This window comes from Phoenix dactylifera, chromosome 4 (assembly GCF_051530095.1).
Source record: "Phoenix dactylifera cultivar Ajwa chromosome 4, Ajwa_hap1_PhDact_Kaust_v1.1, whole genome shotgun sequence".
Taxonomy (NCBI): Eukaryota; Viridiplantae; Streptophyta; class Magnoliopsida; order Arecales; family Arecaceae; genus Phoenix; species Phoenix dactylifera.
The window spans coordinates 9,873,067-9,945,155 of record NC_143193.1 but is presented as its reverse complement, the minus strand read 5'-3'; the positions used below and the strand labels follow the sequence as shown (position 1 = coordinate 9,945,155).

Sequence of the window (72,089 nt, the reverse complement as noted above, 5' to 3'; positions counted from 1 at the left end):
ATCCCTCAGTCATACTACATCCTGAATAAGTGCTCGAGTATGGATCAATATCAAACTCAATCACTTATTCATGTCTCTCTCAATCTTTTATATGATAATTCGAACAATGAAACATTAGAAACTCTTTCTAATATTCATTTTGCTTTGATCAAAGGCTTCTTGAATCATCATAAGATTAGAGTAAGTAGGATGTTACCTTCTCTTACTAGAAGTGACTGATTCCTTGTTGACCTACTCACAACCTTCGTACAAAATCCACCATATCCAGAATACCCCGTACACAACGCAATGTCGGGAATGAGGGTAAACCAAAACATAGCTTCAAGTGCACAAGGTACCATGGTGATCTCAGGTCTAAGGATCACTTGCACAACTCCCACTATGAGAACCATCTTTTGATAATTAAGTAAGAATCCATAAGATGTTCTCATGGCTGGTCATTTCAGTGAACTCATTCCTCTAATGAGCACCCACATCTTTGTATTAGTGTCTCACACAAGTGATTGTGAGATCAATCACCCTCTACATTGAGCATACATAAGATGTGCCAGTCTTTCCGGTAATATTGATCCCCGACTCAATATACCAATTTGACTGGGAATATTCTAAATTAGGATTTTAGGATTTTAGGTCTCACTGGTATGATCTCATCATAACCCTAAAACCAATGTCCTAATTTATGGGGTTCATCATCCAATAATAAAATAGATAAGCAGCAAATGATGAAACACAATGCCTTTATTGATATATATCGAGTGTCAAAGTACATGATTTGGAGGATTACAAAGAGAAACCCATCAAATGATTGGCTTATAGGGCATCTACTCTTTCAATCTCCCACTTGCACTAAAGCCAATCGCCCTTATATTTTAACCCCATACAATCGAGGTGACGATTGAATTGCTGCTGTGGTAGAGCTTTAGTAAATGGGTCTGCTATATTGTTCTTTGTGTCTACTCGTTCAATCTTGACGTCTTGTCTTTCGATTATCTCTCGAACAAGGTGGAAGCGTCTCAAAATATGCTTGGATCTATGATGAGACCTTGGTTCCTTAGCTTGTGCAACTGCTCCAGTGTTATCGCAATAAACTGGGACTGGTCCGGCAATCTCAGGAACTACACCCAGCTCTGTGATGAACTTCTTCATCCAGACTGCTTCCTTAGCAGCTTCACTAACAGCTATGTATTCTGCCTCAGTAGTTGAGTCAGCTACAGTTTGCTGTTTGGAACTTTTCCAACTCACAGCTCCACCATTCAAAGTGAAGATATATCCAGAGATTGACTTGCTATCATCTGGATCAGATTGAAAGCTAGAATCTGAATAGCCTTCTAGTTTCAATTCTGATCCTCCATAAATCAGAAAAACATCTCTAGTCCTTCTCAAGTATTTGAGAATGCTTTTCACAATTTTCCAATGATCCTCCCCGGGATCTGCCTGAAATCTACTTACCATACCCAAGGCATAAGCTACATCAGGCCTGGTACATAACATAGCATACATGATCGACCCTACTGCCGAAGCATAGGGAATAGAACTCATTCTATTCCTCTCTTCAGATGTCTTAGAAGACATCTTCCTAGAGAGTTGTATGCCATGTCCTATGGGTAAGAAACCTTTCTTACTTCCATCCATGTTGAACCTCTTCAGCACATTATCAATGTACCTAGACTGGGACAAACCTAGCATCCTTTTAGATCTATCTCTATAGATCCTTATACCAAGTATATAGGATGCTTCACCCAAGTCTTTCATGGAAAATTTCTTTGATAGCCAAGTCTTGACCGATTGCATCATTGGAACATCATTTCCAATGACCAATATATCGTCCACATATAATATCAAGAAGACAATAGCACTCCCACTAGTCTTCTTGTACACACAAGGTTCATCTATATTTTTAATGAAGCCAAACTCTTTGACTATCATGTCAAAATGGATGTTCCAACTTCTAGATGCCTGCTTTAATCCATAAATGGATTTCTTAAGCCTACATACTTGATTTGCTCTCCCTCTTGAGACAAATCCCTCTGGCTGTGTCATATAGACCTCTTCCTCAAGGTGACCATTAAGGAAGGCGGTTTTGACATCCATCTGCCAGATCTCATAATCATAGTATGCAGCTATAGCAAGCATAATCCGAATAGATTTGAGCATAGCTACTGGCGAAAAAGTTTCATCATAATCAATGCCTTGTTTTTACCTGAAACCTTTTGCCACTAGCCTGGCCTTGTAGGTTTCTACTTGGCCATCAGCTCCTATCTTCTTCTTGTATACCCATTTGCACCCTATTGGAATCACTCCCTCAGGTGCATCAACCAAAGTCCACACTTGGTTTGTATACATAGAATCTATCTCGGATTTCATGGCGTCCAACCATCTGTCAGAGTCCCTACTCTTGACAGCTTCCGAATAGGTCAGAGGGTCATCGTTATCAACGATGTGGGCTTCATCATTCTCAATGATAAATCCATACCTCTCAGGTGCATTTCGCACTCTTTCTGACCTTCGAAAAGGAGTAGTGTGTAGTGGCTGTACCTCTTCCATGGGTACATCTGGTTGAGGATTATTATGTGTCTCACCTTGTAGGTCTTGAACTTCATCAAGTTCAATTCTTCTATCCTTGCCCTTTTCTAAAAAAAACTCTTTTTCCAAGAAAGTGGCATGCCTAGCAACAAATACCTTTTGTTCGGTAGGATTATAGAAGATATATCCTAAACTGTCTTTAGGATAACCTACAAATATACATTTGTCCGATCTAGCACTTAGCTTATGTCCAAAATTTCTTTTGACATAAGCATGACAACCCCATATCTTAAGATACTTAAGATTAGGTTTTTTTCCTTTCCATATCTCATATGGAGTGCTAGATACAGACTTAGATGGTACTCTATTTAATACTAATGCAGCAGTTTCTAGGGCATGTCCCCAGAAGGAAATTGGAAGATTTGTGAAGCACATCATGGACCGTACCATATCTAATAAGGTACGATTCCTTCTTTCAGCTACACCATTTAATTGTGGCGTATATGGAGGTGTCCATTCAGAGAGTATACCCTTTAATTTAAGATAGTCTAAAAATTCACTAGAAAGGTATTCTCCTCCTCGATCAGATCGAAGGATTTTAATACACTTTCCAGTTTGTTTTTCGACCATACTTTGATACTCTTTAAATTTATCAAAGGCTTCGGATTTATGTTTCATTAGATACACAAAACCGAACCTTGATAAGTCATCAGTAAATGTGATGAAGTAAGAGTATCCATCTCTAGCTTGAGTTGACATAGGACCGCACACATCAGTGTGTACGAGTTCTAACAACTCACTTGCCCTTTCTCCATGTCCCGAGAATGGAGACTTGGTCATTTTACCCATAAGACAAGATTCACAAGTTCCTAATGATTCAAAATCATAAGGGTCAAAGAATTTATCTTTATACAACTTATGTAACCTTGTCTCACTAATATGACCTAATCGGTAATGCCAGAGGAGGGTATTATTAATATTTTCTCTTTTTCTTTTATTATCTTTGCCAATATGAAACATAACATTATTAAGACATAATACTAAAAGACCATTTTCCATAATGCCATGACAATAATACTCATTAGATAAAGAAATAGAGCAACCATTGCTCTTTCCATTTATTTCGAATTCTTTCTTAAGCAACAAAGGAATTGAAATTACATTTCTAATGATTTTTGGCATAAAATAACAGTCTTCTAGCTTCAAGAACTTTCCGGAGGGTAGCTCCAGTATGTAGGTGCCAACAGCTTCAGCCTGGATGGATTCTCCTCCAGCGCCATATAGCTCGAAGTCACCTTTCTTCAGTCTTCTAATTTTCTGCAGTCCATGCAAAGATTTGCATATGTGAGAACCACAACCGGTATCCAATACCCATGAATTAGAATCAGAAGAACTTAATGTCATATTGGCATGTAATAAAAACATACCTTTTGATGCAACACTTGCATCAGGCTTCACACTTGCAAGAAAGCTCTTGCAGTTCCTTTTCCAATGCCCCGTCTTGCCACAGTGGAAACAGGTACCGGGTCCAGAGATTTTCTTTCCCTTCTTCTTTTTGATGCGACTCTTAGGGTTTAGTTTTTTCTTTGAACCCTTGTTGCCCGACTTCTTCTTTGAGCTCTCACCAACAAGAAGGATCGGACCCTTGTCCTTCTTGATGTGAGACTCTGCTGTTTTCAGCATATTTAGAAGCTCAGGCAGGGAGGAATTCAGTTTGTTCATGTGATAATTCACGACAAACTGCGAGAATGAGTCGGGTAGTGATTGCAGGATCAAATCCTGACTGAGCTCACTGTCCATAGCAAAACCAAGTTGACTTAATCGAGTGATTAAGTCTATAACCTTTAAACAGTGGTCTTGCACAGACGATCCCTCGATCATTCTAGCACGGAACAACTGTTTAGATATCTCATATCTAGCAGTTCTGCTCTGCTCACCATATAGCTCCTTTAAGTTAAGGAGTATGGAGTGAGTATCCATGCTATCATGCTGCCTCTGCAATTCATTATTCATAGAAGCAAGCATGATACATTTGACAGTCAAACTGTCATTTTTCCACATACGATATGTGGCCAATTCCTCCTCAGTTGCATCTTCCCCTGCTGACCCTAGGTCAGGGGTTTCAAGAATGTAGGAAAGTTTTTCTTGTGTGAGAACAATCTTTAAATTCCTCAACCAATCCACATAGTTGGGACCAGTCAATTTGTTTGTATCTAAGATACCTCTAAGTGAGAGTGAAGATGCCATTTTTGCAGAATTAATCTATAATTACAAAGAATACTAATATAAGCAGACCAATCATGATGACATGTATTCAATCAGACAAGGACTTTTATCTAATTGTTACTCCCACTATTTTTATCGAATATCATAACCCTCAAGTATGATGAACGAGAAAATACTAATTTTCTTAGTGGGGTTGAGATCCAAATTTCTTATAAAAGACCTTGTGGGAATCACAACAAGCCCTTATAAGTTCAAAGGTAGGAAACTCTTTCCAATTGCATCCCATGCAATTCCCAACTTTATTCTGTCCTCTAGCACACATATAGTCTTGTGGGAATCACAACAAACTATTGTGTCTAGTTAAGTCAAACCCTTCATTTTTATACAGTCATATTTGAATAATGCTGCCCTTGTGGGAATCACAACAAGGCAACATATTAAAATATGCCATATGCATCATATGCACCAAGATATTACAATATCAATCCCTAATACTAGCCTTGTGGGAATCACAACAAGCTAGCGTAGATATTGACATAATAATATCTAAGCATGAAGGAAGGACCTTTATAGTGTTATATCAGCAATTAGCTTTTCCATGGAGGTCAATCAAATAGTTGGCCAGGTAAGCAGATGGGAGGCTCTCCTTACTTAGTAAGGTCCTAATTAAATAACCACCTGTAGCCTCTTTCCTAGACACCAACTTAGTCAATTGATTCAGAATGGCTCAGCTTAAAGCAATTAACACTACGACTTAATTATGAATTTAGTGAGGGCTTTCAAATAGTAGTATCTTACTAACATTAAGCTCAACCATAAAAGACAATCAAATAATTGGCCAGGAAAGCAGGTGGGAGGCACCCCTCACTCAGAGAGTGAGGTCCTAATTAAGTAACCACCTGTGGCTTCCTTCCTAGACACCAACTGAGTCGATTGTTCCAGAATGGGTCAGCCCAAAATTTTCATACTACTATATTGGTCTCATTGCACATTCTATAATTTAGTACTAGCAATTATACTGTGCTACAACATGAATATAACACTATCTCATAGCATAAACTAATCATGCATACAAACAACCTAGCTATCTCATAGCATCAAGATAATAGCATGTATTATCATTTGGTTAAACTGATTAAGGGTGGCTCTGATACCACTGTTAGGGTTTTCCAGTGCCCTAGGGCGCAGCGGAAGATACGAGATTATAAAATTTTCTTATAAAACCCATTATATGAAACCCTAATAAGCCAAGATCGCCTTAATAGTATAACCAAATAATATAGAAAATATAATCTTGGTATAGAAGAATACCTATCACGCTATATCCAATATATCTGAAGATGTCCTAAGGTGCCCAAATGTTCACCCTCCGATGTTGATCCACACAGGAATGGGTTCAAGACTCTAGCTCCACCAAAACTTGATTCTAATTGTTCAATCCTTCCAAAGGATTTAATTAGCTGATTTTCCTTCACTTCCTTCTTCCTTTCTACCTCTAAAACATTCACTAGCCTTTTTATCCTAAAGAAGACCCTCTTGTCTTGGGTTAGGACAAAAGAGAGAGGCTTGTAAGAAAGAAGGGATAAGGGAGAGAGAAGGAGAGGCTTTTTCTTGGATGATCTTTAGAACCCCAAGGCACCTCCTTATTTATAAGAGATGGAGGGATGCATCATAAAGGGATGCATCCCATCCACACACCTCATCATGATGAGGCATGTGCCAAGAGATGCATCCCATCATGATGGGGTGCTAAGGAGAAGGGTGTATCAACTTCTTTCTCACATCTCCCTCTTAAATCCTGATGATCCAAGGGCCCAAATGCAGTGAACCAAAGCCAATGGTCCAGATCTAGGCGCCATCTAATGGTCCAGATCAGGGCATCATCATCCAGGGTGCCATCCAGTGGTCCAGATTCAGGCGCTGAGCAACGGTCCAGATCTTTCATCCAGAGAGCCATCCAGTGGTCCAGATTCAGGCGCTGAGCAACGGTCCAGATCTTTCATCCAGAGAGCCATCCAGTGGTCCAGTTTCAGGCGCTAACCAGTGGACCAGATCCTTCATCCAGGAAGCCATCCAATGGTCCAGATGAAGGCGCCAACCAGTGGACCAGATCCTTCATCCAGAAAGCGATCCAATGGTCCAGAAGTGAAGGCCCTATCAAACCCAATCCAATTGGGTTTAACCAACTTAAAGAAAATATTAAACCTAATCAAATCAGGTCTAATTAAAGCCAAATGGGTTTCAACTCTTGGCTAACCCATATTAGGTCATGATCTAATCATATTAGATCAACCTAATCTAAGAATCATATTCGAATTTAATTCGAATCAGGAGCTAGGGTTTGCAACACGTGCTAGCATGTTCATCTTGCAAACATGATCTAATCCAATTAGACCCTTGATCAATTCCCTTGTGTGTGACCCATTGGGTTCCTTATCTTAGCCAGCAGTAGGTGCAGGTGCAAGTTGACCTAACCTGATTAGAATACCTCTAATCCAATTTAGGTTCAATTTAGTGCTAAACCTGACTTAGCAATCAGAACCTTTCTGATGCTTTGATCTAATCAAACTCTTTGATCCGATCAACCCACAAGACATGATTGACGTCTAGCAACGTATCATGTCTACCCGGAAGATGAGGAATGTATTGGACAAATCCAAACATACCCTTCAGTGGAAAGTTACTGTGCAATTCAATCCCTCAGTCATACTACATCCTGAATAAGTGCTCGAGTATGGATCAATATCAAACTCAATCACTTATTCATGTCTCTCTCAATCTTTTATATGATAATTCGAACAATGAAACATTAGAAACTCTTTCTAATATTCATTTTGCTTTGATCAAAGGCTTCTTGAATCATCATAAGATTAGAGTAAGTAGGATGTTACCTTCTCTTACTAGAAGTGACTGATTCCTTGTTGACCTACTCACAACCTTCGTACAAAATCCACCATATCCAGAATACCCCGTACACAACGCAATGTCGGGAATGAGGGTAAACCAAAACATAGCTTCAAGTGCACAAGGTACCATGGTGATCTCAGGTCTAAGGATCACTTGCACAACTCCCACTATGAGAACCATCTTTTGATAATTAAGTAAGAATCCATAAGATGTTCTCATGGCTGGTCATTTCAGTGAACTCATTCCTCTAATGAGCACCCACATCTTTGTATTAGTGTCTCACACAAGTGATTGTGAGATCAATCACCCTCTACATTGAGCATACATAAGATGTGCCAGTCTTTCCGGTAATATTGATCCCCGACTCAATATACCAATTTGACTGGGAATATTCTAAATTAGGATTTTAGGATTTTAGGTCTCACTGGTATGATCTCATCATAACCCTAAAACCAATGTCCTAATTTATGGGGTTCATCATCCAATAATAAAATAGATAAGCAGCAAATGATGAAACACAATGCCTTTATTGATATATATCGAGTGTCAAAGTACATGATTTGGAGGATTACAAAGAGAAACCCATCAAATGATTGGCTTATAGGGCATCTACTCTTTCAGGGCCGCCAACAAAAAACCAAGAAAAAAAATCAAGGGGGGCCGGCCCCCTTTTTTTTTTGCCTTTTATAGGGATGCCTTAGGCATGGAGTCCTAATAAGGAGGGGTCCACGCTGATCCTCTTGCCCTCACGCACGCCCAAGGACCAAAAACAAGGAGGGGCGCACGCCCCACTCCTTGCATGCATGTATCCTCTTCTAAAGAGGACTAAGTGGCCCAATCCTACTCCAATTAAGATTTCTTTGCATCATGACTCAATTGAACTCTTAATCCTTATCTAATAAGGAGTCATTCTTATCTAATAAGGAGTCTTATTGCAATTAGGATTCTTCAATTAAGATTTCTAGTCCTAATTTAATTGGGACTCTAGGAGTCCTACTCCAAGTAGGACTCTAAGAGTAGATATAATTTGCAGTTCTAACTAATTAGGACTCTAGGAGTCCTACTCCAAGTAAGACTCTTAAATCTTACCTAATAAGATCAAGCCCAATTCAATTAAGTTCAATTAATTCAATCAAATTGCAATCCAATTATAATTATTTCTTATTCAACTTACTAACTTTTAGTGGGTTAAACCAATTATCAATCAAATCAATAATTATGAACTATTGTGATTCTAAATCACAATCCAACCATCGGATCGGTCAATACTTCTAATGTATGTGACCCCATAGGTTCTATTCTATCTGGTAGTGTGAAAACTCAGGAAAAAAGAAAAAAAAAAAGAAGGAAAGGGTGACGGGCCGGCCCGAAAAGACCGGGCCCATTCCCTTATAACGATCGTGCCCTAGGCACGATCGTGGAAGAAGAAGGGTGAAGGGGCTGTGGCAGTGTTCGGCGGCGTGAGTCGATCGCCGGAGGAGACGAGCGCCGGAGATAAGATCCGGCCGACCGCGGAGGGAGCCTTATTCCTTCGGTGAAAGCCCCCACAAAAGCTTGGGATCTGTGAGTTTCATCCGAGCTCGCTTACGGACTTCCTCCTCCGATTTCACGCCGGAAAGGTCGCCGGAATACTCAACGGATGGAGGTAAGCATGGCTCGCTCTTTTCCGTTTCATTTGCTTGGTTTTTGGATCGTGTGGGTGAAGTTTTGGCCGGTGAATCGTCGGAGAAGAGTCCGAATCAGGGTACCCCTGTTTCGGCCTCTCTCTTCCAGATTCCACCGCCGCCGGCCGCCGGGTTGGCCGGGATTCATGGCAGTTGGGGTTGGTCGAGTCTGTGAGGGGGTCAGAGAGGGTTTTCTAGGCTGTGTATGTGATGAGGGAGGGTGGATCCGAGGTCTTCTTCCTCGGGATCCCATCCTCTCCTCCTCTTCCCCTCGTCGGTTGGCCACTAGCGGCGACGACGGCGGTTGGGTGCCGTCGGGTGGGGGGCCGAGCCACCATCACGGTGGCTGTGAGGAGCCGTGCGGGTCTTCCATGGATGATGAAGGAGGGGGAAGGGAGGAATGAGGCCCTGCCTGTTCTTGGGAGAAGAAGAGGAAGGGACCACCTTTTCCTCCCTCTCTTGGCCGGCCATCATCGCCGGAGTGGTGGCCGATGATGGTTCGGCCAATGGTGGCCGAGTTGTTGTCGGGTTGGGGAAGGAGAGGGCACAGCCACCATGGCTGTTGCCCTTGGATCAAAAAGATTTGAGGAAGAGAGATGTACTCCCAATCATGAAGAGAGGGATCTTCCTTTCTCTTGGTTTCTTCACCGGGACCGGCTATCGTCGCCGGCGTGGCTGCGGTCACGGCTGGCGACGATATAGGCCGGTGGTACAAGGGTGGGAGTCGGGCCACCCCGACTGCCCTAGATTTGGAAGGATTGAGATGTTTGGGGACCTGGTGATGGACTCCATAGTAGATGTGAAATATGGTTTAGAATATTTAAATATTAAATAATTTAGTTTGTGATTTATAATTAATGTTGTAGGAGAAGAGTCAGCGGTGCCAGGAGATTTTGATCAGGAGATTCAGCACCCCAGCGCGTAGGTTGTGATTCGGATCCGTGGTAACGTCAGTCTACAATTTCTGTAAGAATCCCTACAACTGAGCACCTCTATTTATGCATGTATGGAATTTATCTTTGGATATATTTTTATCAGTATGTTGATATTAATTTTATGAGCTTGTATGATACATATGAGATGTGCATTTTGATTGCTATGAAAATATTGAAATAATTAAATTGGGAAGAATTAACATATTTTTGAGAAATTATGAAAATATGTGATGTGATTGGAATTTGATTAAACATGTAAAACTGGACATGTAGAATGGGTTGGACTAACCTTGTCATGAGATAGCCTCTACGAGCTTATGCGTAGGATAGTTGCCACGAGCTTATGCGTGGGATAGCCTCTACGAGCTTATGCGTAGGATAGCCTCCACGGGCTTACGCATGGGATAGCCTCTACGAGCTTATGTGTAGGATAGCCTCCACGGGCTCACGTGTGGGATAGCTGCCACGAGCTCATGCGTGGGATTTGTGCAGTCTTGGACTGGGTCATGAACTTGGTTAGTCCAAAGCCAGAAGTGAAAAGTCTGAAAACTTGGGAATCAGAGTAATACGGAAATTGATCACATAATGTGAAAAAGGATTTATGTGTATGAAATGGTTACTTATATTTGCTATTTGTTGAGCCTTTGAAATGATGAAATGGCATTTATTTGATGTTTTGATCATTTTATTATTATTACTGTGTGTGGCTGTTGGGATTCTTACTGGGCTGAAAAAGCTCATACTATACTTACTTTCTTTTTCAGAGGCACTGGATTTGTAGAGGCCATTGGGTGGGACGAGAAATAAGATCAGCATGGAGTCTGATTGCTGGATAGATAGAAGTTAATCTATCTTTTATTTATGGATATTTGAAATTATGTAATAAATCAGTATATTTTAGTTGGATTTGATTGAATTACATTAATCTTTGATTTTGGCATATATGTGAATATTGTACCTTTTAGGCCTTGCATGATCTTTAGGGTATTGCTCTAGGGCTCATGCGGCCGGTCGCGTGCCGGATCCGGGAGTTGGGTTCGGGGCGTGACAGAGTGGTATCAGAGCTTAAGGTTAAGGTATCCTAGGGTTTATGTTCAAGTGAGTATCGGTGGAGAATTATGATAGAAAAACTATCAAAGATTTGGTTTATAATCACTTGAGATTGTAACAAGAATGATATTATAATCTAAGATTTAAGACCACTAGGGACTGTGGCCTTAGTGGCATTAAAGTTTGAGGTTTAAGATTATTGGAAAATGTGTCCAGTTGGAATCTGAGCATATGTTTAAGATCACTAGGGATCGTGACAGAAATATATCATAGCTTAAGGTTATGATCACTTAGGACATGACAATTAAATTCAGTGCTTAAGCTGTAACATCACTGAGCATTGTGATAAAATGCATGCATTGGGTTTGGTTTTCGATGAGTGTGGAAGGAAAGTATAAATTGTCTTTGATCATGATAAGAGAGGTTTGACCTAAGATAAGTGTAGGTCAACAATGGTATATCGAGTATACCATGTTCAGATATTATTTAAATGATTTGAAAGTTCAAATTTGATATGGATTTTGATGTGACTGTACTTTTGGATTTTGCTGCTAATTATTAGAGTGGGATTTGTACGTTCATCTTCCATAGTATTGGAGTGAGCTAAGAAGATTTCATAATATTGAAAGGAACGTTCTTCGAAGTTGAAAATGCATGTGGATTATATCTGATATTGGCATGTTGGATATTGCAAATAGGTCTATTTTCTATTGATGTATTTGATTATTTTGAGGCCATAGAGTATGCATATTGATGGAAAAATTCTAATTATTTGAATTCTCATATTTGGATTGGGCTACTGAATTTTTTCTTATAATTGTTGGAGATTATTGGATGTGTTAACTTGAATTCAAGTCTAAGTTTATGATCTAACTAGAAATCTTTATCATTGTAAAATACAAAATTGAGTAGAAATGAGATGCTTATGTGAGTTATTATGTGTAGCATTGATCATAGACATTAAGAATTTTGGTGAAAAAGAATTTGGAGGTTGATAGGGTTAATTCCTACTCATAGTGATATTGGCTCAACAATTCTAACACATTGAATTTGAAGTAAATTCTGTTGGAAGGAAATCAATGTAGATTTTCTAATTAAATTGCTAAGGGAATACAAGAATTACCCCCTTTAAATTAAACTTAGATATTTTGGATTCTAAGAAGGTTATGGAGATCACGTAGTGACCTTAAACTTGACTAAAGGATTGGGGGTTAGTTATGGTAAGTACACTCTATATAAATCGAGGACAAAAAGATCTAGAGGTTTTGCTCTAGTTCTACTTGAAAATTTAAAATTTGGATTTTCTTAGTCTCGGTGAAAAGTGATGCTTTGGTTAGAAATCATTTTGTGACTTTAAAGAATTTGATGAGTTAGATCAGAGTGCGCAGTAGAAGTATAGTGGCTTGAGTTATTTTGAAACCGATTAAATAATAATAATAATAATACCTTGATCTGAAAGGTATTATTATAGAAGACTTGAGTTAGTTTTCTAGTAGAGGGGAATGTCGTTGATTCTTTGCCTACTGGAAGTAGCTATGGGCTCTCCTATTTTTGATAATTCTAAGAAGAATTTTGGGGCATTTTAAATTTAGCGTTAACGGATTGATAGCTATGTGATTAAGCTTGGGCCTGGAATGATTTAATATAGTTCTTCGACTCCTAGCTATGACATTGTTAATATACCTATTTGAATAGGTTTGCAGTTTTTCTAAGATAAAGGTTGATCATCTAATCACAGGCAAAGTTAAGAAAAGAAAAATGATTATAGAATATTAAGAGCATTTGATACTAAGGATTTCTCCTATTTCTGTCAAGCCAATTATGATCTCTGTGTAGAATCAAGAGAAATTAATTTCTTTGGGATATAATTATGGCATTTTAATCCAAAGTTGGGAGTTTGAAATTCTTTTGAAGGAGATCAAAAGAACTTACTACGTGTGGTAAATAGAAAGGATAAGTTTTGAGATGCTGTGATTTTTTTTTTTGTATGTCACAATCTTATGAGTAGGTACTCCGAGAGGGAGACTATTTAAGATCTCAGGGATGATATAATGGATGCATATTTTTAAAGTTTGAGGCTTCAAGTAAGTTAATTTCACGGACGAAATTTTTTTTTTAGGAGGGGAGAATGTGAAAACCCAGGAAAAAAGAAAAAAAAAAGAAGAAGGAAAGGGTGACGGGCTGGCCCGAAAAGACCGGGCCCATCCCCCTTATAATGATCGTGCCCTAGGCACGATCGTGGAAGAAGAAGGGTGAAGGGGCTGCGGCGGTGTTCGGCGGCGTGAGTCGATCGCCGGAGGAGACGAGTGCCGGAGATAAGATCCGGCCGGCCATGGAGGGAGCCTTATTCCTTCGGTGAAAGCCCCCACAAAAGCTTGGGATCCGTGGGTTTCATCCGAGCTCGCTTACGGACTTCCTTCTCCGATTTCACGTCGGAAAGGTCGCCGGAATACTCAACGGACGGAGGTAAGCCTGGCTCGCTCTTTTTCGTTTCATTTGCTTGGTTTTTGGGTCGTGTGGGTGAAGTTTTGGCCGGTGAATCGTCGGAGAAGAGTCCGAAACAGGGTACCCCTATTTCGGCCTCTCTCTTCCAGATTCCGCCGCCGCCGGCCGCCGGGTTGGCCGGGATTCATGGTGGTTGGGGTTGGTCGGGTCTGTGAGGGGGTCAGAGAGGGTTTTCTAGGCTGTGTATGTGATGAGGGAGGGTGGATCCGAGGTCTTCTTCCTCGGGATCCCATCCTCTCCTCCTCTTCCCCTCGTCGGTTGGCCACCGGCGGCGACGACGGCGGTTGGGTGCCGTCGGGTGGGGGGGCCGAGCCACCATCACGGTGGCTGTGAGGAGCCGTGCGGGTCTTCCGTGGATGATGAAGGAGGGGGAAGGGAGGAATGAGGCCCTGTCTGTTCTTGGGAGAAGAAGAGGAAGGGACCACCTTTTCCTCCCTCTCTTGGCCGGCCATCATCGCCGGAGTGGTGGCCGATGATGGTTCGGCCAATGGTGGCCGAGTTGTTGTCGGGTTGGGGAAGGAGAGGGCACAACCACCATGGCTGCTGCCCTTGGATCAAAAAGATTTGAGGAAGAGAGATGTACTCCCAACCATGAAGAGAGGGATCTTCCTTTCTCTTGGTTTCTTCACCGGGACCGGCTATCGTCGCCGGCGTAGCTGCGGTCACGGCTGGCGACGATATAGGCCGGTGATACAAGGGTGGGAGTCGGGCCACCCCGACTGCCCTAGATTTTGAGGGATTGAGATGTTTGGGGACCTGGTGATGGACCCCATAGTAGATGTGAATTATGGTTTTGAATATTTAAATATTAAATAATTTAGTTTGTGATTTATAATTAATGTTGTAGGGGAAGAGTCAGCGGTGCCAGGAGATTTTGATCAGGGGATTCAGCACCCCAGCGCGTAGGTTGTGATTCGGATCCGTGGTAACGTCAGTCTACAATTCCTGTAAGAATTCCTACAACTGAGCACCTCTATTTATGCATGTATGGAATTTATCTTTGGATATATTTTTATCAGTATGTTGATATTAATTTTATGAGCTTGTATGACACATATGAGATGTGCATTTTGATTGCTATGAAAATATTGAAATAATTAAATTGGGAAGAATTAACATATTTTTGAGAAATTATGAAAATATGTGATGTGATTGGAATTTGATTAAACATGTAAAACTGGACATGTAGAATGGGTTGGACTAACCTTGTCATGAGATAGCCTCTACGAGCTTATGCGTAAGATAGTTGCCACGAGCTTATGCGTGGGATAGCCTCTACGAGCTTATGCGTAGGATAGCCTCCACGGGCTTACGCATGGGATAGCCTCTACGAGCTTATGCGTAGGATAGCCTCCACGGGCTCACGCATGGAATTGTTGCCACGAGCTTATGCGTGGGATTTGCGCAGTCTTGGACTGAGTCATGAACTTGGTTAGTCCAAAGCTAGAAGTGAAAAGTCTGAAAACTTGGGAATCAGAGTAATACGGAAATTGATCACATAATGTGAAAAAAGATTTATGTGTATGAAATGGTTACTTATATTTGCTATTTGTTGAGCCTTTGAAATGATGAAATGGCATTTATTTGATGTTTTGATCATTTTATTATTATTACTGTGTGTGGCTGTTGGGATTCTTACTGGGCTGGAAAAACTCATACTATACTTACTTTCTTTTTCAGAGAGACTGGATTTGTAGAGGCCATTGGGTGGGACGAGAAATAAGATCAGCATTGAGTCTGATTGCTGGATAGATAGAAGTTAATCTATCTTTTATTTATGGATATTTGAAATTATGTAATAAATCAGTACATTTTAGTTGGATTTGATTGAATTACATTAATCTTTGATTTTGGCATTATGTGAATATTGTACCTTTTAGGCCTTGCATGATCTTTATGGTATTGCTCTAGGGCTCATGCGGCCGGTCGCGTGCCGGACCCGGAAGTTGGGTTCGGGGCGTGACAGGTGGTGAGATATATTATGATCTCTATCACAATATTATTAAAAACTCTTTTTAATGGGTTGGAATAATTCCAACTCATCTCATCAGAAATCATTGACCATCAAGATAATCTCTGTGAGTCTCACCATCCACCAATGACGCCTACCAGCATGTAGTAGCAACCTAACAGAACGAAATAGATGAACCTTTAAGTGCGGTTATCGTATGATACGGTCATTCGATCATGGATTCCTACAAGATGGAGGTCATGGATAACTCGTCAAACCCCATCATCTGTCATATATCAAGATTTATTCGACTTTAGTTCGAAAGTGGAAAACTCCTTTTCCACTATACAAACTGCCCCGGTCGAGGTTTTTCGAACTCAGTCTCATAAATCACATAGAACAACTCCTTATCTATCAAGGTCGATAGATTCCATGTAGGTGCACACCCTACTCCTATAGTGAACCTACTGCAGCCAATCTGCACCACAAGGACCCATATGGCTAGAGATCATGTACATGTGCAGTTAAATTATAGCAACCTCACTATGAATAGCCGAAGCACCGCAGGTCAAAAGACCAGTCATACTACTGCAACATCAAGTAAGTCACTGACGAGTAGATAGACATTTAAGTGACTTCTTGCTTTGGACACGCTCAGTGTCCTTGTTCTCTAACAAGCACTTGCACTATCACTCCAGTGTTCCTACACTGTGGGCTCGAGACTTGTCCATCCAAAAGGATAGTGATCTGTGCACTAATCTCATCGGATCAATCACCGTTCTCGTGATGATCCGTCAATCAGGAGCATTCAGGAATTAATCACTAATGACACATGGCTCAAATTTCAACTCTTGAGAATATACATCATCATTTTATTAATTTCTTGGACGATTCATAGACACACACACTATGAATGAAAAAGATGCCTATCATTATTCAATAATAATAAAGTCAAGTACAAAATTATGTCCCAGAATAAATTATGTGGCAGCAAGATTGGCTTCTAGGGCATACATCTAATAATCTCCCACTTGCATTAAAACCAATCAGCCATATATCTAAGCCCCATCTTATCAAGATAGGCTTCAGTCTTCTGCTGACTAAGCTGCTTAGTGAATGGGTTCGCCATATTGTCCGTGGAGTTTACTCTCTGCACCTCGACATATTTCTTCTCAAAGTAGTCGCGTATGAAGTGAAAGCACCGCTCCGCTCTATGTGCTTGGATTTCTGATGAGACCTAGGCTCCTTAGCAAGAGTTATAGCGCCATCGTTATCGTAGTAGAGTGTTATGGCATCTGATGATATTACATCTAACTCTGCAATAAACTTCTTGAACCAGAAGGCTTCCTTTGTAACTTCAGAGGCGGCGATATACTCAGCTTCCATAGTAGAATCAGCAATGATCGGTTGTTTGAAACTCTTCCAATTTACCAAACCACCATTGCACAAGAATATATATCCTGATGTAGACTTTTTATCATCAATATCAGTCATAAAGTCTGAATCTGTGTATTATTCTATCTTTAACTCTGATCCTCCTCCAAAGACCAAGAACATATCCTTAGTTCTTCTTTAGTACTTAAAAATGTTCTTTATAGCTCTCCAATGCTCCTCGTCTAGATTCGATTGATATCTGCTCGTGACACTCACAGCAAGAACTATATCAGGTCGTGTACATAACATTGCATACATGAGGCTCCCTATAGCCGAAGCATAAAGGATCTTGCTCATGCTGAATCTCTTCAGATGTGTTGGGGCACATCTTCTTAGAGAGATGTATTCTATGTCTAAGGGGTAGAAGTCCTCTTTTAGAGTTTTCTTCCTGAAATCATTGAAAACTCTTTCTTCCTGAAATCCTACTCTCGTTTCTCTCTCTCTCTCTCTCTCTCTCTCTCTCTCACCCCACCATTCCTAAGAACACTAGGGCATGCAGTCATTATTGAAGAAGAGCCAAATTCCGCTTGGCTCTTGTCCTCCTTCACCATTAAATTAAGGTCCAACGCCTCTTGCAGTATAGGGGATACCCTAGGTGCTGTGGTTTGAGGCGCTCATCTCCCACAAGAGCTACATCAGATGGATGTGAAAATATCTTTCTTGAATGATGATCTTGAGGAAATGGTGTACATGGACATGTCTGAAAGATTATCATCTAAGGATAATCATCTAGTTTGCAAATTAAGAAAATTCATATATGGACTTAAACAAGCCTCCCGCCAATGGTATATTAAGTTTCACAATATTGTTACTTCATATGGTTTTACGGAGAACATTGTTGATCAGTGTATATACCTTAAGGTGAGTGGGAGTAAATATATTTTTTTAGCCCTATATGCGGATGATATTTTGATTGCAACCAATGATTTGGGTTTGCTATGTGAAACTAAAGATTTTCTTTCTAAACACTTTGAGATGAAGGGTTTGGGTGAAGCTTCATATGTCATTGGCATAGAGATTCGTAGAGATAGATTCCGAAGGATATTGGGATTGTCTCAAAAGGCCTACATCGAAAGAGTTTTAGAAAGATATAATATAAAGTTTTGTTCACCTACAGTAGCACCCATTGTCAAAGGAGACAAATTCAATTTGAGATAATTACCACAAAACAATTTGGAATTGGAGCATATGAAAAGCATACCTTATGCTTCTGCAGTTGGTAGCTTGATGTATGCTCAAGTATATATTCGTCCAGACATTGGATTTGCAGTAGAAATGTTGGGGAGATACCAAAGCAATCCAGGACAAGAACATTGGAAAGCTGCCAAGAAGGTGATGCCACTACAAGAATAATGGTCATTAGCGACGCTTTTTTTGGCCTTTAACGATGCTTTTAAGCGTCGCTAAAAACCATCCCGACGCTTTCGTAAGCGTCGGCAAAGCGTCGCCTATGCTACAGTGGAGAAAATGTTTTCCGACGCATTAAAAAGCGCCGAAGGCTTTCCCGACACTTTTTAGCGACGCTTTAAAGCGTCGCTAGATGTAATGTAACGACGCTTTAAAGCGTCGGTATCTAACGACGCTTTAAAGCGTCGTTAATTGATTTCTGGTCGACATTTTAGCGACGCTTTAAAGCGTCGCTAATTGAAATTTTAGCGACGCTTTAAAGCGTCGCTAATTTATTTCTGGTCGAAATTGTAACGACGCTTTAAAGCGTCGTTAGAATATTAATTTTTTTAAAAAAATAATTTTTAAAATTTCTAAACCCTGTTTACAAAATCTAAGTGCCAGCTTGGGACTTGGGAGTGGTAGAGCTGACTGTGGCTCTCCATCATGTGTTCGATACCCCTGAAGACGATCATTTTGGATGTTGGTCACCAGGTCAGGAGAAAAAAAATCAAAAATAGAATTGCTCGTGCCTTTTTTTCCATATCAAAGCATTTGGATTTTGATCTTGTGGATTAGAGAATGGTTTTGAGGTTGAATTGACTGAATTGCAGGCCTACCCACATAAGATTTTGACTGGAAGGAGGGGAAGGATGCATACTATCAGGCAGACCTCAGGGCTTGCAGGGTTCCCCAAAAGGGTTCTCCGCTGGCCTTGGGATGCTGTAGCTCAGCTTGGCCATACCAGGAGTTCGTTCAGGCTCAGCTTGACTTGGCTTATGACAATTTGAATGAGCTGGTTTTCATAGCTTTCCTGTGCTCAGAAATAACTTGTTAAGCTGGAAAGAACTCCAGCTCTGCTCATTTATAAATTCAGCCCTAACTGCAGCTTGAATTCAACTAGTTGAACAAGCCTGATCCATGCTTGAGCAATTTATGAAGAGCTTAGTTCATTTGTAGCACAATCAAACATTCCAAATATCCTTTAGTTGTTTATTAGCTCTTCTACTTCAGTAGCCATAAACCATTGTTCAATATCCGGATGCTGTAAAGTCCTAATTCCAGAAGGCAACACAGAAACATTAGTATCATCCAATAAGAAAAAGGAAAGCAATGAAAGTCTTGGTCATGTTGATGTCCTCCCAAAGAATGGTTCATTTGCCTTAACAAACATAAAGCTAGCGACAACATTATATACTCTTCAACCTTCATAATTCCATTTTAAATGAAAGATTATCAATATATCAGCTGTTCTTATCGCTGTTCCTATCTTCCAGCACATCAATAGAATTTGATCATAGTAACTTGACTCCAAAAGCCTACATCTTCAATGGTCCTCCTTATACCATCGACCAGGCAAATCCTCCACAAAATCAATTCTGAAAACACTTCTGCATTTCCAAAGTAAAAGCCTCTAGAATATTTATTCATGGAAACTGCAAAAACCTGTCCTCAAAAATAAGGATACAGATTTCAAAAGTACAGGAACTACAAAACGCATTCAAGTGCCTGGCTATGCAGATCAGATATGTAATATATTTAAAAGCAACAGATACAAGAACAGTGCATAGTACTCGACAACCACATTTTAAAGAGCACCTGCAGTTCAAGAAAGCCAAGGTATCTAAAATAACATTAGAGTATAGAACCCTATCACATCTCCCAATATATGGAAAACAAGCAAAGGCCATTTATGTAATCACATGAGAATAATAGGACAAGGCGTACCCTCAATTTTTGTTTCTCAAATTCTGATACAATAAAGCTTGAAATATCAGAAGACACAACATAGCCAGGACCATTTGCATATGGTGGATAATCTTCTTCAGGCCATTCCTGAAAAGGGAGCACCAAATTTCTAAACCCTGTTTACAAAATCAAAGCCACACAACTAAGCGAGATATACACAAAATCAAACATATTTATCTAAACATTCATATTGTCAAATTACATTCATACTATCAATTTACGTTTACAATGTACTTCAAAAAGCATAAAAAAATACATATAAACTCTAAAATAAATGCTTCAGGGGTCGCTAGCATCACCATCTCTACGTGCAGATGAACCATCAGGAACCTGTAATAAAAAAACTAAAGCAGTTAAGAATACGAAAATTATTAAACTCTTTAAGAAAAATATGATACTTATGCAAAATGTTCAAGTAGATGTAGTAATTTACCTGAGGAGGGACAAACTGATGCAACAAAGATGTAATCTGATTAATCTGAGCCCTCAAAGATTGCATCTCTGTCTGGTGGCTCTGCTTCAACTCTTTTATCTCTGCCTTCAGATCATTAACCTCTGCAGTGCTACTACTCTGTCTAGCATCTTGAGTATATCTACCCACTGCAGACAACTGAGTGGGGGTAACTCCAACGCCATAACCCCTCACTCTACCATAACGCTCCGAGCCCATCAACTCGGTAAACACCTGAGCTTCGACACCTCTGGTGTTGCCGATTGAAGATGACTCTCCGACACGCTCTGAAATAAGGGATGTAGCTCTGTCCTATATCTCTCAAAAACAATCAAATTAATTTTTGAAAAATTAATATATATAAAAAATCATTGCGGAAATTATTAATAAATACATACAACTATATCTCTCGACTCCTCTCGGACAAAGCTGCCATCTCGGTGGGTGTGAGTCATCTTATAGAACTCCATCTCACCAGGTTTCCTCCCATGGTCTTCCATCTACAACAAAAAGTATATTGGAAGAGTTTCATCTTATAGAACTATATCATGATACATGCTATATGATACAAGAGTTTCAAAAAGTTTCAAAAAAACTTACGAATTCAGCTCTGAGCCTCGCATAACTCTTCGAGCCTGAAGTGTGAGGAATTGTCTGAGATGCTCGTGCGGCTCGACCAATGTCAGAATATGTCTACCACGAAAAAATTAAACATTGTAATATATTAAATATATTAAACATTATATAAGGTATTGAGAGAGAATACACAACCTGTCCTCTCTCGGAAAATCAATAGTGAACAAGCTCCCTCCACTGATGATGGTATACATCAGGAGGACAAACACGAGCAACCTCCTCCTCTGTCATACCCTCGCGCTTCCAGTCGGCCTTCAACTTCGACTTATATTCTTTCCATTTGCGGTTGAGGGACTTTAGCACCCAATCATGGCTCTCTGGAGGGAGCACAAACTTTTTCTACACCAAAACAAAAGAATGTTATAATAATATTAAATCAAAAAATTACCTCTACTCAAATGCGGTGATCAAAAGAATGTAATGGTATGATCAAATGCGGTGATCTCATCACCTCTACTCACATCACCCTTAATCTTAGGATGATCAACAAATAACTGAACACCCCCCTCATGGTTTCACGCATGTCTCTTTCCTTCACAACAATACCTATCATCGAGGCAAAAAATACCATCATGCCCCACACTACGGAAATATATACTAACGTAAGCTAGGTCAATGCAACAAAATCACTTGATAGTTTATCTGCTAATGTAAAAGGTACAATAAGCCAAATATTAGAGCTAAAACCAAAGGCCTTCAACAAAGGAAAATCATAAAAAGATATGAAATACTAATACAAATTTAGATGTATGAAATTCGTTAGAGAACATAGAAGAAATATATGCTTGCCTGGTTGATAGCACAATCTGTTTGCAAATACTCCCTTCGAATTCCTCCAAGACCCAAATCTATGCTTTTACGATCAACACAACTACATAAAACAAGAAGAAAAACAAGCAAGAAGTCATATCCCTTGACCAGAAACTACATAAAACTGTTTTGGTACTGCCTAGATTCAGCAGTTTTGGCCAGAAATAATCAGTTCTGCCATTCTGGTCTTGGTGGATTTGACATTTCTTTGGCAGACAGCAGTTTCTTTAAAGTTACTAAGCTCGATTGGAACCATAGGGTTCTCCTACATTTCTTCAACTGAGTTTGCAAATGATCAATGGTCTTCTTTTGAACATCCAAGAAGCCAAAATCATCACTTTTTTTTAGGTTCTGTTTGATGCCTCCCAGGTTCTGCCACCATTGGGAGGTTTACATAGTTCTTCCATACCTAGAGTGATAGCAGTGCATTCTTCCACACCTAGAGTGATAGCAGTGCATTCATTTTATTCGTGTAGAAGTGATTCTTCCCTCCACTAGCAACCATTACATTCACCATGCCAAGTTTGGTTCTCCCCGATTCCTTCCTATCTTGTTTCTGATTATTAAAGAGTGATATATTTGGCATGTTTAATATAACACTTCCTCTGGCAATATACATATATATTATCAGTGTGTGTGGCTGACCGTATCTCAAGTTACGATCGATTTGGCCAGAGGATAAGTTACTGCAATTGGATGGCTTAGGATAGGTTCAATCACGACCTTCACAGGCTTACGGAAAACCAAACAGAGAGTCTACTCTAACTGGTACATCCTGCAGCCAATTAAATTTGACCGGACACACAATAATCCAGAGAATGTCATGGTGTTTTCTACATAAGGCATTTTAATCCAGAGAATAATCCCTCCCTCTAGCCATTCAGAAACTAGCAAAATCTTATAAGACTTTTCTACCTGATCCATCCAAAGGATGCACACTCCAGGCCGCCTCATAGAATGGGGAATCAATTATTGGGGCAATACACTTCTGAATTGAGTCAATAGCTAGAACTCTGAGTACCATAGGTCTTACCTATTGGGGCAATACCTATGTTAGAACTCAAGATCTACAAGGGAAAAAGAAAAATGAACAAAGAAACCCTAGATCTATGATAGGCGATCATTACCTTCTTTCTGAGGCCCCTCAAAAGGAGACGTCTCCTTCCGAGTCACCGTAAACATCACCATTTTCTCCTTCTTTCTGTCGAGATTGCGATCAAGATCGACAGAGCGGGCGAGAGGTGTGGTGACGAGAAGCGAGCACGGATTTAAAGATCCAGAACATCTAGAATTTAAAGATCGAAGCAAGAGAAGAAGATCCCAAACCTGGCCTTGTCCCTGTCCTTGCCGGCTCCAAACTTCAAACGCCGCGTGATGCCTATTTGCGGCGGAGGAGGCGGGAGATATCCACAGAGAGGAGGCCAACGGAGAGGGGGAGGAGGGGAAGGAGATGCGGCGGAGGATCGCTCGAAGGAGGGGAATGGCTGAGATCGGCGGAGGGAGGGGGGAGTCGGTCGGCGTGAGCTAGCTAGGGATAAGGTTTAAGGCTGCGGAGAGAGAGGGTCGATCGGGTTTTGTCGTGGGAGATATGAAGTCCGACGACGCTTATAAGCGTCGTCGCATCCGTCCCTTATGCCGACGCTTATAAGCGTCGGTGATTCCATCAAAAGCGTCGGCGGAAGATTTTTTACCGACGCTTTCCCAAAGCGTCGGCATCTACTGTTGCAAGAAAAAAAATTGCCGACGCTTTTATCTAGCGTCGGCAATTTAGAGTCGGCAAACACCTTTTTTGTTGTAGTGTGCGGTATTTACAAGGAACCAAGAACTTCGAGCTTACTTATAGACATACAGATTTATTAGAGATTGTCGGATATTCAGATTCAGATTTTGCTGGATGTTCAGATACAAAGAAGTCTACTTCAAGATATGTTTTTCTCTTGGCTAGAGGAGCTATATCTTGGAGAAGCATCAAGCAATCTATAACTACTTTATCAACCATAGAAGCAGAATTTGTTGTATGCTATGAAGCGACTTCATAGGCTATATGGCTACGGAATTTCATAGCAGGACTAAGGATCGTTGATTTTATATTAAGGCCAATAAAAATTTATTGTGATAATATGGCTGCAGTTTTTTTCTCTAAGAATAATAAAAGTAGCAGCCATAATAAGCACATAAATATAAAGTATTTGGTTGTAAGAGATAAAATGAAATCTGGAGATGTGTTTATTGAGCATATTAGTACTGAGCTGATGATTGCTGATCCCATGACTAAAGCATTGCCGGCTAAAGTTTATATTGATCTTGTGGATCATATGGGACTTATTAGCTCATTTGATATATGATTTATTTTTCTCACTTTGTATTCACATTTTGTGAACAATGCTTACAGCTTTGATTAATAAAACATGACTATGGTTGTGCACATAAAGTTTATCTTTTGTCATATATGATATCTTTTGATATATAAAGAAAGGACCCTAATGAACTATTATTTAGTCATTCAATAAGATATAGATATATCTTATAAAGTATACATCAATATATCCTACATTGTAATACATGGAAGGAAATGTCTTCATAATAAGATATAACCGCTATAATTCATATAATGGTATTTATTGATTAAGTTACATGATTGGATAAATTTAATTTATGGCCATACTATGGTTTTATCACCATTATGTCATGGGCCAAGCGGGAGAATGTTAGCATGCCTCCTAATTCTAGGAGACTTGATGTGGCCCACTTGATCAAGCTTATCCCTCAGCAAGATAAACCTCGTTTAAATGGTGATTAAATCCAATCAAGAAAGAGGTTATATGGAGTTTATCTTATCTGGTAGTTTCTGTGATGGATGGAAATAATTAGAGATAAATCTTATGGATAAGCATACGAGTCCCTAACCTAGCAGTATAAATAAGCCTGTGGATCCATCACCTAAGGCACTCAAGTCCTGTATAGGTTTAGAAGATTCGGGCCTCCTCTCTCTCTCTCTCTCGTGGAAGTTCTTCTCTTCTTCCTTTTTCTGGTGTGACAACTACATGCTTGAGCAACATGGGCGGAGGTCAGTAAAAATTATTTTATATATTTGTTATTCCGCTGTGCATACTCTACCCAACATTAAACACCTACCTTCTCATAGAATCAACCACGTTGTAATTGTTAGTAGAACTTAAAAGAAAATTCCTTGCATCGGCCTAAGCTTTATTGCAGGGACACTCCATTCATCTATTAAATACACCTTTCTTGAACTTTTCTATATCCATAAAATTGAAATCAAAAGACTCGGAATGGGCCATATTGGACTGAAGTCGGCAAGCCCAACTGACTTCAGCCTTCGACCCAAAGCAGGATTGGATGAATGAAAAAGAGGATCACGATCGTGATCCTCTGCGTCTTCTCCTCCTCTTTGGTTAAGCAGATAAGCCACATCAACTGTGGCTTCTGTGGATTCTGCGGACCATTCGAATGGCCGCCGGCCGTTGGGTCGTACTCATCCGCCGCAAGGATTGCGAGCGGGTGCGACGACATCAAGCTTATTCTCCCATCTGAAATCCTTTAAATCCCCCTCATCTTTTACGATTGATCCACCATCAAGTATCTCATCCTTCTTCCTCACCTCAAGCGGCCATCGTGCTACCGAATCTGAGCTCTACCATCCCAAAATTCTCTCCATTTCTCTCTAGATCCCCGACGACCCTGTTTTTCTTCTTCTCAACTGTTTCGAGCGCCGCCGCCACTACACCGCCGTATCAAGCTATTCTCGGCTGAGATTCACCATCTCTACCATGCCAGTGCTCCCCTTCCTCCTATTCCTCTATTCCAAGCTAACCGAGCCTCTATTCCTCTGTTCCTAGACAAATCAAGCTCGTTTCTTTGTTCTGAGCCAAATCCTTGGCTTCTCCCTTGTTACTGGTCACCATAGCCACTGTCGGCTGCTGTCGGCTGTTGCCGGACCTTCTTCCCGCTTCTCTCTTCCTTCTCGTTCTCTTCTCTTCCCTTCCATTCTATATTCTTCTTCCTCTTCTAATCCTCCATTTCCTTTCATTTATTTAGCTATGGATTAATTCACAAATCCTCTTTTCTCTCTCCTGACTCATGGGCCATACATGATGATTAATCCAGAATGCCCCATGCCATCGACAAACCAAACCCAGATCCTTGACTGAACCCGAGCTAAGATTCTCTCTCCTCTTCCTCTTTTTCTCTCTAGACAGGCTTAGGGATCCTAGTGTAAGATTTGCTTTTCATATTGCTTAGATCCAAGTTGACTCTAGTGTGGAGGCCCTGAACTGCCCTAGTATCCAGGCAGTAGACCAGCCCATTATTTCAGTCCCGGCTAGATATTTTTAAAATTTGGCCACTATTGATCTTCACCTGACTAGTTGAATTCTCCTTACCCAGATCGACCTGGGCAGTTGAGCACTGCACCTAACCGACCTAATTTGGGGGCATGAGATTGTTTTCCAGTAGTGTTTAAATTTTTGACTTTACTTGGATTCTAAAATGATGATGAAATTAATAATATTTTAATGATATTAAAATAGATGAATCTAACCCACCTACCTGAAATAAGATTTTGAAGCAAAAAGAGGTAAGTCATTTAATATTTTAAAGTGTGTTTTCCAAATTTTTGTAAAATAATAATTACTTTATTGAATATGATTGTTATATTTGTTTTATACTTGGTCAAATGGCTCGAGCATATTTTTGTTATAATAGTAAATTTTTTAAAAAAATATATTATGTGTTATGTTATAAAATTTGAAAAATATGACTGGGTAAAAATTGTTTTATATGTATATATTCTTAACATGGCTATGATTTGGCCTCGCCAATAGGGATTACTCGCTGGCCGTACCAACTTGTAATATGAGAAATTGGTTTCAACACCGAATCACTGATGATTAAATAGTAGTATTTGGACACTGAACAACCGGTGGTTAAGAATAGTAGTAATTGGCGCTTTGTGTATTCTGACCCATGATACTGGATTATGTGACCACAGTTTGATGTTGGATTTCTAGTATCAGTTTATAAAAATAATAGTAAACTTAAAAAAAGAGAGAGATATATATATATTATTCGAAAATTGATTTATTTTTCAGTCAATATCTTGATCTTCAACTAATTATTTGGAATGCTTAAACCCCACTTTGGAGTGTTATGTTACTTATTGGGCTAGTATAGCTCATTATTATACTTTCTTTAATTTTTTTCAGATCTAAATGCATGATTGCTTGGGACTTGAGGGAGTGTGCTAGATCTTCTGAAAATACTTTTAGTTATAAAAGTTTTAGTCAGACTATTTTGACTAGTTAGAATATTTTACTTGATTTAAGTAAATAGTTAGCATATATTGACTTATGTTACTTTGAAACTATTGTAAGAATTTTTTAAATAAGTTTTTAACTAAATAAATTTTTAAAAATTATTATTATTTTGATATGATTTTGTAGTTTTGCATGCTTCTATAATCCCCCCCCCCCCCCCTAAAAAAAAAAAAAAGAAAAAAAAAGAAACAGAAAAAGAAAAAGAAAGAAAGAGGGAGAAAACAAAAAAACAAACTCTCGCCTCCCTGAGATCAGATGCTGCATAGCGTTTCTTAATCAGACCCTAGGACCAGCTCGTCCTATTGGATCGGGGTTGTATCTTTCAGGCGAAGGAAGGTCAATCCTTCCTTCGTCAGAATCCACCGTTGGATCGTCGACTGGTGGCTTTGAGGCAAAGAATGATCGCGTTTGGAGCGCTTTAGGGCTGTGCGGCGGGTGATGTACGGTGGATTCGCACGAAGGAAGGTGATTCCTTCTTTCGTGCGAAAGATACAACCCCCTTGTCTTCTTATCTTCCCTCCGCATCCTGAGGGGCCGCCAAATCCTAGCACGACAAATGAACTATGAATAAGGACCACCAACCGTTGAGACTTTGATACGTGTACCACTCCAGTCTTTAACCCGGAACCACGGCGCCCTCGCATCCGACCGTTACATGAACTCCACGTGGCCCCTTCTTCCTCGGCCCGCCGGGCCCGAAACCACCCCTCCCACGTACCAGGGAAAAATAGCAACAAATATCATTAAAGCCCCACATGACACCCTACACTGAATGCGGGTCCCGCGGGTGTTATCACAGGGCTTGTTTTTGGGTGTTTCATATCGGTGGCGCTAAGCGTTAGCGCAGAAGATAATTATGGCGGATACGAACAACGCTGCGAGTGCTGCCCAGCAGCGGGTGGATAAACGTGAGCAAAAGGAACCGAATGGCCCTTGGATTTCCTCCGAATTACCCATATACCCCTACTCGGGTGAATAAAAATAACACCCCGCCACCCACTCGGCCTTCGTGCTGTCAGATTTTTTATTAAATGCGTTTTACACCGTTGAATAGAAATCAACGCCGGTGATTTGATGGAGTCCGCAACGGTCCATTCCCCGCATCGATAAAAGCGAAAGAGGGAGAGGCTTCAAACAAAGACCGGGGCCAGAGTTGTAGTTTCGAAGTGAGAAGAAGGGGTTTTCGGGGACAGAATAAATAAATAGCAACAAATCGCCCGCACCTGTGAAACGGTTTCGCGGCCCTCGGCTTCTATAAATACGCCCTCACCTGCCCCCAAACTAGGATCTCATTTCGTTCCTTCTGCCCTCTCTTTTCTTCTCGGTTCTCTCTGTTAGGGTTAGGGTTTTCGCTAGGATTTTCCTTCTCTTTTTCGTTGCGGGGGACGGCGATGGCGCAGGAGGGAGCAGGGAACGGGGAGGCGCCGGCGTCAGCGAGCATCGCTTCGTTCAAGCCGCAGCTGCTGGTGCCGGCGATGAAGGCCGACGAGGCGGTGCAGTTCTACAAGGCAGCGTTCGGGGCGGAGGAGCTGAAGCGGATGAACCACCCCAAGCGCAAGGCCGAGCAGGAGGTCCCCCTCATCCTCTGCGCCGAGCTCAAGATCGGCTCCTCCTTCCTTCTCGTCTGCGACCAGACCGAGGACGACTCCTCCCGCGCGTAAGCCTCTGAGATCCGCCTCTTTTCCTCCGTTTTCTTCCTGGAATAATCCCAGATCTAAGTCATTTGTTTCGTTCTCGTTGATTTAGGGGGGAGGGGGTGGCGATCGTGTTCCGATTGGAGACGGAGGACGTGGAGGGGACCGTGGCGCAGGCAGTGAAGGCGGGAGCGGTGCTGCAAGGGGAGATCACGGAGGAGGAGAGCGCGTGCGGCTGCGGTCTCCTCGGGAAGGTGAAGGACCCCTTCGGCGTCGTCTGGTACGTCGCATCCACTGCCCAGAAGTGCGCCGCGGCTGAGGCCTAGATCTCCATCGATTCTCTCCTTTTGGAACGGAACGGACTCTTCTACCTAGTTTATCTTATTATCGCTAGTAGTAAAACAGTAGTACTTAAGTAGTTCTAAGTACTTAGATACTTAAATGATGACAGTGGTCTCTGTTTTAAGTAAAGACATTATTAAGGCGGTCGTCACGGTCGCCGTTAACTTTGACGGTCATTGACGATTGCGGATATTGCGGTTGATGTGGATTTTTCTGGGCAAGTGGAAAAGACTGACCTTCATGCGTCGATTTCCACCCTTATCCGTATCTCTCTTTTTTATGGTCTCTATTTTATTTCCTCTAATCTCTAATTAACTCTTTAATTATCATTTCTATATTTGCTTTTGATTTGATGTAATGATGTTTAGTTTGTCTTTATTTATTCTTATTCCCTGGGCCACTTGGACGGAGGTGGAGCTTTTGCAGGAAAGGCTTCGAAGAGGGCAAAGGTTCTCCGTGGAGTCATCGAACTGGTGGCCTTTTGGTATTGGGAGCTACTGGGACTAAATAATGATTGTGGATGATGCTTGTCTTGTCTCTGGGTTTTCCTGCTGTTTTTTAAATCCTGGTTTGACTGACCGACTGACTGACTAGTTTGGAATTCCAGGATTGAGTGGTTTGTTGGTATTGTGGATATTATATTGGTGGCCTTCTGGATTGATAAGGGTGGATAAGTTTATTTGCCTTATGTATATTATGGAATTTATTTATTCTCCAAAGACTGTGTCCAGTTTGCTGTTGCGAGGAAATTGTGTGCCGTATTAGTGTAGTCGACAGATCATGCCTTGTATGTGATTCCTTATTCAGTTGTAAATTAATTAAATATTTTGTGAACCCTCAAAAAAAATATGTTGTTTGTTGTATTTTATGTTACTGCTGAATTTAATTTTTCACTTGATTTTTCTGATGGATGGGAATTGCTAGGTTTCGATCTTGTTTATTATATAAATCAAAAATCTCTCTAGGACGATCAAAAGTTTATTGATTAAATAGATTAAAATTTTGAGTCTGACTATTTTTTATTACATAAGTTTCTTATCTGATTTAGAAATGGTTGAATCAATTGGATTAATCGGGATATTGTCAGCTATACTGTGGGTCTTTCCATTGTTTCTGCATCCCTGTGGTCACAAACTTTATTCCAGAAAGCGAGGGGGGGGAGAGTCATCGGCAAGTTGTCCTCAATGGGTGATCTTTTTGTTATAATAGTGGTTCTGCTTGATTGCTGTATCTCCTTTTTGTCCTTACACATCAATCAATACTACCGTCTCCGTTCGGGTCTTTGCTTGTTGATATTAAAGAACGATTTTTTTTTGATGTTCTGAGCAGTGGTGGTCGTTTTTGAGTCTACCAATTTTTTATGAGACTTGTTCGATATGATTTGATTTGTGGGTGGACCATATAACCTTAAGACAGACGTGTCTTGTGCTGCGACGTGACATTTGGAAGTCTTGCAAAATGGCAAGAAAGTTACGGTGTCTCCTGGTTTTCTAAACGGTCTGCTTACTCGGATTTTTCGAAATCCCAAGCCAAATCAAAGTAAACCAAACCAAAGTCAACAGGCCCTTCTCTCATTCACATTCTCAAGTCCAGTCCTATCTTATCACTTGTGTAATCGTGAAAGGGCAGAAGATTAGAGCGAATGACGAGAAAGCCTCTCTAGGTATCAGCTATTTTAAACACGGGAATGTCAATGGATGTGGTTGTCGCTTGCTTCTAGGAGCTTATAGCAGCAAACTTTATCCTGTCCTTCTTGACCTTGGCTGGTAGTCCCAACCTGTATTGGTTATCATAAGCCAGATTGGCTAATTTACCTGCCAGCAAGATTTCAAATCTTAATATATTACATCCAGCTAGACTGACATGATAGATCTTATCCTGAAATGGCAAGTAAGACAACCAAGATTTTCCAATGTCTTGGCGACTGTTTTCGGATTGAGATATCAAAACCCGTCCAATATGATAAATCAAAGATTAAAATTACATTTAAATATTTTAAGTTTCATTAATTAAAAGTTATTTAAGGAAGCAAAAGAGTGGTTGAACTTTGTATTAACTGCTAGCGAACATAATAAGACCAATATCTATATATACATATCCATTCAGATCAAGATTGGATGTAAGATATGCTATATTAGTGATCCAAACCAATATCTATATGTACCTATCTGTTCAGATCAAGATTGGGTGTAAGATATACTATATTAGTGATTCGAGTTGTTGATCTACTATCTCTAAATTACCTATATATACAAGTTATATAATTTGGAAACCATTTAGTCTATGCATCATGTAGCCCCAAAAAATCGAAAACTCTAAATAGTATGAAATAATGCATTTTATTTTTTTGTTACTTAATGTTTAGATTAGGAATCTCCAAATCACATAATTTTTGGTCTAGCCATGTAGAGATCTACTTGAATATACACACATACATATATACCAACAATACACAAACATAGATACATACATACATACAAATAAACATAGATATACACAGACATACATACAAGCACACACATATATACACACATATACATTTGCACACATACACATATACATACACATACATATACACATACATACGTACATATTAGATGGGAGCCTATGAACCCAACAGATCATAAGCAATAGTAATTTGAAAATATTCAAACCATGCCAAGAAGCTAGCTCATAATGACTTTGTGTTGTAATCTTGGTTCCAATTTGTAACAACATTTTGTTATAACCTACCCTGTAACAAACATTTTTTTGTAATTTACTATAACAACATTTCATTATAAATACCCAATCAAGGAGAAACCCAAGAGTGGGCTACCGTTCATTGTCAAAACTCACTTTGTAATTTGGTATCAAGGCCAGAAGAGCATGATAGCCAAACGATCCTTCCATCTCAGCTTCCTATGATCTGTCTGCCATGACTTCATCTGCTGCAAGCTCCTAGATGTTGCCACCCGTTACATCATCTGTCCAAAGTGCCGCAGCCCCTATCATAGTGATTTCTAATATCAAACTAAATGCAAGTAGTTATCTATTGTAGAAGTCTCTTTTTCTTCCCATACTTTGTGTCCATCGTCTTTTGGTTTTCACTGATGGAAGCACTCCGGCACCATCTCCATCTAGTCCTGAGAGGGAGCAAACCCTTTTATCATGGATGAATGCATCACTTTTCAAGTTTTTGCATCATCATCTACTGTTGGTGTTTCATCTTCAAATAAAGAATGAGAGGCACTTGAGAGAAGATTATTCCGACTTTTGAAATTTTTATAGCTTTCTGATTGGGATATACATCCATATGATAAGATGAAAGATATTATATACAATATATAAAAAAGCAAATTGTGTAATTCAATTCTATTTTATAGCTTAGTCACATGCATCAAACATACAATAACATTATGGCAACTATCCCTAGCATAATGAAAAATTCATCTATGCCCTAAAAAATGTTAATGAAATTGGAGCATTAACAATAATCTAACCAATACTTTCGCAAAATAATTTTCTGATGAGCACAATGTACAAATTTACACAATAAAAGACATGGATTTAGTATATGTCAGCATGACTGAATGCTGGAAAACAGAGATAATGGTGTTTTTGGAAAATAATTATCTGATTCACGAGAGTGGTTACAATATAACCGAAAATAATCCTATATTTGGTTTTGAATGCTTGAGATATCTTCTTTGTTAAGTTTGATGGAGTTTTAATGGGGAAGCATTTTTACTTTTGGAAAGAGGTAAGATTTTAATAATTTATCCACCTTAGTAGGATATAAACAAAGATTATCTACAAATTAGTTACAATAAAATAATTGTAAACGTACGACGTGCCGTCTTAGCTCAGCCGGTAGAGCGCATGGCTTTTAACCATGTGGTCGTGGGTTCGATTCCCACAGACGGCGTAAAATTTAGAAAATCTATGGCGCACTCTAAAATTTTTCCCATCAGTAACTCTCTGCCTCTCTCCCAGCCCAAAGCTCCATTCTCTTCTTCTTTTTATCTCGTTTTTTTTTTATGTGCTTTTCTTTGTTGAGTTTGATGGTTGGTGGCGCAGTTGGAGGACATGGAGTTGGACGAGTCGTCAGAGAGGGTGGCGGTGGAGATAGCGGCTCAGGGGGTTATCAGGAAAGAGGGTCGACGAGATGGACTCTGGATTCGTGATGCTCATTGTTTACATGATCGAGATTGTCGACAACGATTACGATGACAAGGTTACTGATAGAATGCGTCGCTTAATACCATTTCATGATGACTTAGTCATTTTCTGCAGCATTTTATTTTGCTTTATTTTGCTCGTTTTTTCCCCTCTAGTACAGTCGCATTGTTCTGCAGCCTAAAACTAAAGTACCTCTTCTTTCTGGAACCTTCTTTTCGTTGCGCATGTCTAAACGATCTCAATTGATTTTCCATCACTGGTCCTTGTTTTGGACAACGTCTACAGCTTCTCCAATAATCCATCAAATAAACACCAGAAGAAGAAATCTAGAAAGAGCTGCAAACATAATATTTCACCAAACAAGAGCAAAAAGATCAGAAAAATTAATATCTTACATCCTGTGGTCCTTGCCTCTTTAGTACTTCCTTACTCCTTGAGTTTGCTTAAACCCATGTACTACCACATTGTAGTTCTTTGATGGACAGAATGTTTTATATTTCTCTAACTTAATGATATTGATACTCCATACATTTTCATTAATAACTTAAGAAATTGTTTTTTATAATTTTTTTACACTTATTGAAGGCTGCATTTTTCAATTATATTTTCTTTCCCATGCAGCCGTACCATTTTCTTTCTCATCGACAACATTACAATTTAGAACTATGTCATCTTTATTCCTATCAAATAAAAGTTCATATAGCTAATTGCTATTAAAGCATGTTAAACAATTCACTAGTTTAAGATCTATCATACCGTTGCATAAAGAGGACTGACAAAGTGTTGAATTGGAAAAATCCAGTCTGGAAGCAACCTTTGCATGTTTAGAGGAGGATGTAATTATAATCAAATCAACTGTAACAATCCAGCCTTCTCAACTATTTGTGTTTTGACTTTATATGTTGAAGATGAAGTTTGAACAAATTAGAAGCCATGGTGCCAAACAAGAGCCTTATAATGTAAAACAACAAAATCCAGACCTTTATATTCAAAGTCTTGTAGTGGAGATCGCTTAACCATCTTGAAATTCCGGATTTTGACGTTAGTCTAAGCCATTATCTTCCATATATAAGATGTTTGTAATCTTGATATATCCTTGCAGTCTCATGAATATGATTAAAGAATATGAATGACTCATCCTAAATTATTTTTGAAGAAAACCAGATCATGTAAATATTTCTAGTTAGGGAAGATGATGAAGTTTTATTGTGAAGGAACTTAGCTTTCATTTCTAGTTAGTATGATAAAGGTAAAGGTTTAACATGCTGTCAACAATTGTCTGCCATCTCTAGCAAATCCTTTCTGGGTAATTATGTGCCTATGTGTCATGATGCTGAGATGAATGCATTTTGTAGGCAGGAATGGTTTATTAAAATTTTAACTAGATCAGTTAGGTAGTTTGCTGCACCGGGAACCATTGTGAAGTGCAGTTAGAAGTGATTCTAACGCTGATTCTATATTGCCTTTTTTGTGAAAGAGAAAAGTTCGTCAATCAAATCTACCAACCAGTTTATAATAAGATTATTATTGATAAGATTTTAGGAAGATAAGATGAAGATCATTAAAGAGTTTAAACCACTAATTGCTGCATAATTGCTGCAAAAAAATGGCTATCGATGAATTTCAACATCAAGAAACTTGTAAACTAAAAAAGGATGAGAAATTTGTATGCTTTGCAGCTTACTACGGATGTTTATTTGAATGCTGCTTGAAGAGAGACCATATTAGGGACGTTATTGTGGAACAAAACTTGAAAAGTCCTTATGTGAAGTCATTGATGTTGCCCGCTACATTTTGAAGCATAGTTTCAAAAACCACTAGAACGGGATAATAACACCAGTTTATACTGTTTTGATGCAAAACCAGCACCTATATGGATGCTGCAATGTTGAAACCTGCTGTACCACTATGTACAGGCATTTGTATTGGTGCATACCAGGTTCTGTATTGGTGCATAACTTGTGATACTGTACTAACCATACTGGTCGGTACCAATGACTTTTCATATTTTCTTTAAGCTGTCAGCTTCGGTACTTACCATCAGTATAGGTATTGTACCATTTCGATGAAAAAAGGTACAGGTTTTGACTCTGGTATCTAAACCTTGTTGTGAAGGTCTATCATCACATTGCATCCAAGAAAGTTGCAGAGTCATTTGATGTAGACCACCTAGGGGTGGTGAGTTGGTTTGGATCAATCTAAAACAATAACACACAAAATATTGACTTGTTAATGTGTGAAACATTGACGGGGCTTGTCAGGGAAGGTTTGTTTGGATTCTTTGAGCCATATCCAGCCATAAGTCAACTCCCAGAATCCAACCTGACTGACCTATACCATACTCTACATGATCCAATCTTGACATGATTGGATGCAATCCTCTATAATTTAAGTTAATGTTGAATAACCATGCAACAGAAGTGGGGAATCTCCATTTTGACGCTTAAAAGAGACTAATCACTCTTGGAAACCTTACCCCATTGGCATGACTTTACCCCACGTAGATAAATATCTAGTCCAACCTCGACACGACTGGATGGAATCCATTCCAATTCAACTTAATGCTGAATTACCATGCAACAGAGAGGGGGGAACCTGCATTTTGACTGATTAAAAGAAACTAATCGCTATTAAAAATCTTATCCTTTGGTCAGGATTTGACCTGACCCCACCTAGATAAATCTCTACTTTCATGACTTGAGTCTAGTCAAAGATCTGACCTACACCTGTTTAAAATCCATGGGAAGAAATTTGACCTATAGTTGATCTCAACTGAAGCCCAACTTGGTCAGGTAAGTTTTTGCCACCCCGGAGCTCAGCACCTTAAATTGATAGGCACAAAGCAGATGATATCTCTTTACAATTCTCCTCACAATTTGGAAGTAAGGTTTCTTTCTTTTCCTTTGATGGAATGACATAGCAAACATCCGTCTCCACGCAGTGAGAGGCCGACTTACCCCCCCAAAAGAAAACATCCATCTCCACCCATGTCAGCACTCCAATATATGATGGGTCCAACTGGTTGATGGTTTGGTCTCAAGAAGGCTATTTGAGGATTGAGACTTTTGGAGACTTAGAAGGACACTTGATCAAAATGTGGAGTAGACTATTATTATTGTAGATAGATTTGCTTGTCTTGGTTTAAAAGTGATATGGTCACACTAAATCAATATTGCAAATTTAGCCATTGATGGGGGGATGGGGGTGTTTAGTATCATATGGATTTTGACTCCTTGATAAGATATGGTATCTAGCCAAGGGAATAAAACATCATCATATGGGCTTCTATACTCATGCCCTAGCAAGTGTGACTTCATTGATTAAGTTACCAAATCTGTTTGCCTATGTGATTTCTTATGTTGTGGTGAACTGATTCTCCCTGAAGGATTAGTTAATGCTTCAAAGAGCTATTGCTCTGTCAGATAACTGTTTTGAACAGGGATGTGTGGTTTGTAAATTGTTTTAAGTGAATGCAGTAAGTAATAAATAGCAAACCTCAGTTGATGATGCATAGTGCATGACAAATGGATGACTAGGGTGAACTGTTGAATGCCATGTCTTTTCGTGGGATCAAATTAGTTCTATGACTAAGTTTTCCCGCAATGTTTTGTCAGTGAATAGGTCCATGGGGATTCCTCCTTTCAAGGTGTTATTGGAATCTGATTCATATCATTCGATCAAATCATTGATGACACAAACTCTTCTGCATGTAACTCGCAAGATATTCATGAAGAGATGAGCAAATGACGGCCTTTGGGAAAGAAAGTTATAAAGCAAGGGCTGATGTTCATTGAACGTCTGTTGATTTCATTTAGGAGATGTCATCATGGTTTGCTTTTGGTAAAAAAGATTTAAGCGAAAATATTAATAATTTCATTCTTATAGTTCTTAACCTTTCTGAAGAAGCTGATTACCAATGCTCATTTTTTGGGATCATTTAGGTTCTTAACATTAGCATTACCTTTCATATGGAAGATTTGACCATCTATTGTGCCCCTCATGTAGATGAGACACAAAAAATAAGCAATGAAATCGCCTTCTGTTCCACAGTTTTTGAATTACAGAATCAAAGCATCTCAACAAGGGATTCTATATCATCGTTTCTTTTCTAGTATGCATATTTTGGACGGGGATTTCCAATGCATAGGATTGGATCCTTATGATGCTTCGGATCCAAGTTCTCTCAAGTCAAGGTACTGATCCTCCTTATATTTCATTGTGGAATCATTTTTCCTGAAGAAAATAAGGTTGAATTAACTCGAGAGGCTTCTATTTACTTTCATACTAGTTTGAGAAACAAGGGTTTGTTCATTCTCATCTCAATCTCGCTAAAATCCTAAGATAATAAACCCTAGCCTCTATACCGTCTTTCTAACATAGTTTCTCTCTCTTTCTCACTCTTTTTTTTTAAAATGAGCCTTCAAGATTCAATCATAAGCCAAATTTGAATCAGGAATAAAGTTGCAATAAACCTATTACCCATTAAAAGAGCCCACCATAACCCAAGCAATTCCACACCTATTCCCTTTCCTCAGTCACCATTATAATTATGGGAAGACATCATCCTATACACCTTAACTCAAATGTAGATTAGGTTTTGATTTCAGTAACCATTAGTTTTGGTTTTCACGGTCCTGATTCCCTATTAAACTTTGGAGAACTTTACATTATCCAATCTTACATTGCCATGTTAGGCCCAGCTGATCAGCCCAGCCTCTTGAACATTGTCTCATCTTCTTTTTCCCTCATTTACTCTGCATTTTTACTTTATCAAGTGAAATCATTAATCTTGTGTCAGTCAGCAAGTCAAGAAGTCAGTAAATGAACTCTTGGTAAGTCTTAAAGTTAGATTAGTTGAGTTACTAAATGAACCTTGTTGAAAATTAAATGCAATTATCACTGTATTCTGAGTGGATTGTGATGTAACTCCATAATATAAATGTGTTGATAAAATGGAAATCATTTTTGAAATGATTTTATCTTGTATTTCTTTGATAATTTTTTTTCAATTTCTCCTATTATTTTGTGACTAGAAACTGTGGCTACTGCCATATACCTTTCCTGAAAATTGGCAAAGGTTGTTTTGATAAGATGTCCTTTCATTATCCCTGACACTGACTATTGATCAATTGTATTTAGCTGTTCTGCACCAATATCATATGCCTGCATCATCAATGCATCTTAAAATTCATATTTGATATTCATGGTGATGCTCTGGCATTCTAATCTTCCCATCACATTGAAAAGTTAGTAAATTCATGTCAGACGTGTTAAATCTAGAGGAAGTGTATTCTGACACCAGTTTTATGAACTTCATTAAATATGAACCAATTAAACATGTTTTTTTTTTTTACATCCTTGGAGTTCCCTGTCAACTTTCAATAGCTATGTTAGCAGTCTTCAGTCAAGTTGTTTGTTGTTTAAATACAATATTTTTGTTTGGGCCTTACATTCTGCTTTCCCTATGCTTATTTAACTAATTGATTCTTTCTGTAATTCTGTAGTCTTAAACTTATCACATTGACATTGTCTTATGTGTCCAGTGCAAGTCACTTTTGGAAGTGATCGAGCAAACAGCATTAGACCATCTCACCAGAAAGTGTGCTCCACGTGTAAGCTTCTCAACATGTTGTAGAAAATTCCTGATTATAGTTCTGAAAATTAAGGAGAACTTCCAACATGACTTTCTATTGAATTTCCTGTGCTACCATCTTTTTTTTCGAAACAGGTTTATGTGATTGGCCTTCTTTGTCAGATTCCTCAAAAGGAAAGCAGACATGAATTACTACGCTGAATTGCTGCAGGTGGTGGTGTGTTTAAAAGAGAGAACGATGTTAAAGTTCAACTTCCAAGTGCAAATCTTAATGATATTGCTAACGGGGCTGATGATGTATGTAAGGCTTGAGGATGTAAGAGTATGTGCATGTTTTTTATTTTATAAATTGGGTTTGGACCAAGAAAATCAATTTTCCTCCTAGCTATCTTAGAATATTAATATTTGATAGTTGCGTGTCAACTGTAAAGCATAGTCGAAGTATAGCACCCTTGCAAAATTTAGGCACATACTTGGGTACAGGCTTGATACAGCATCCTATGACAACTCCTGACCATAAACATGTATAGAATGCGTTTTGGATTTTCTTGCTGCAGCAATCAAAATTATAAGCCTCTTGGTAATTTAACTGAGGGCTATGCTTATAATATGTCTCTGTAGTATAATAGCACTGATTTTCCATATAAATATACTATAGTATTACATGCTTGCACTTATGATTAAAACATATGGAGGTCATAGAAAAGTTGCTAAGCACCTATAAAGCTTGGACATGGATAAATATACGTGTGATAGAATGTGGATGCATATATGATAAATCTTGAAGATATAGGATATGACTCAACTAAGACATGACAATTAGACTTGGCAAACTATATGCAACCTGACCCATTTTGTTAATCTTAGGTGTGCTTGGGCAGGAGTTTCTGACCAGTTGGCTTAGGCTAGGCCTACAAAGCACATTGTATTCAGTACAGCCACCATTTCTACAACCACATAATTTTCCTTCTTCTAGGTCAAACATGAGCCTCCCGGATTTCCAAATTGGCTACTTGGTGGGACTGAGATTGCTTGTCTCTGGTTTCTCCACTAAATTGGCTTCACTGTTGGCACTCGACAAGATGGTGGCTGTACTGAATACAATGTGCTTTGTTGGATCTCAGATTTGAGCTTCTTGTGCTCATAGTTCTGCAATGAATGTTTAAAATCAAATGGTGCCTTGAGGGGCATGGAATGAGATATACTAGCATGCGAAATTCTTCAGAAATGTTATTTTTCTCCACACTGATGTATTGTTCCTTGGCTGGAAGGATCACATACTCCCTTTGCCTGCCCTAAGTCTTCTTCATGGGATCCTTTTTTCGACCTTAACATAGAGAGGGCTCAATCAAGCTGACCTGTTGACCAGATGAGGATGACCTTGGCCAAACTGAACATGGTACATGACAATCAGATATGGTTTTTAGAAGTTGTGGAAAGAACACTGACCAAAGCTTTTCCACCAATGAAGGAGCCCAGCGCAGACTTTACCTACTGTCAACAGATGAATAAAATATTGTTTCTAGTTTCTACTTTCAAGTTCTTAGGATTATCCATCAATAATATTGCATGCACCCAAGATGGCATTTTTGGACATAATATTTTATGCATCTGGAACAGGTTGGGAGTTGGGATCCAGCCAAACTCGCATTTCTTTTTGGATGGTTTTCTGAACTAAAAAAGAAAAAACATCTTGGGATCAATTGAATTGTAAGGATCCTGGCAGGCCTGAGGTTCTTAAGACTACATTTACATTACACCATAACAGAAACATCAAGCATTGCTCGAACAGTTTTGAATGGCAATTTTTCCCTCAAATGTTTAATCAAATTGATTTCACATTTATGATGCTCGAAAATTACTTCGAATGCTTGAATTCTAAATTTCATGAGTACACTGAGTATTCCCAACTCAATTTATTATCTAGTATCTTCCTCTGTTACATTGGTTTTCTTCTCATTTCCTTTTGTTCATCGAAGCAGTATTGGAGGAAAGATAGTATTTTTGATAAAAATTGTTAGAGAAGCTGCAAAATATTAATTGTCATTTTTAAATGGTCTAATGATTCTTCTGTGGGAAGATTTTCTGCTAGTTTCTGATTGCTTCTATGTCTCTATAGACAATGGTATCTAGGCCTACTGTTCCTGATCGGAACCTGCTTGCGAGAATTGCTTTGATCAGAGAGGAAGCTCAGACTATGATGGGTGGTGGAATATTAGATGAAAGAAATGATCATAATTTTAGTACACCATCCCATCCCAGGCAGTGGTCTGTTTCTATTCCCTCGTATATTCTTCTGACGTTAAACTTGCAAAAGTTATGGGTGGTGTTTTGGGTGCAAGAAACAATCTTCCAACTGAACAAATACAATGGTTCAATAGTCTCAAATACTATGTTTTTTGGCAAATAAATTGCATTTCATAACATACCTTTGATAATTTCATAGATTACATGTCAAATTTACACATGCAGCTGCAATTACTTGTGAAGATTTTGGCTTTACTACCCACTACCTATTGTTGTGCAAAGAAGTTTTAAATGTCAACAAAGATATTCTCATCCTTTCATTTATATGAAGAATGTTCAGGAGACTTCCTTATCATCACCGTGAGTTTTGAAACAAATAAAATCACTTAGCCTTTTCTTCTTGCAACCAAAATGAGGAATTAAGGCTAATATAGGGATTTTGTGCAAATAAATATCTTTATATTTTCTTTTTGTTCTGATAAATAAAATTAGTATGTTATAAAGTTGGTGTTTTATTTTATGCAGCCAAAATGCTACCAAGCAATTTGGAGAATATCTGCAGAGACAAGGACCTTTGAATTTTATAGATTCTGTGGTTTTTCTTTTCTCCCTGGGCTGAAAGTTGGGGAGCAAGAACCTAGCCAAAGATGAGATTTGAGAAACAATTAGAGGAACAAATCACTGAACAAAAGTGATGAACGTCCCTTTTTTTGTTTATAAAAGAATGTGCACCGATCCACAGCAGATCATCTCATATACAGAAGCAGAACCACAGCAGAGCAAAACAATGCCAAACCCCACATATAAGAGCCAAACAGCTGATCCCCTAGGTTCCGCAGTATCGTCCCCAGGAACAAGTTGAGTGCCCACATCTTGCTTAATCACAGCTCTTCGTGGTTTCCCTTCTAATATCTTCTATCGATTTTTTTAGTCATCTCAGTTGGCTTTTGCCTATGAAATATTAGTCATGTGGCCACCTCACCGTATGTTAGAATTTCTATGTTTCCATATCCCTCACTTAAAGATATCTCGGTTCCATCATGATGCCATTCTCTTCATATTTTTTTCCTCCAAGTTGTTCACACAGACTTGATGGTACAAAACACAAGGAAACCTGACAACTCACACGTCTGTTCTCTCACATGCTCAAAAGAGAAAGATCCAATTAATTTTCTCTTGGGTACAAGAACATGTCTCCTACCCAGATAGCTAGTCCCAATTAAAGGTGCTGGACATGACTCGAGATGTTTCAACACATAACAAGCACAAACCCCGATAGTACCTTGAATGTTGTTCCCTGTCTCAGGAACTTTCTGCTGAAAACTGAAATCCTTGTCCTAAATCTTTTTCTGGCTAGAGAGAATTAGTTATACTTGTTTATAATCTTTTCAAATTTTACATGCTCAAAAATCACCACTTAGAAAGAAGTCTCCAACCCATTTTGCAGGAATAGCAAACACATGCCCTTTGTATGAACCAGATGAAGCCCCCAATACTCTTCCATTTGCATGCTTTCAACTAACTAAATAATGTCCTTGCAGATCCCTTTTTTTTATAATAAATTTCTTAAAATACGGACAAGTAAAGACAAATATGTATGGGTTGAGGACATTGTTGATTGATATTTAATTAGAGTTTTCCTTCCACTTAGAGACAATATCTTTTGTTGATTGATATTTAGTTAGAGTTTTTCTTCCACTTAGAGACGGTATCTTTTGTTCTAATCAGCCAGCATCCTTTCCAAGGTTTTAATTTTTAACCGAAACTGGTCCAAAAGTGACTAGAATTTCAGTTTTGACTTTCTCTGATTTCAGTCATTCAAGCAGGTTTTGGTCAGTTTAGGCTGTAGCTGAGCAAGATTGTTGTTTCTTTTCTTTTTCCCCAGTTTTTCCTTTCCCTCTTGTTGTAAGACTCATATTGTAAATAGTTTCTAAAGATCCTGCTAGTTTGTGAGTATAACGTGTTCCACATACACACGTGCGCACACACAAAAAAAAAGAGAAAAACTAACTGAATTCTTTGCTTATATTAAACATCTGTCTTGCAATATAATACATCAATAAGCCTGTCGTCTCATGTCTATTAAAGAGATAATATATGCTGTTGTCCTAAGTTTCAGTTATCAGTCAGTAAGACAACTAGAATGTTAATGTATTTGAAAAATATGTTGACAACCTTACTGAAGCATGGACAGAGTTTTACATTGTGATGGATTTAGTGAATGAAATTGCTTATTTATGACTAGATCCAAAGGACTGAGCAAATCACTTTTGTTCTCATGACTCACCATTAGGTTCTGAAACATGGTTTATCATGCTATTTCTTAAGAATGAGTGAAATTCTAAATCATCATCCAAAAAGCCTCTAGATTTTCATTGCCTCTTTGAGATATTCACAAAATAGAAAAAGTCCTTTGTTCTTGCTTTATGTATATTCTATTAAATTTTTAGGCATGTGTCTTATACATAAAACCATTGTATAGATAAACATAATGTGCATTGAAGGATTGTGCTCATTTACTCAAACTAGACATACATGGTCCCAAATAATTCAAATACAACAAAATAATTATAGATAACTTGCCTTGATTTATTTCACTTTTCTATGTTTCTTTTGATTTTTTTAGATTTCCCTTTATTGACCAAAGCATCACTTTGGATTGGATGTGCTACAAAGCAACACTTTTGGGAGGACATGGATGAACTAATACAAGAGATTCCTAGTAGAGTATTTATTACAGGAAATTTGATTGGGCACATGGGAAAATATGATTTAGATTTTGAAAGGGTGCATGGAGATTACTGTTTCGGAGATAGAAACTAGGAAGGAAATGCCATTTTTGTGTTCATGATGGTATATGACCTAGTATTAGCTAACTCTTGCTTTAACAAGAAGGATTTTCACTTGGTGTTTCAAAAGTGAATATAATACTAGCCAAACAGATTTTCTGCTTGCTAGAAATATTGATCGAGTTTTGTGTAAAGATTGTAAAATTATACTAGATGAGAGTTTAACTAGCCAACAAAGATTGGTAGTTTTCAATGTTTGTTTTCGAAAATAGAAGAGAAGGACTAAAGAAAATAGGAACCCGAGGACTAAGTGGTGAAATATGCGAGAAGAGAAACAAATAACTTTCAAGAATGGAATGTTGAAGGAAAGAAAATGGGGACTAGAGGGAAATCAAAACCATGTCTAACAATATTAAGAAAATGGTTATAGAGATATTAGGAGAACGAAAGGGAAAAGGGCCATTCAATAGGGAAACTTGGTGGTGAATGAGAAAGTTCAGTTAACAGTTAAGGCTAAAAGAAAGTGCTATAGAAGATTATTTAAATGTAGAAATGGAGAAGCATATAAAACTATAAGATGGCTTAGAAGGAAGTTAAGAAGGCGGTACTAAATACTAGATTCAAAGCATATTCGAAGTTATATCACAAGTTAGAAATTTAAGATAGGGAGATAAATATCTATAAGATTGGAAGATTAAGAGAATGGAAAACTAGAGACTTGACTCAAGTTAAATGCATCAAAGAACAAAATCTAAAAGTTTTGGTTAAGGAGGACGAGATCACAGAATGATGGAGGAGTTATTTTGATAAGTTGTTTATGTAAACGATTTAGGATGCCTTATTAGTTCCGTTAAGGATAAAAATACTAAGTATGCATGTAGAATTGGAGTATCTAAGATAAAAAATGAAGGCTATGAAAAAGATAAAAATAGAAAAAAATGGTTAGACTTGGAAAAATCCCTATAGAGGTTTGGAAGCATTTAGATGATATGGGAGTAATTTGTTTGACTAATTTGTTTAATAAGATCTTAAAAACCAAGAACGTGTCTGATGAATGGAGGAAGAGTACTATCATACCAATTTATAAGAAGAAAGGTGATATTCAAAATTATTCTAACTATCGTGGTATTAAACTCATGAGCCATACTGTGAAACTTTGGGAGAGGATGATTATGGATTGAGGTGTGACAAAAAGTTTAGAGAATCAATTTAGTTTTGTGCTAGGAAGGTCGACTATGGAAGCTATTTTTTTCTTTTGAAGGTTAATGGAGAAACACAAATAAAAGAGAAAAGATCTTTATATGATTTTCATTAATTTAGAGAAAGTATATGATAGAGTATTTTGAAGAAGTTTTATGATGGAAGTTAGAAAAGAAACGAGTTTTCATTATCTATATTAATTAGGGATGCCAATGCTGAAGTCATTTAACCCATTTGACTCAATTCATCCCAAGGTACGCCGTATCGGAATCGGTAGGCGTACCGGTCGCTTACTAGACCGGTATGGTACCAGTTCAGATCGGTTTGAACCGGTACCAAATCGGCAAATAGAGATGCATCGCGGAAGGAAAAAAAGTCCGTGGGCGTGCACGCGCCCGTGTTAGATGCCACAGAGTGGCTTAAATGCCACTTTGTGGCATTAAAGGCCCCGCGCAGGGACCTTGCGCGGGCGCGCAGGCGGATTCGTGCGTGGAAACTGCGCGTGGGCGCGGTTCCCACTGTACGCCCCCGCGGGCGTGCTGCTCAGCACGAAGAACCGCGCGCGGGCGCGCTACTTCGGTGCGAACCGGTCCGCTTTGCCCGGGTATCAGGCTTGTACCGGTGCGAACCGGTCCGCTTTGCCCGGTATCAGGCTTGTACCGGTGCGAACCGGTCCGGACCGGTACAGTGGATTTACCGCTCAGTTCTGGCCTTGAAGGAGCCGTAACCGTTTTCCACAGCCAAACCGGACTGGTCAGGGAACAGACCGGTCCAGTATGGGCTGAATTGGCCGATACGGGCTGATTTAGCATACCATGATTCATCATGTTATGCATCATGGTAGATTACCAGTTTAATAAAATGATTATGTTCGGGTCCGGATTTTTGACCTATTTTATAAATATGTGGGGTTCGGGTTGATAAATTTTTGTGTAACCTTATCTGACCTCCAGTATTTGGTCCAACCTGATCCGATTGCCACTCCTAATATTAATGTGATTGAAGACATGTATAATGGATTGGTTTAGTATAAGAACTACTGGTGATAATACTAGTAAATTTCCAATCATCATAGGTTTACAGCAAGGATCTGCTCCAGACCGTTACCTTTTTGCATTAGTTATAAGTGAGCATGTTAGGCATATGTAGGATGATATTCCTTGGTGCATGTTATTTGCGGATGATATAGTATTAGTAACTGAAACTAAGGTTGGAGTTAATCGTAAGTTGAAATTATGGAGGAGATGCATTAAAATCTAAGGATTTTAGGTTTAGTAGGATCAAGATAGAATATATGGAATACAATTTTAGTAAAATTAGAAATAGAGATGGTGGAGTGAAAATTGAGGATCACGAAGTTTTTAAGAGTGATTATTTTCAGTTTTAAGGATCAATTATTCATAAAAGAAGAAGAGTTTGAAGAGGATGTTATCTATAGGATTAAAGCAGGGTAGATAAAATAGAGAAGTACAACTAGAATGCGATCATAATTGAGGAAAAAAATTATAGGACAGCAAACGACCAGCTATACTTTTTGGTACAGAATGTTAGATAGTTAGAAAGCAATATGTAAATAAAGGTGAAATTGGCTGAAATGAGAATATTGAGATGGATGTGTGGTAATACAAGAAAAGATAGACTAAAAATGAAGTCTTTTATAAAAAACATAGAGGTAACACCAATTGAGGACAAACTGAAAGAAGGATGACTTAGATAATTTGGACTCATCATGATTGAGAGTTGCACTAGTATGAAGGAGTGATCCGATACATGTAGAAGGAAAGAATTCTTGTAATTGATCCCAAATAGTTTGCGGTTAAGGCTTAGTTGATTGGAGTTGCTTTATTGACCAATACTTTGGGACTTGGAGCAAAACCACTGAAACGGACAAAAAGCAATGCTGTATTTGAGGGGCCTAAATTAAAACAGAAACAGCATTGAGATGTCAATTTATTTTCCGCCCCAAATGAGATGGGAAATTAGTCACCTCTAATAGCTTGTTTTGCTTTTATGCATCAACCACATCTAGCTTAAGCACTATGCGAGGCCTTTACTGTCAGCAAAATAGAAGTAGGAGAAATTAAAAGAAGAATGTGCTTTTTCAGTTTGGCTTTGGTCGTAGTCTTAAGTGAAAAGTACGTGAGAAGGCACTGAAGATGATCAGCAAACTACAACTCTCTCTTTGTTGGGTACTCCCTATCTCCTCCATTGTAACTCACCTATACTTTTGATCATAATTTTGGTGATTGTTGATGGCAAAGCCATCTTTTCTATCAAAAGGAAAAAAAGGGAAAAAGCTTAAAGGCAGTTTGATATAACTCTCAGCGTGGGTAGGCATACCCAAACTATCAAGCAGCAGTTTGACATGCCTCTTTTTTTTTTCTTTTCTTTTTCTCCCTTTTTTTTTCTTTTTCTTTGAGAACTAGGATAGGTTGGAAGCCCAGCCAAGATCGGGTGAGAGTGAGATTTGAACCCAGGTTACTACCAACACCCAATGACTTTACCAAATAAGCCAGTTAACACCCTTGAGTGGCAAAATGACGACTTACAGTTTGACATCATAACCAAATCCTTTTCTCTCCTGAGGCTTATTTAAATATTTGTGGGAGTATCTAAGGTTAGATCCTTTGCCCAAATATTCTGTGGAAGTAGCAAATCGGCAGTTTTAAGTCCCAGTCCATCTGGAAGAATAAAAGCATGCATCCTTAGCATACCATAGATGATGATCCCAAAAAATTCATGCTTCAAAACCTTGGCAGTGATCCTGAAAACTCAATTAAACAAGCTTATGTGTCTGAATTTCCCCACGCAGCCTACCATTTTGTTTCTAGGTATCAGCAAAATTTAAATTTGACCTATGCACCTGGAAATTACCTTCATAGAACTCCTCAAACACGCTTGTAAGCAGATTTCATAAAATAAGAAGGGAAACCATCCAGGACTTCATAGGTTTTCTGCTTCAATACTAATCCAACTTTTTTCTCTTCCACGTTAGAAGGAAGCTTCCCAAACCGTTGGCATCCTGATCCTGACTCTGGTAATGAACAATATGTCCAAATCTCAGATCTTTCTTCATCTCAGTTCCTTCAGTACTTTGTTTGTATAATACCAAACCATGTCAAGTCAGAAAACATTGATTTAATGGTCATTGAGGAAAATGGGGATTTGTGGAATGACATGGCAGGATTTTTCCCTCTTTTTTTGCTTTTTCTGTTGGCAAGAGACAGCAAAGTTTCAGAAACATCAAATTTTCTTTTCAGAATTTGTACATTCTATTTAACAGTGTATGTTGTTTGCTTTTACCAATCAACTAAGTTGATGAGATTAATTATCTCTGTCCATAATGCATTTATGACCTAAGGTTCTAATCTCTTCCAAATTATTTTATTACAGGAATCCACAATTTCTAAATGTTTTCTGATAACTGTTTAACTTGAACCTTTTCCTCATGCCTCTTAACTCTTTTTTCTTGTTCGTCTCATTTTATGTTATGAAGCCATGTAATGAATATTTTTCATAAAATCTATCTAATGGAGTTGCAGGTGAACTTCTTGAGCAAGCTAGTTGCTCTGAGACACGGAAAAACTGTCCAAAAAATGATGAGTGATGCATGGGAAAGATGGAAGTGCAGACAGCTTGAACAATGAAGATGAAGATCCTAACAACGCAGAGTAAAATAGCAGCTAGGGTGAGTTTTTATTTGCTTGATGCTCCAAATCCCTGGTGCTTGTGGTTATTAGGAATATTTATATGCCACCCCTATAGATTCCTCTAAAAGATAAGAATCTGAGTCGGCAGTGAAGAAACCGAGGAAATTATCGAAATTTTTGGAAAGATGCATTTGGGCAGCGTCACAGTATAAGGTAGCGTCAATGTCATAGGCAACAAAATATTCTTGAATATTAACAACCCTTGGTTTTCTCAGGGTAGTGTTACAGGCCAAAAGCGGCGTCGTGTTCATCCTGGAATCTTCCTAGAGACTGTTTGCAAGGTATTCGCTCATCGTTGGGTTCATGATCTTAAAATCAAATTTTTATCTTGTGACATTGTCTGGTTGACAATTTAAGGTGACAAATAAATCAAATGTTCTTCAGATAAACTTTAAATGTGAGCATACTCTAGATACTGATATGCAGAACATGTATAGAAACTGGCACTCTCATTTCTTTTCGTGGCATGTTAGGTTTTGGGAGGAATTTGTGCAGAGAATGCATCTGGTATTGCAGCTCAACATTTAGAATGGGTAATTGCTCTACCTTCCTTACTGTTACAATCACATATATCAAGATTTTTTTTAATAAAATATAACTGAGAGCATTTACCTCTCCTCCCCAGATTCATGAGAAGACCCTTCAAATTCTTCCAGAGATGGCCTTTTTAGTTCTGGGAGCAGATTCTGAGAATGCCTTTGCTCTTTGATTTTGCCAAAGTTGGAAGTAAGCACAAAGCTTATTCCTCGAACCAAGGTCCACAGCATGCAACTTCAAATATCACCAAAACGGGCATTTCTCAGGGTTAAGAAGCTATGATGACCAAGATAAAAAGAAGTGAAACATTGTCTAATGGAAGCACGGTTGATTTTATTTATTTTTTTTCATGGCTATATGGGCATGAGACAGAATGGGTCTTGGGTGCCTTTGGGTAGTATGACTAGTCCCCTGCTTTTGGATCGTGCATCTTCTTGTGAATCTTCATTGCAATCTCCTGGTCAATAAATTCCATATCAAATTCAAAGATCACTGTATGAAGTATTCTGTGCTTGGACAGTTTGTTTTACCTAATATTCTTACTTGGTTCACTGCTCCTTGCTCCTTTTCAACTTGCAGTTGCGACTATGACCTATAGCCCCAATTGGTTTCAATTGGAAGCTAACCTTTTGTTCTATTTCATCATAATTTCTCGATGCTATAACATTTAAGCAGTACAAATGCTTCCCGTGTGAGGTCGGTGGAGGACTAGGGAAATTTGATCAGACTATGCTGAAAACTCTGAAATGAATGCTTAAAGAGGGTTCTTCAGCGTTTTAATTGAACGAAGGTTTAAAAGAGCAGAAGGCTGGCTAACTTTAGGAGCATTAGTTTTAGATTTTAGAGCCATACGGCTCGTTAGGTTTGTAGCTGGGCCACCTTCCATGTTGGGTCTAGCAGGGCTTACACTAAGCTAGATTTTTGTAGGTTCTTCATACCGGACCGTACCCACCGGTGAGGAAGATTATTTTTGTGAAACCTTGATTTTAGACTCATATCCAAACCATTGGTTAAATGGATTGGATCAAGCAGGAAGAAAGGAAGAACCAAATCTAACCCAATACATTCATATCTAGTTGAGCTGGTTATGCAGGAATTATTATTAATGGATCATAATTTAAACACAGATGTGACCCAAGGATTGAAAAAGCTGGCTTAGAGCTGGTCAGTTACGTCCTTGACCTCAGATCGCAAGTCAGAGATCACGACAACTGCTACATATTCATAGGAAACTCTCCTTCCATGAGTGCAAGGCATCTCCGCATAATAGCATGCATAAACAAACAGTGGAATAAATTTGAATAATAATATTTAAACTTTATTTTAAATAACTAATTTCAAAATTTAAATATCTCACAATTCCTACAATATTTTAAAATATTGCGTCAACTTAAATAACCCTAATCTAAGATAATATTTGTCAAAATTCTATCGCTAGTCGCTCTCTCATAACGAATCCTCGAGTCAAGCTAGTTCTTCGAATCTGTAAAAATAATAGAATATAAAATAACAAGCCTAATAGTTTAGTAAGCAATGAACACATTAGCTAGATGAATCAAGCAATAAAATAATTAATAATATATGAAAAACAAGCATGCAAAATATGTCAATTCAAAACCAGATCTAAACACTATCGAGTCATTTCAAAATTTAATTTTCGTTTATAAATCAATTTCTTTCAAAATATCAAGTTCATTTACACAACAATGAACTATGACCACATCAAAGTGCTATCGCATTACCCTTAGGGCTCGTTTGGTTCGCGGGAAGCATTTTCCTTCCTAGGAATATGATTCCTGGGAAACAAATTCCTAGGAAGAGGATGCCTAGGAAAGTATTTTTGGCATGTTTGGTTGACCATGGGAAAGTGACAAATTTCCAAGGTGCTTATGTTTGGTTGGCCATCCACTTTCCTAGGAAAGTTATATATAATTCCTATTATGCCCTTAATAAAAATTAGGTTTTTAATGCCTCTTTAATGCTTCTTTAATACTGAAGGGACTTTTTGGGAAAAAGTAAAAATGAAGTGATTCCCGCCTCATGGGAAAGTAACTTTCCCATGTTTCTCATGGGAAAGACTTTCCCATGAAATGTGGGAATCACATTCCCATGGAAATACAACTTTCCCTTCTCTCTCCTTTGAAAACTCCAACCAAACAAGAGGCATCTCATTACTTTCCCGTTGACCACACTTTCCCCCCTTCTTTTCCCGCGAACCAAACGAGCCCTTAATGGTAGAGTATCGAAGTGCCAATATATAACCCCTCACTGGCAAGTTATCGAAGTGCCACCATACAACCTCCACTGGTAGGATTTTTTTTCAAAGAGCCAACATACAACCTCCACTTGTAGGGTGTTAAAATACCAAGATACAATCCTACTAGCAGTCTGTTAAAATATAGTCTAGCTGCGAGTCCAAATCTATTATAAATCAAAACTCTTTTTCTTAAAAATATATTTCATGTTCTAAATTAAAAAATTTCTAAAACTATGTATTATCAAAATCAATCGAATATAATTCATATCAAAATTAATATTTCAATCATGAGTCATTTAATATTATGAACAAGGGCATATCCAGTAATTAAAGTACTATGCATCAATTCATAAATCATGAATAATTTTATTAGAAAATATATAATATTTATTCGTAAATCTAGTAAAATAGTTACATTACTTATTTTACGAGTGCGAGCCAACTAAACGATCCAATTAATTTCAAAATCCCTTTTAGAGCCTAATATTTAAAAATTATATTTTTATTAAAATTTCATCATAGTTATTTTAAAAATAAAATTTTAAATTCCAATACTCTCACAAGGTTAACTAAATGGGAGTGCTTCGAGCATCCTAGTGGATTCGATAAAGGTGATTTCATAGGATTATGCTTAGAGTAGGGTATAGGTGGTTCAGTAGAGATTAGGGTGGCTAAATTTAATTGTGCCCGACAAGAGCCAAGACGGGGACTAGCATGTTGCCCAATGACCATAGATTAGGGCTCTTCATCAGGGTCAATCCAAAATCACTAGGAGGAGTCCCTTACTGGATCCAACACCTTTAATGATGGAGTAGAGAGAGAAAGTCTAGGCAGAGAGAGAAATAAGATAAAAAAAGGATGGGAAAGAGAGAGAAAGGGAGAGAGAATAAGCTTCTCTCTCTAACTAAGGAAGAGGAAGAGAGAGAGGTTGGTTGCGGGTGCAACCTGGGGGTCAGGAGATCCACAATCAGCCAACAGGCAACTGATAGCAAGAGGCGGCCAGTGGCACTGGTAAAAAATAGGGGTTTTGACCCCTTAGATCAGTGAATCTATGGTATCTCGGTGGCCGACGCTCTAGCCCTGGTTTCCAGCCATCACGACGGACTAGAGGAAGATCTCGACGACGAGCCCCGGTAGAAGGAATAGCCAAAATTGAGGAAGAACATAGGGGTTGGCCAATTGAAATAAGGAAAATAGGGCATCACCCTTTTTTTTCCAAAAGTCAGTCATGACTGGCCAAAATCGGGCTTCTAAGGGCCACGAAAAAAGGAGAGAAAAGCCAATCAAAGGTTGCTGGATTCTTACCTGACTTCCGACGATGATTGGTAGTGGCAATGGCGTTGGTAGCAGTCGGCTTTCGGAGAGTAAAACACGAGAATTCTGGCGATGACTTCGATCAAGGGCCTGGGTTCTCTAGTGAGAAGGAAGAGATGATGAGTGGATCTCTAAATAGAGCTCGATCGTGACTGGAATCCATCTCGGAGTTGAATTTCGTCCGACAAACTTGGAAGAAAGAAGACTTTTATTGGAAGTCCTCTTCCCTCTTTGGGCCAAACCATTTGGGCCAGTCAAGTGGATAAGGCCAAGTTTATTGAGTATTATGAAGAGAGCACAAAAGTGCGTTCTATACGTTGCTTAAATTAATATTATTGCTAACAAATAATGATAAAAGGGCTGCATTAATTTTATATTTTATTTGGCACAGATTATCGTAAATTAGAGTTTAAATATGCATTTGGTCGACTTCAAGCCTGATTACACTAGAACAGAATTGAATCTGGTCAAGCACACTTGCACCCGAGGGACACATGGCGGCCATTTGGAAGCAATGCGTAATGAAACATCCAAGGGCTTAGATTCATCAAGCCAAGAGGATCTGCAATCGGATCTCCTAGCTTCCTTCACAGCATCCCCGATTCCATCTGCACCCGTGATCATTCCCGCTCTTCTCTCACGCCCATCCCGCTGATCCCGCCTGCAGCCATCCAGCAAACCGAGATCAGCGGCCGCTTCTTCCTCGCCTCCAGCCATTTATGAGCATCTCAGCCCCCAGCAAAGGCAACCGCAATTCCCACGCGTCCGCCTGCCTCCTCCACTGATCCCGTCCTCCACAGCGTTCGCGAAGCAATTCTTCCGTGATCAAAGATCCTTCTTCTTCAATCGATTCCAGCTGATCACCTCCCGGCCGTCCGCCTCCTCCATCGCGTCCGATCTCAGCATCAGATCCGGCCGTGATCAGCTCCCGCAGGTCCCGCGTCCACTTTCCTCCTCCGTTCCAACGATCCCAGCATGTCTACACCATCCGTATCCGTCCGCTCCGTGAACAGAGCTCCTCAGCGGTCCGTGATTCTTCCATCTCTATGTGCATTCAGCCCAGCGTCCGTTCTCAGCGCCCCAGCTGGCTGCAATCATCTCCGCCCTAATCTTCTCACGCGGAAGATTATGTCCGCTTGATAGGTCGGGAAAGCTATAAAAAGGAGATGGGGGATCGGTTCAAGGGGAGCTCCGATTTGGGGAAGAAGAGTGGAGCCGGGTTGCTGCAGTAGAAAGAAAAAAAAAGAAGTAGAAAGAAAAAAAAAGAAGAAGTAGAAAGAAACAGGGGATGCCCGTTTCTGTTATTAAAAAAAAGAGTGAGAAAGAGAGAGGGAGATGATCGGCTAAAGTCCTAGGTGATGGGTGAAGGGAAATCATTTGGTGTACCAAGTTCATGATGTAAATTCTAATTCTTTACTTTAAATGATTTACCTTTTGATTATGTCATGATTCTTATATGTTGAAAATTCTTTTATGATTTATGCTTATTGATACATATCTTCCTCGATTATTTGATTCATCGTTGACGTTATAAGGCACGTTGAATGCTTAAAAAAAAGAATTCATATTATCAAGAACATACTCCATAATTAAATTTTATCTACTTATAATTCTTAAAGAAAACAAAAGAATCATAGAATTTATCGCATAAATTTGATATTATCAAAGGAGATTCTGGATCCCTACACCATCTTAATCTATCCTAACTTCGATTCTCTATTGACTGATTTATTTTCTATTTGCAAAACATCATCTTAATCTACAAGTTTATTGAAAAAAATTACATCTAAAAATTACGCTAATAATCTATAGATCGTTCCCTGAGGAATCGACCTCGGACTTCCGAGTTATACTACTTGTGCGATTCTCCTGCACTTGGGAGAGCAATTTTTCGAGAGCACCAAGTTTTTGGCGCCGTTGCCGGAGAATGGCTGAGTTATTAGTATAATTTTGGATTTAATTTTTACCTTAGTAGTTAGTATTTTTCTTTTGAAAAAAAAATTAAATCTTTACTACTATTTTTAATTCCCTACACAGTTTGCATCAAACTCTGATATCATAGAAATTATCCGTCTGATCGGCCTCAAATTTGGTCAGCTAGTGCAAGACACATTGTTCAATAATCTGAACGGTCTGATTGATATTCTGAGACTTTTAAGACCATTAGATTAATACAAAACCTTGCTGCTCTCTGTTTTGAATTTTCTGTATTTAATTTTTTTTTAGAATCAGAATTTTATTGTTATTATATCTCATTAACCCTTATTGCTAATTGAAAATCAATAAAAAAAAAACTTTAAGAGAAGGTCAAGGGTGATTATTCAAAAAAAAAAAGAGAGGGAAACCTAAAATTTCAAATTTTAAATTTCAAATTTCAGAATTCAAATTTCAAACTTCAACTCATAAAATTTTTAAAAAAAAGAATAATAATTTGCTTGATCACCTATTCAATGAAATTTAATGTCATGTCATAAAACATTAAAAAAAAAATCTTTTGATTGTTGCATATAGCATAAGGCATCAACATAAAATATTCTAAGGGCTGAACCCATTAAAAAAGATAAGGTCGGGATTTCATCACTCGTCCTTAGCCCAAAAATCACCCCAGTGCATAAATATCCTAAGCTTAACTAAAATCAACTAGACATTGGCCCCTAAGGATATTCGAGCTCAATAGGACGAAGACTACCGAAAGTTGCACCAATTTCGCTCTATGGCCCAGTCGATGTCTAGGCAAGCTTTGTCCCTTTAAGGGAGACAGTCTCTGTTCGAGGAAAGTGGGTTTTAAGTGGGACCCTTGCTAAACGCATCGTGACCCCTCCACTTACCTGGTCGACTAGGTTACTAGACCGGATTGGAGGCTTAGGTGTCCTCTTCAAACCAGTTAGGAGCTGTCTAAAAATTTAAGAAAAACATTAGAAATTAAGGTGTAATGTTTTGATGCATGCTTAATTGTGAATAGATTTTTATTTTTCTGTATTAGGTTGTCCTTTTAGATATCTTTAGGTAGCACTTATATTAAAAAAAAAGAATAAAAATAAAAAAAAAGAGAGGGAAATATTTTGCATGCTAAAGTGGAATAGGGACGACACCGGTCGATTAAGTCGTACAACTTTAGATCATCCATTAGGACATACCCCTGAAATTCCTTCGCAATATCTCACACCTTGTGAGATGGCTGATTTAAATGAAGATGCGGGGAGTCACCACAATCAAGAACGAGAACCCAATGTTATGACCCTAAGATAATACCTACAACCGGCTAGGACTAGTCAGCCTTCATGCATAATTTTTCCTGATAATGTAGGACATTTTGACATCAAACCCGGGGTAATTCAATTGCTGCCCAAGTTTCACGGGTTAGAGTCCGAGAGTCCGTATCTTCATTTAAAGGATTTTGAAGAATTGAGCATTACATTTAGAGTGCCGAACGTCACCGAGGATGTCCTCAAGCTGACATTGTTTCCTTTCTCTCTAAAGGATAAGGCCAAAACATGGCTAAACTCTTTGCGACCTAGATCAATAAGAACTTGGCAAGATATGCAGAGAGAATTTTTAAAGAAGTTCTTCCCCACACAAAGGACCAACTTTTTGAAAAGACATATAAGCAATTTCCAACAAAAAGATAATGAAACAAGGCAACGGCGCCAAAAATTGATCGGTTCTTTCAATTTTGAAAATAAACCACGCAATAGCACGTATCCTGTAGGATAGGGATTACGGGTGTCGGTCCACAGGGATTGAAGAATAAGTTATTTTTCTTTTAAAAATAAATCAAAAAGAAGGATTTGCTAACTTGATTTAACTAAATTAAACTATGAGTACGGATTGGAATTTATCAGAGTAAATAGATCTAGGGTTTGGAATCCACCACATAGCATTGCATCAAGGATTGTGTTCTTAATTTTTGTCTTTTGGAGAGGCATGCAATTTTGGCTACAAGCCTTTTAAAATAAAAGCATAAAGAGTGTTAGGAAGATCCATCTTCGGTGTAGCATGAAGTGTCTACCTAAGTATGCTAATCTAGGATGCAGCACACTTCATCTTCCTAGGCATGGATCATCTTAGACTACTTTAGCAAACATGATTAGTAACTAGCATGCTCGAAATTTAAATATCATAAAGAAATATTTCATTGAAAATAAGAATTTAAACAAGCTCCAAAATAATAAAAAAGTAAGAACTACAATTGCCCTGATACATTGCTAGGGCTTCATCCAGCCCTAGACTAGACGTTTAGCCAAGCACGGCTTCCGGATGACCTCCCATCTTCAAATGAAATTGATCACCTCTCATTATTCCCAAAATATCACAACTCTTCTCTTTCCTCCCCTCTCTCTTCTTTTTTTTTATTTCTTTCTCTCGGCTTACTTCTTCTTCTTCTTCACCGAAACAGAGCCTCCCCCCTGTTTCTTTCTTCTCAACCGAGCTCTCTCCCTGCCTACCCCCTTTTCGAACGCCTCAGCCCCCTCCTTTTATAGCCGTCCGGCGCACGCGGAGAGAGGGAAGAAGGGATCACGGCGGCTGATTTCGGGGCGTGGTGCCGGGATGCAGATCGCGGGAGAGCAGGAAGAGGGGCCGCGGGATCTGGTCGGTGATGGCGGAGAGAGGTGCCGACTGATGAAGTGGGGGAGGATCTGGTCGCTCCGGATGCACCACGGGCGGAAGACGGGGCGACGATGCTGGGATTTCGACGCGGCTGGGTCGCTGATCTTGGAGGAGAAGACGCCGCACGCGATTGATGGCGGAGGACCCGGGGACGACGACGACGTTGGGGCGTTCGGCTGGGACGAGCTCCTTCGATCGCGCGGGGGAGGATTGCATCGCGTGGGACTCGTGAACGGGCGGGGGGGCGCTCTGTGAGGCGAGATCACGGGAAGAATAGATAGAGGGAGGAAGAAGATAAACAGTGAAACAATTATATATATATATATATTATATTATTTCTCACTGTTCATATGAACAGTATTTTTACGGGACACTGTTCATATGAACAGTGAATCCAGTGATTCTCCCGAAATTATTTTTATTTATTTTATTATATTAATTATCTTCTTTTTTTTTGTTTATAAATTTTATATGAAGGCTAGTAAGGAATTGGTTGGGAATTGACTTTGGGTTTGAGGTGGGTCATGATGGTTGACTTGTCCTTGAGCCTATTGTCATTTAAATTTAATTCTTGCTAAGCTGCTTCAGATCGAACTCGACCAGGCAAGACTAAAAACCGGACCGTGACCTAATAAAAATAGTTAATCAAACCTTTGCCCCATATATAATTAATTATAACTTTCGATCGAATCAGGACCAAAACCCATTTAATTATAACCTTAGCTTGATTACAACTCCATCAGGTTACCAAATCGGGTCAACACAATCTCCTCCTTATATGTTTTCATGAACGATTACAACCAGGAGAGAGACAAGTTTAGAGTCTGTTTTGAGAAAAGAATTATTTACCTCTTACCATATTTTAAATTCATTTCAATGTTTATTTAATTTTATGGTAAAATATGTATTTATCAGTTTAAAAATATTGATAAGTGCTATGGAAAGATAACTAAATTATAAATTATTAAGTACTTATCAAGTCACCACAATCAAGAACGAGAACCCAATGTTATGACCCTAAGATAATACCTACAACCGGCTAGGACTAGTCAGCCTTCATGCATAATTTTTCCTGATAATGTAGGACATTTTGACATCAAACCCGGGGTAATTCAATTGCTGCCCAAGTTTCACGGGTTAGAGTCCGAGAGTCCGTATCTTCATTTAAAGGATTTTGAAGAATTGAGCATTACATTTAGAGTGCCGAACGTCACCGAGGATGTCCTCAAGCTGACATTGTTTCCTTTCTCTCTAAAGGATAAGGCCAAAACATGGCTAAACTCTTTGCGACCTAGATCAATAAGAACTTGGCAAGATATGCAGAGAGAATTTTTAAAGAAATTCTTCCCCACACAAAGGACCAACTTTTTGAAAAGACATATAAGCAATTTCCAACAAAAAGATAATGAAACATTTTATGAATGTTGGAAAAGATTTAAAGACCTTCTTCTCTCATGCCCTCATCACGGATTCGAAACTTGGAGAACCATTAGCTTCTTTTATGAAGGTTTATCTCCACAGTTGAAACAGTTTGTAGAGACCATGTGCAATGATAGATTTTTAAAAAAACACCCTGATGAGGCGTGGGAGTATTTGGATTCCCTTGCTGAGACTGCCCAACTTTGGGATAACGGGGATAAAAACAATAAGTCTTTACCTAAGCCTACTAGCTCTGTACAGGGAGGCCTTTACAACCTCAAAACTGAGGATGATCTTCATGCTAAAATGGCAGCCCTCACTAGGAAAATTGAGCTTAGAAAGGTTGAACCTGTCAAGACTATAGAGCTTAGAAACGAGTGTTGTGGTATCTGCGATATGTCGGGTCATACCACTACAGATTGCCCCACCATACCGGCATTCAAAGAAGTCTTGCACGATCAAGCAAATGCTATAAACTCCTACCAAAAGCCTTATAATGATCCATACTCGAATACCTATAACCCTGGTTGGAAGAATCATCCAAATTTTAGGTGGAGAAATGATCATCCTCAACAGTCACACCATTCGGCTCCTCCACCTGCACATCCTACTTTGGCATCACCACTCTCTCAGAAGCCGAATATTGAGGATACCTTGCAATCTATACAAACTTTTCTACAAGGTCAAGCTAATATCAATGCTCAAAATACTCGAAATTTTGAAGATATAAGGAACCAATTGTCAATGTTGACTACCGTCTTAAGTATCCAAGAGAAGGGTAAGCTTCCAGCTCAACCCCAACCTAACCCACAAGTGCACGGTAGTAATAATACGGCTCCTTCTAGTTCGCATACAGAACATGCAAAGAGCATCATGACTTTGCATAATGGAAAAGTCATTGATCAGACCGTCCCATTGAGACCGCAGGTCACTTCTAATTCTAATGCTCCCAAAGCCGATGAAAAGGACAAAGAAGAAGTTGAGGTCCCAACTTCTACCGAGAAAGTTGAATGTCCTTTTTCCCCACTTTTTCCACAACGGTTAAAGCCGTTGCAAAAGCTCGAACCTAATTCTAAAATTCTTGAGCTTTTCAAGCAAGCAAAGATCAATATACCTCTTCTTGATGCAATCAAACAAGTACCCTCATATGCCAAATTTTTGAAGGACTTGTGTACTGTCAAACGCCGATTAAATGTTAAGAAGAAGTCATTTTTAACTAAAAATGTGAGTGCTATTTTGCAGCACAACATTCTCCCTAAATTTAAGGATCTAGGTTGCCCAACCATCTCATGCATCATAGGCGACTTTAGGATAGAGCGAGCATTGTTAGATTTAGGGGCGAGTGTGAATTTGTTGCCATATTCTGTAGATGAGCAACTTGATTTAGGTGAGTTGAAGCCAACCTCCGTCACTTTGCAATTAGCTGTCAGGTCAGTTAAAATTCCAAGGGGGATTATCGAGGATGTATTAGTCCAAGTAGACAAGTTCTATTTTCCTGTCGATTTTATCGTATTGGACACACATCCGGCTTCAAACTCACAGTCTCAGATTCCGGTCATTTTAGGACGTCCATTCCTTGCAACTTCTAATGCATTGATTAATTGTAGGAATAGTGTCATGAAGCTTTCTTTTGGTAACATGACCTTAGAACTAAATATTTTTAATGTATGCAAACAACCCAATGATTCCGAAGAGAGTAAGAAGGCTGATTGGGTTGAAACCATTACAGAAGAATATTTGTTAGCTAAAGCAATTAACGACCCATCTGATGATAGCTTAATTGATTGGTGTCCTAATGGAACCAATGATGGTGATTTGTCAGTCACACCTATTATGGATAATCTGGATATTAAGATGGTCACTGGGTGGAGACCAAAAGTAAGGAAATTTGAGAACTTGCCACCTCGAGAAGCAAAGATAGTACCATCCCATGAGCAAGTGCCTAAGCTCGAGTTAAAACCTTTACCGAAGGAACTCAAGTATGCCTTTCTTGGACCCGAGGACACTTACCCTATAATCATCTCGTCTGATCTTAATCATGACCAAGAAAGAAAATTATTCGGTGTTCTAAAAAATCATAAAGGAGCCTTAGGGTGGTCTATTGCCGACTTGAAGGAAATTAGCCCCTTAATTTGCACGCACCGGATATATTTGGAGGACAATGCCAAAACCACAAGGCAAATACAACGAAGGTTAAATCCTACGATGAGAGATGTGGTTAAGGCAGAAGTCCTCAAGTTGCTTGACGTGGGTATTATTTATCCAATTTCCGACAGCAAGTGGGTAAGCCCTACTCAAGTCGTTCCTAAGAAATCAGGTTTGACGGTAGTAGAAAATGAACAAGGTGAACTAGTTCCAACTCGTGTCCTGACGAGTTGGCGCATGTGTGTTGACTACCGAAAGCTAAATTTGGTCACACGAAAGGATCACTTTCCTCTACCCTTCCTAGACCAAGTGTTGGAGAGAGTTGTAGGGCATGATTTCTATTGTTTTCTCGATGGCTATTCGGGATATTATCAAATTGAACTTTCACCAGAAGATCAAGAGAAGACTACCTTCACTTGTCCTTTTGGCACACATGCTTTCCGACGAAGTACCATTTGGGTTGTGTAATGCACCTGCAACATTCCAAAGATGCATGCTCAGTATTTTTGAAGACATGAACGAAAAATTTTTAGAAGTGTTCATGGACGACTTCTCCATTTTTGGCAACTCATTTGATGATTGCCTGTCACATTTACAAGCAGTCTTAGCTCGATGTATAGAAAAGGATTTGATACTGAATTGGGAGAAATGCCACTTCATGGTGCCAAAGGGAATTGTCCTAGGACATATTGTTTCATCAAAGGGCATGGAAGTAGATAGAGCTAAGATCGATTTAATTGCTAAGCTACCTGCACCCAAGACGGTTAGAGATGTTAGATCATTTTTGGGTCACGCCGAATTTTACAGGAGGTTCATCAAGGACTTTAGTGTCATAGCTTGACCATTATGTAACCTCCTATCCCTTGATACACCGTTCAATTAGACTGACATTTGTCAGGAGGCATTTGAAAAGTTGAAGTCTATGCTTAGCACTGCACCCATCGTGCGACCACCCAATTGGTCATTACCTTTTGAGATCATGTGCGACGCTAGCGACTATGCAATAGGAGCTGTCTTAGGACAACGCAAGGATAATAAGCCATATGTCATTTACTATGCAAGCAAAACCTTAAACGATGCTCAAATGAATTACACCACCACCGAGAAGGAATTGCTTGCAGTAGTATTTGCATTAGACAAATTTCGTTCTTATATCCTTGGTGCTCCTATTGTTATCTTCACGGACCATGCAGCACTAAAATATTTGCTGGATAAGAAAGAGGCCAAACCATGCCTAATACGATGGATACTTCTACTCCAAGAATTTGACATCATAATCAAAGATAAGAAGGGAGTAGAGAATGTGGTTGCTGACCATTTATCACGGCTAGTTTTTCATGATTCGGTGCCACAGTTTCCTATTAGAGACTCATTCCCTGAAGAGCAGTTGTTTGCACTCTCTACTGTGCCATGGTACGCTGACATTGTAAATTTTCTTGCTACAAACCGGATTTCGGAGCATTGGGGGTCGACCGATAGAAAATTTTTTTTGCGCGAAGTAAAGAATTATTACTATGACGAATCCTATTTATTTAAATATTGTAACGATCAAATCTTTAGACGATGCATACCGGATCATGATATACAAAGCGTACTTTCTTTCTGCCACACTGATGCTTGCGGTGGACACTTTGCCTCTAAGAAAACTATTGCAAAGGTCTTGCAATGTGGTTTCTATTGGCCTACTATGTTCAAAGATGCCCACGAGTTCTGCAGGACATGTGATCTATGTCAACGTATTGGAAGTCTAACTCGTAGGCAAATGATGCCTCTTCAACCCATTACTATTATCGAAATTTTCGATTGTTGGGGCATCGATTTTATGGGCCCATTCCCACCATCTTTTGGATATGAGTACATTTTAGTTGGGGTCGAGTATGTGTCCAAATGGGTAGAAACTGTCGCTTGTAGGACCAATGATCACAAACCTGTCCTGAAGTTTTTAAGAGAAAATATTTTTTCACGATTTGGGATGCCTAAAGTTATAATTAGTGACGGTGGAAAACACTTTTGTAATAAGCCTTTTGAGACATTATTAAAAAAGTATGGTGTCACCCACAGAGTTGCTACCCCATATCACCCGCAAACTAGTGGCCAAGTAGAATTAGCCAATAGGGAAATCAAGCGTATTTTAGAAAAAACGGTAAATCCATCACGAAAAGATTGGTCCTTGAAACTATCAGATGCATTATGGGCCTATCGGACTGCATACAAAACCATTCTTGGCATGTCTCCCTACCGGCTAGTCTACGGAAAAGCGTGTCATCTGCCTGTAGAAATAGAACATAAATCGTATTGGGCAATTAGAAAATTGAATTTTGATTTACAAGATGCCAGTCTAGCTAGAAATTGTAATTGAACGAGCTTAATGAGATTCGCAGAGATGCTTATGACAATGCTAAAATTTGCAAAGAACGAATGAAGATCTTACATGATAAATCAATTTTAAAAAAAATCTTTTGAACCTTTGCAAAAAGTTCTTTTATATGATTTCCGCTTACATCTGTTTTCTGGTAAGTTGCGATCGAGATGGACAGGTCCTTACATTATAAAAACTGTTTTTCCACATGGGGCGGTTGAGATTGAGAATCCACGGGATGGTAGAATTTTTAAGGTAAATGGACATAGGTTAAAACCTTTTCTTGAGAATTTTGCAGATGAAGAGGACTCCTTTTCCTTGGGGGAGCCTTCTTATGACTGAGCATGAAGGCAAAGGTATGTGACTATTAGTTAGGATTATTTTTTCTAGTTTTGTAGGTTTTATTTTCTGGATATCAACAGCTCAAGGTATTCCTTTTCTCTCCAATATTATTTTCTCTACTGTCTTTTATTATACTTTTCTTGTATCTATTACATTGAGGACAATACAATATTTAAGTTGGGGGGAGGGAAGTATTTGATTAAAAAAAAAAAACTTGTTTTTGCATTCTTTTCTAAGAAAATGCACATGTATTTTCATATTGAGTTTGTGCAACTATTAAGGCAAGGAATACATGCGTATTATGACTAATCAGAGACCTATTATTAGATTCCCGCACATGTATTTAATGATTATAGGAAGGCCTCAGGAGTTCATATTTATTTAATGCATTTTTATTAAGCCATATCTGTAAAAGAAGTACGAGTATCCTTGTCCGTACTATAAGGTTCTTGATTTGGTTTTCACATAAAAATAGAGGTTGAATACCCCGGCTAGATCATCTAAGTGCCTTATGTTCCGACCTTGGTTGACCTATAGTCACGTTGCAGTCACATTATATGGTTCAGTTTACCTTCTCTATTTTGAAAAAAAAATAAAAAAATAAAAAAAATAAGAAGATGACAAGTCTAACCTCGTGGCATAGTCTGGTTCGAGTAGCCAGAGGGATGTTTCACCTAATACCTTGAGCCAACTGGATTAGGAGTTATTGGCCGAAAACTCGCTACATGGACCTTGCTAGAGCCTAAGGGGGTTGGACTATTGTAATCACCATATGTTAATTGTTTTATTTTTAAAAAAAAAGCATGAATAGGGTTGGTCGGGCTGAACCCAGTGACATGTGGTAATGGCTTGTTTGACTCCATTGTATTGGACCTTTGTGTACTTTGGATATTTAGTTAGGTTTGATAGCTCCTTCTTTTTATGCAAACCATTCTTGACAATTTTAGACAACATGAGATATTCCAAAAATTTGATGGATCAGGTTCTAATAAACTGTAGTAAACACTTGTGAACTTGAGTAGTACACCTAAAATTCAAGCGGTACCATGTTGTGGTGGAGGTATTAGTACTCTGAGAAAGTTATACTATTTTATGCACACTACACTTTCATATTTTTCTTGCTTTGATAGTTGCCATGCTTGAAAATATATATTAATTAATTACATGTGCATTAGCTTAAAATTTATTTCATATTTTTTTAGAATCTCATGTCATATCATTCATGATGTTTGTGAGTAACATCCCTGAAAACCCTCACGAGACAACACTCATCCACTAGGGTAACCTAGGGGTTTAACGGCTTGTTGCATGTGCTAAGTGCAATCGTGATGCCCTATGAAAGTGGGTACGTATCTTAGTCTTGTGTCTTTAGCTTCAATAAAAAGTCATAGCTTAGACCACATCTTTTGTGTCCTCATTATAGTTTTCTTGTTAATTACTAGAGACTAGTAATAAGCTAGTTGGGGGGTGTGATGAGAGCACAAAAGTGCGTTCTACACGTTGCTTAAATTAATATTATTGCTAACAAATAATGATAAAAGGGCTGCATTAATTTTATATTTTATTTGGCACAGATTATCGTAAATCAGAGTTTAAATATGCATTTGGTCGACTTCAAGCCTGATTACACTAGAACAGAATTGAACCTGGTCAAGCACACTTGCACCCGAGGGACACATGGTAGCCATTTGGAGGCAATGCGTAATGAAACATCCAAGGGCTTAGATTCATCAAGCCAAGAGGATTTGCAATCGGATCTCCCAGCTTCCTCCACAGCATCCCCGATTCCATCTGCACCCGTGATCATTCCCGCTCTTCTCCCATGCCCATCTCGCTAATCCCGCCTGCAGCCATCCAGCAAACCGAGATCAGCGGCCGCTTCTTCCTCGCCTCCAGCCATTCATGAGCATCTCAGCCCCCAGCAAAGGCAATCGCAATTCCCACGCGTCCGCCCGCCTCCTCCACTGATCCCGTCCTCCACAGCGTTCGCGAAGCAATTCTTCCGTGATCAAAGATCCTTCTTCTTCAATCGATTCCAGCTGATCACCTCCCGGCCGTCCGCCTCCTCCATCGCATCCGATCTCAGCATCAGATCCAGCCGTGATCAGCTCCCGCAGGTCCCGCGTCCACTTTCCTCCTCCGTTCCAACGATCCCAGCATCTCTACACCATCCTTATCCGTCCGCTCCGTGAACAGAGCTCCTCAGCAGTCCGTGATTCTTCCATCTCCACGTGCATTCAGCCCAGCGTCCGTTCTCAGCGCCCCAGCCGGCTGCAATCATCTCCCAGCCCCATTCCTCCGCCCTAATCTTCTCACGCGGAAGATTATGTCCGCTTGATAGGTCGAGAAAGATATAAAAAGGAGATGGGGGATCGGTTCAAGGGGAGCTCCGATTTGGGGAAGAAGAGTGGAGCCGGGTTGCTGCAGTAGAAAGAAAAAAAAAAGAAGTAGAAAGAAACAGGGGATGCCCTATTTCTGTTATTAAAAAAAAGAGTGAGAAAGAGAGAGGGAGATGATCGGCTAAAGTCCTAGGTGATAGGGTGAAGGAAAATCATTTGGTGCACCAAGTTCATGATGTAAATTCTAATCCTTTGCTTTAAATGTGTTGCCCAGATAGACAACCCAAGAGGGGGGGGGGGGGGTGAATTGGGTTTTTAAAATAATTTGGCTAATTAAAACTTTGTGGATGATTAATTAAAAACTATAGCAAGTTATTTAATTAAAGCCTAGTGCTGTGAGTAATGTGCGGGGAAGAAGATGAGAGACAATGCACTACAAACACAAAGTTTTATAGTGGTTCGAAGCTAACCCTTGCTCCTACGTCCACTCCCCAAGTCTCACTTGGGAATTTCACTATAACCCCCTTGGATTGTAGCCGGTTGTTTTGCAAGCTCACAACCAAACTTGTTGTTTTACGAGCTCACAACGAACTCGGTCGGTTTTCCCAGGCTCACCGACTAGAACCAACCCCGATTGTTTTTCCGGGCTCACAATCAAACCCTTACACACGTTGGTTTTAACTTGGCTCACCAACCAACCTTAAACCCCTTGATTCAATCCCCCGATTGAATCAAGTAAATACAAGAGATAGAAGAAAACAGAAAATAGCTTCTCAAAAAGCAGATTTAAAACAATATAATCGTAAAGGAGTTAGAAGCCCTCAAACGCTTTTAAGCTGGTGAAGAGGTATGGCTTCTGGAACTTCGGTCTCCTCTTGAAAGAGTGGTCGACTTGAATGCAGGAGGAGGAAGCTTTGATTGTTGGGAAGAAGTTGTTGGAGCAGTAAATGCAGATCTCCCCTTTTTCGTTTAAGAGCACTTGGAGAGCTTGAAAACTTGAATGCTTGGAGTGGAATATCTGTTCTCTACCTTGCTACAGTCCTCTGTGGCTATTTAAGCCAACCCCCACGGAAACTAGCCGTTACTCTGCTTTTTCTGGCCGTTCTGCACACTCTGCGCAGCCTGACAATATGACCGTTGGTGGGTTGGAGTCGACTCGCGCGATCAGGAGTCGACTCGGCTGTAGCGGGAGTCGACTCAAGCTTTTCCGGAGTCGACTCGGCAACTGTTCCAAATTTGAATTAAAGTTGCCGTCACGACTGGGAGTCGACTCGTCTTGACTCGGAGTCGACTCGCCAACTTCTGGAGCTGACCTGGCAATTTTGGAGTCGGCTCATCCACTGAAGTCCGTGGATCCAATTTTGAACTTTGTCCACTCGAGTCGACTCGACTGTCCTTGGAGTCGACTCGAATCTCAGAGGCAGTAACATGGTTTTCTGTCTGTCGATGGTCGCTCAGTCTCGGAGTCGACTCGCGTATTGCGGGAGTCGACTCGAATCTCAGAGTCCGAAAATCGTTCTCTGACTTTTCTGCCTGTGACTGCTTGGAGTCGACTCTTACTTTTCTGGAGTCGACTCGGTGAACATTGGAGTCGACTCGCGCACTTCAGGAGTCGACTCGTTGACAGGTTCTGAGATGAAGCTTTCTGTCCTTCTGTTTGTTCTCAGTCGGAGTCGACTCGTACTGATCTGGAGTCGACTCGAGCTCGTGCCAGTGAACTTGATACGCTTGGAGTCGACTCGTGATACTCGGGAGTCGACTCGAGTCTCAGACTTTGGTTCAGCAGATTTCTTACCTTATCCAAAATACTATGAACCAAATCTAGAGACACTTGGACAGAATTTTCACTGAAACACTCAATTGAATTCATTAGTAATCACAAGATATACTCAAATGCTTTGAGCTCATCAAAATCAAATGGGGTTTTAATCAATCACTCCACAATCTTCCCCTTTTTGATGATGACAAAACTTTGAGTATATGTAAAATGAATTGCTCATAAAACAATGAAGTAAAATCCATAAATGAATTCAAATGTCTGATAATTTAATTTATCCAAGTTTGAAAGGAGTGAAACATTAAATTTCGGAGTTAAAGCTCCCCCTTTCATTTGGAATTATATAAGCCTTCATATTATGCAATCAATTGTTTGGCTTATATGTCATTAATGATTTAGCTTGATTAAAATTCAGATTCTCCCCCTCAACATATGCATTCAACTATATTTTGATTCTCTGAATTTCCTTTTAATGCTTTGAAGTTTTTGAACTGAATTTTATCTTTTTAGAGGGAAAATCTGTCAATTTGTTCTTGAGTAGGATTCAGCTAATCTCCGAATATCCCTTGAATAGATTCTGGAGATTACTCCATTAGGAGCCCCAAAAGAGAGATAATGAGCCTCGAGGTACCGAATCCACTTAGAACAAATTTGAGTGTGTTTTTAAGAGTTTATCTTTTTATTTATTTTCATTGATTTCTTTTACATATTTTTTCATATTTCTCCCCTTTTACACATTTTATACATATTTCTCCCCCTTTTTGTCATCATACCAAAAAGGAGGTAATCAACCACAATCAATGGCACAACCAATCATCAAATGGCACATAATTGAAGATAAGATGTCCACTCATTGTATTGATATGAATTGAAGTATATTTGAGCATACAATAAGTAAAGTAAAACAATACAAAACAAAACTCAAACACATCTATGTCCTCCTCGAGGATGAAGCTCCCCCTCTCGAGGATGCATCTCCTCCTCTGGAGGATGAAGCTCCCCCTCTCGAGGATGCATCTCCTCCTCTGGAGGATGTGGCACCTCCTCTCGAGGATGGTGCTCCTCCTCTCAATCGGCTCTGCTCCATGAGGAGGGTGACTGCATCTGTCACATGTCCGAGCTGCGTGATAATAGACGTGGTGGCTCTGCTATGTGTAGTGGAGAGCTCTGTCACCGACGCCTGAAGCCCAGTCACCGATGTCTGAAGTGCGTCCAGCTTGTCGATGAGTACATTCGCCAAGCGCTCGGCCCCCTCGGTGGTGGTGTGCATGTCACGACCTATCTCCTCTCGCATCTGTCGAGTGGAGCTCGTGACCTCACTCATGCTGTGGAACTGGGCCTGGACCAAACTCCGGACATTGTAGATCTCTTCCCGTACATGAGCCGTCATGTCAGTCACGGCTGTCAAGGAAGGGACCAACTGAGAAGATACGGGTGCAGGAGTGGGGGCAGGCACCGCACCTCGGAGCTCCCGAAGCAGCTCATCCCTCAGATCTCGGACGATCTCCTGCCGCAGCTCCCGGAGCTGCTCTGTATCAATACGGACCTCCATAGATGGTGGAACTGAGGAGGAAGGTCCGGCAGAGGTGGTAGGAGCAGGAGGAGTGGATGGGAGGTCTGGATGGTCTGGAAGGTCTGGGTAGTCTGAATCTGGCTCAGGACCGGGTGATGGTCTGGTGGTCTGAGCAGTGAGAGTGGACTTCCTAACCCAGATCCCTTCTCTCTTCCGAAACCCCATCCTGTGCATAGTCCCCGTACATAAGCGATCAGTCCATCGCAAGGCACGAGAGGGTTCCCTCTCAGGAATGGGAATCTCGTACTGCCTAAAAAGAAGAGTGAATAACATCCCGTATGGGAGTGAGAGCCTAGGTCTATCTAGGGGCTCACACATATACCTATAAATGAGCTTTGGGAAGTTGATCGGGGTGTCCTGAAGGATATAAGACATAATAGCTAAGTCCCTCTCATTCACAAAATCAAATCTCCCTGTCTTAGGGAAGATGGACCTGGACAGAATGCTCAAAAGGATTCTCACTTCAATAGGAAGTGAGCTAGCAGATACCTCATCTAGGGGGGACTGAGGTGGATGCCCTAAGACGACCGTAAGGGCCGCAACTCTATCCTCAGGGTGTGCGGGAGCCACCCCTACTAATGGAAGGTGAAGGTTATGGGCAATGAGGTCCTCTGTGACACGCAACGGGACACCTACTACCGTGCCCTCGATACCTCCATCTCCCCGATGGACAGTACTGTAAAACTCTTGAACTAGGCCAGGATAGGTGGGAAGGTCCAAGGTGAGGAAGTACTCTAGGCCCTGGGCTCTAAGCCTATCGCCTATGGTGAACCCCTCCCGGGAGAGATAGTCGAAATCGACAAACCTCCCGGAGGTGACGGCCTTCCCGGCCAACGGCCTAACGAGAACCACCCTAGACGGGGAACGATCCGGAGGTGGTTGCCTCGCGGGATCGTGCCGCGCCTTGGAGCGCCGCTCGGGACCGGCCTCGGGACGGGACCTCTTCCTAACGACGGTCTTACGAGGCATCTTGACCTAAACGGGAAGAAAAATACCTAGAGGACGGTGAAGGACCGACAGAGGAAGCTCGGGACGGACCGGAAATGACCTAGGAACGGACGGAAACTCAATGTCCGGCGAAAAATCGACGGGAAAAGGGCTTGGAGACGATCGGGGATGACCTAGGAGTCGGCTCTAGGGCTTTGTGAACAGTGGCGGCTTGAGGAAAAGTGTTTGCGAAACGACAAACCTAGGGTTAAAAAGTCGGATCCCGACTACGAGTCGACTCCCCTGAGTCGCGAGTCGACTCGACCTCGAGTCGACTCCAGAATATGCGCGAGTCGACTCCCGACAGTGTGCGAGTCGACTCCCCCTCAGCTGCCAACTTTGCGAGTCGACTCCCGCAAATGCGCGAGTCGACTCCCCCTTAGGAGCCGGCTCTGAAACTTACTCGAGTCGTCTCTAACCTTGGCATGCACCTAAAAACCATGCCATAATCGTGCCAAATGAGGGAAAATCACCTACTTAAGGACTGATTTGATGATCACTGCATAGAAACTCTATTTTAACCTCATTCTAATCATCAAAATCAATTAATCTAGTGAAAAATCCCACTAGGATGGATCAATCACTCCTAATCCCCTTCTAAGCACACTAAACCTCTCTTCACTTAGGGGTTTTGTAAAAATGTCTGCTAATTGATTATCAGTACACACAAATTGGGGTGACACATCACCATTCAATACATGATCTCTTATGAAGTGATGTCTTATCTCAATGTGTTTAGTTCTTGAGTGTTGAATTGGATTTTTAGTGAGATTTATGGCACTTGTGTTATCACAATTAATGGGGATTTTATCTTGTTTAATGCCATAATCTTCTAATTGTTGTTTAATCCATAAGATTTGAGCACAACAACTCCCGGCTGCAACATATTCAGCTTCTGCAGTGGATAATGCAACCGAGTTTTGTTTCTTGCTAAACCATGAGATTAGGTTTTCTCCTAGAAATTGACAGGACCCGCTGGTACTTTTTCTATCAAGCTTACATCCAGCGAAGTCTGAATCTGTGTACCCTATTAAGTTTAGGCTAGATTCTTTAGAGTACCACAGCCCTATGTTCTTAGTTCCAATTAAGTATTTAAAGATTCTCTTAACTGCAGCTAGGTGTGATTCTTTAGGATTAGCCTGATATCTAGCACACATGCACACACTAAACATAATATCAGGCCTACTTGCAGT

At 39.6% G+C, this 72,089-nt stretch overlaps 2 protein-coding genes, 1 long non-coding RNA gene and 2 other non-coding genes across 8 annotated transcripts; 3 read left to right on the top strand and 2 right to left on the bottom strand.

The window, feature by feature from the left end:
- Positions 1-21,059: 21,059 nt before the first annotated feature.
- LOC103708155 (uncharacterized) lies at positions 21,060-21,779 on the bottom strand. Its single transcript, XR_016400412.1, has 3 exons — positions 21,382-21,779; positions 21,180-21,281; positions 21,060-21,093 (listed from the first exon to the last, which is right to left on the bottom strand). It is a non-coding gene; the product is annotated as an uncharacterized LOC103708155 (long non-coding RNA).
- Positions 21,780-28,841: 7,062 nt separating this feature from the next.
- On the top strand, positions 28,842-29,874 carry LOC103696402 (uncharacterized protein At5g48480). Its single transcript, XM_008778012.5, has 2 exons — positions 28,842-29,220; positions 29,310-29,874. Exons 1-2 carry the CDS (start codon positions 28,955-28,957, stop codon positions 29,521-29,523), a joined length of 480 nt encoding a protein of 159 aa, XP_008776234.1. The 5' UTR covers positions 28,842-28,954; the 3' UTR covers positions 29,524-29,874.
- Positions 29,875-33,373: 3,499 nt separating this feature from the next.
- Positions 33,374-33,446, top strand: TRNAK-UUU (transfer RNA lysine (anticodon UUU)). The gene has a single exon. It is a non-coding gene; the product is annotated as a tRNA-Lys (tRNA).
- Positions 33,382-50,268, top strand: LOC103696404 (protein PEP-RELATED DEVELOPMENT ARRESTED 1 homolog, chloroplastic-like). Of its 4 annotated transcripts, XM_088719741.1 has the most exons (8): positions 33,382-33,491; positions 33,599-33,755; positions 39,244-39,312; positions 39,429-39,590; positions 49,072-49,217; positions 49,455-49,520; positions 49,713-49,772; positions 49,865-50,268. In XM_088719741.1, the coding sequence occupies exons 5-8, from the start codon at positions 49,173-49,175 to the stop codon at positions 49,946-49,948; spliced, it is 255 nt and encodes an 84-aa protein (XP_088575867.1). In that variant the 5' UTR covers positions 33,382-33,491; positions 33,599-33,755; positions 39,244-39,312; positions 39,429-39,590; positions 49,072-49,172; the 3' UTR covers positions 49,949-50,268. The 4 variants fall into 4 exon arrangements, with proteins under 4 accessions (XP_088575867.1, XP_088575869.1, XP_088575870.1 ...); XM_088719743.2 differs by lacking the exons at positions 33,382-33,491; positions 33,599-33,755; positions 39,244-39,312; positions 39,429-39,590 and adding an exon at positions 41,424-41,561 and having other exon boundaries at positions 49,865-50,094; XM_088719744.2 differs by lacking the exons at positions 33,382-33,491; positions 33,599-33,755; positions 39,244-39,312; positions 39,429-39,590 and adding an exon at positions 42,279-42,397 and having other exon boundaries at positions 49,865-50,094.
- Positions 50,269-59,318: 9,050 nt separating this feature from the next.
- On the bottom strand, positions 59,319-59,427 carry LOC120113208 (small nucleolar RNA R71). The gene has a single exon (XR_005515010.1). It is a non-coding gene; the product is annotated as a small nucleolar RNA R71 (small nucleolar RNA).
- Between the last annotated feature and the right edge of the window lie 12,662 nt (positions 59,428-72,089).

Coding starts and splice junctions, on each gene's coding strand:
- LOC103696402 (XM_008778012.5), top strand. CDS start 28,955: ATGGCGCAGGAGGGAGCAGGGAACGGGGAGGCGCCGGCGTCAGCGAGC. Junction 29,221..29,309: donor GAGGACGACTCCTCCCGCGC/GTAAGCCTCTGA, acceptor TCGTTGATTTAG/GGGGGAGGGGGTGGCGATCG.
- LOC103696404 (XM_088719741.1), top strand. CDS start 49,173: ATGAAGATGAAGATCCTAACAACGCAGAGTAAAATAGCAGCTAGG. Junction 49,521..49,712: donor TCCTAGAGACTGTTTGCAAG/GTATTCGCTCAT, acceptor GTGGCATGTTAG/GTTTTGGGAGGAATTTGTGC. Junction 49,773..49,864: donor CAGCTCAACATTTAGAATGG/GTAATTGCTCTA, acceptor TCTCCTCCCCAG/ATTCATGAGAAGACCCTTCA.